A 72,089-nucleotide genomic window follows, 5' to 3' on the forward strand; every position below is an offset into this window, starting at 1 on the left:
CCAATAGTACTAGCATTTTGGCCAAAAAACAATAATAAAAAAAAACAGAAGAAGGAATACTATAGTAACATAAGTAGTAAGCAAAACTAAAAGAGCACAAGCCAAAACTAGACACAGACACCAGACAGAGTCAGACATGGTAACTTAGAGAGACAGAGAGAGAGAGAGAATATATACATGTATAAATGTGTTTGTGTGTGAGCCGACTCAATGCTTCGTGCCGCATTACGAAAAACCAGTTCAGTTCGTTGCCGTTTTTGGCTTCAGGTCTCTTGGCCAGAGTCAGTAGTCAGTCCATTTTAGCCAGTTAGTTGAGCTTTGCCAGCCATTGAAAGACGAACAACGAACAAACCGCTGCGTGTTGAATGTGTTTTTTTAGCCAAATATTGACGGCCAACAGAAGTAGTAACCGAAGCAAAACGAAGAAGAAGAAGAAGTATAAATTCAAATAAATAGTTTCAAACAAAATCAAAACCGATCATCAATTTGTTTGGTAGTCTTCTCTCACTATTAACCACTCAGATCGCGTCGCGTCCAAAAAGTTCTATAAACAAATTGAGAAAGAACCAAAAGCAATCACCACAAAAACAACAACAACAAACGAAAACGAAAGAACAACAAAATACAAAAACCAAACGCTGACACAACAACAACAACAAATTATATACGAAACGGTAAAGGAAACTAAAAATAACAACAACGAATTTTTAACAATTAATTGTAATTAATTAAAACATGTTTTATTTTTTGTTTTGTTTTGTCTTTTGACAAATATGCTAAGACAAATCTTTTAAACAAATAGAAATGCATTTAACTTGAGACCAAAAAGCAACAACAACAAGAAACAAAAATTAAGTATGTACTGTCCCTGTGAGTGTATGCGTGTGTGTGTGTGTTTTTATGATGTGTCTGTGTGAGTGTAAGTGAGTGTGAGATGTCTGTCTAAATACACTGGGCTAATATGACAAAAAGATACTCATAATGCAAAATGTTAAAATTTTATTTAAAAAAGTGAAGATCAATTTAAAAGACCTTTTATTATTAAAATTATGAGTAACCTTTAAAGCCTATTGCCAATTATTGTATTTGAATTGTAAAAGAGTACTTCATTCTTTAATTGTTTATTGAATGAATCGAACAACTTATATGGTTGATATAGCAAAATAATCGTATCACTGATATGTTAATTATTATATTAATAATAAAAGTATATACATTTGGAATATGTTGGTAAATACGTGACATAAATACTAAAAGACATAGTGCGGTTCAAGTAAATAGGTTAAAAGTATAAATGAATAGAAGAACTCACATTTGGAAGGAATAAGTAGGATTTAAAATGAACGAACTGAATTCAATGAGCTAAGAAGACTCGACTGACTCATAACATTTTATTATTATGAATTATAAATATAAACAATATATGTAATACATACCAAATGGTGTCATTTAAAAAAAATTAATACTATTTAGTAAATGCCAAGTACATCTTGATTCTTAGAGCCCCATATTCTCGGGGTTTCTTCTATAAACTCATTCGAACAAGTGAGTTAAGTGAGTTCAAAAAGTTTTGTTTTCATTTTTTGTTGTGCTTTAGAATATATTGTTTTAAACAATTTGTATATCATAATTATTTTCATACATTTTTATTCCTTGTAAATTTGACTTACATTTCATTAAATAACATTCGAATGGAATAATAGTCTTAGATTATAGTAGTAGCATTATATATTTTAGATGGTTGACCAAAATAGAAACTTATTACGCTTTTGATTAAATAGGGATTATATACTTAAATATGAATAGATTGTTTAGTCAACAGTTCTATTTCTTAGCTAATTCTAAAAGACTTTCTTTTGATAATTCCAATAGTAGAAGCAAGTCTAATTGAGTAGGTCAGTTATTGCTTATGTACATACATATATGTATCTTAGCTTGGCCTTAAAAGCCAAGCAAAGGGCTTTAAAGAAGTAAGTTTAAGATTGACTAGGTCATTTATTGCTCTATCTTTGGATCACTTAATTAAAACCTTAGTCTTAAGAGCTGAAGAAAGATTCTAAATAAGTTTACACCGAAATTAACACTCTGCCTTTTGGCATTACTCATAAATTAGTGTATTTTTATGGTTAAAATTTTCGCCGAGTGTTTTTTATTGTAATCAGTAAATTAAAAGGGAGATTAGCCACAGTTATCTTACCTATCATAGTATCCAATTAAAGTTTATTCTGAATATTCATCTGACCCGTTTTAATAAATCTTGGGTACTTAGATATCATTAAACTCTCTTTAAACATAGATCACATCTTTCTGCGTTAAAAAACTATAAACTTCTTCTACATATATTTAAGAGTGTTATTTTTTGAAATGTAGCCCACTGTGTTGGGCTTCTAAACAGCCTTGAAAGCTGCCTCCCTTTTAGCAACTATGATGATAATGATGATGCTGCTGCTGCTGCTGCCTTCGCCGTTGCTTTTGCTGGTGCACTGTCAACCATATAGCTACAACAGCAACATCAGCAATAGCAGCACCAGCACAAGCTCCAGCAACAACAACAAGAAAAGCGTCACAAGTCACAAAAGACGAAGACAGAAGCGGCAGCTGACTTTATGACGTCGCCAACCTGGCGTGTTAACCTGGCCAAGAGCAGCAGCTACAACAGCAGCAGCTACCTGGCTAGACATTGGGAAGCTTGTTGTGGTTGTTGTTGCAACTGCAACCTAAGCCACACAAATACATAGGCAGATAGATACACACACACACACATAGTCGCATTCGCATACAGTTGCATGTGTGAGGCGAAATTCGCTTTTGTTTTATGATTTTCATAAATTCTGCAACAGTTGCCCACAAAAGGAAGACAACAACAGAAAAAAAAGTTCATATTAAAAAGAAGAAAATAGCTAAAAGCGCGCAAAAATCCCTATAACATGGTGTGCGTTCGTAAGTCTGTGTGTGTTTGTGTCTGTATGTGTCTGTGTGAGTGGAAAAACCGGTTGCAGTTAAGTCTTTTCTTTTCCCTTTTTTTAAATATATTTTTTTTTGTTTTAGCACAGGGTAAAAATAAATAAAAGCGATTAACTTGAGACAGTTTTAGTAGCCAGTCATACCCAGTTCATTTTCCCTCCACCACCCACTAACCGGGTAAAAATCATATATAGAAAGGAAAAACTTTAGCCAGTTTTTGTCTAACATACAATTTTTTCATATTTCTTATATAAATCTTTTAGATATTTCCTTTTTGTTCTGTTTTATTTATTTGTTTCTCTTTCGTTTTACTTGCAGGAAAGGTCAAAGAAAAGTACAAAAAGAAAAAATTGACAAATTCGCTAAAAGAAATATATAAACTGTGTATGGGTGTGTGTGTGTGTGTGTGTATATGCGTGTTAATGTTAATGTAAATGTGTCCATCAGTTCGATTTGTGGTTTTTGCATTATTAATTGGAATTTATCACCAAAAGGTAAAAATCAGCAAATTTCACCTTTAGCTTGCTTACAAGTCCAACAACAACAAAACACAGGACTGACGAAATTCTCATTAATCAGTCACTCACACATACACACACAAGAGAGTGTGAAAGAGAGAGAGAGAGAGAGAGCAGGGCAAACGAGGCTCATCTAGAGATAGATACACATGGACATGCCACAAGCTTAAGACAGGTGAGTTAATGTTCGGCTAGAGGAAAGTGAAATTGTCTTCAGGAAAGTGGCTTAACTCAATACCAACAACAATAACAGCGATTTGGGATTTGTGTTTTCTATATGTATGTATCTATCTACATATACATACATATATCCTATTACCTTGCCATATCAAACATTTAGCCTGTTGTCTCTTTTGACTGTTGTCTTAAGCTCTTGCAAATGCAGAACAGTTTTATTGTTCAATTAATTTGCTAGATGTGTTTTTCCGGCATTTCTTCTCTACGGGATATAAAAATACACTGTGAAAAAAATATATGAAATTTACCTGATTCGATTCTCTGTTAAGTTTAGTCATTGCTTGTGAAGTTTTTATCTCCAAGCATCCTTCTAAATTATTTACTACATAGTCTGCTTAAGAAAATCTATGATTTATTACGCAAAACACTGAGAGTAAAGTAAGATTTAAGGTTTTTAGAATCCTAGCCTTAATTGGAGTAGTTAGAGGCGTAATGAGTGTTTAAGCTATCAAATAGTGATAAACCATTAAAAGTCATCAATTTATTAGCTTAATGTTGCTTTCTTAAACTAGTTTAAAATAAAAATCAAGTGAGTTGTCAAGGAGTTAAACTAAAACATAAACTGACCTGATACACAATAATTTTATTCACATTTTAATTTATACACAAAACCGATGACATTTCTAAGAAGAAAAAAAAACAAGTTTTTGGTTTTGGCAGTCGAACTACAAACTTTCTCAAGTAATCCTATAAAACATTCGAAGCTAGATTCTTTATAGAATTAATGAATGAATTGGGGAATTGATATTGTTTTCTATAGATCTATAATGTAATTCTCTTGTCGTCCAGTGTAATGTCTCAAGTTTGATTTTATAGTTTTATTTAATATATTATTCCGCATTTTATTGCAACTAAGTTTAAGTTGTTTCCCAGGAGAGGGAAACTCTTATTAAAGATGCATAGAAAATAAATTGCTTTTCTTTTAATTTCAGTTTCTTTTGGTATTTATTTGATTAAAGTGTTAAGTTGTTCAAGTCAGGTCATAAAGAATGCTTGGAGACATATTAAAATGAATTATTTTCCACACACAATCATCAGATGAAACAAAATTTGATGAATTGTTAAAAAGTTTTCATATAATTTTCTAAATTTTTACGCTTTTCAATTATCCTTGTTAAATTATATTCGTAATTTAATCAGAATTTTGTTGATTGCTTTTCATGTGGATGTGAATGTGCATAATTTAAATACCTTTCTCCCCCCTCCACACCCGCCCTAATAATGTACACATATAATATTTCCCTAGCGATTTTTGCTTGCAATCAATTAACTTTGCAATTTGCATATCAAAATTCATTTTCATTCGGGAAGAAAATGCAATTAAATTTAAATTATTTGCTCTTTATGCTTAACTCATGAGCAAACATTGTAAGCCCTCCTATCTGTTTCATCTTTCAATTATTTAATCATAGGCGCACACACACACACACACTCAGATAGTTACACTGACAGACAATTCGATAGATAGGCAGACTGGCAGACAATCATAAATGAATAATGCTTATACGACACGTAAGCCCCAAAATTCTTATCTCATTTAAGTGGGAGAGATGGTAACAACGTGCCCAGCATTCTAGAGGCACTTCAATTTGAATCAATTAAACTTTTGCTCTGCATTTTATGACCAATAAAATCTACAAAACAATAGCCCAAAATGTAACTATGCCAAAACAACAAAGGAATATTTGACAACGACTTCATAATACCCTGTGCATATTGAGTTACATGGGTATAGATATATAATTGTAATATGCATTTACATTATATTTTAACATGTTTACTTCTACTTTAATAAAAGCAAAGTAGGAGAAAATACCTTTAACTACTAAAGCCATAATATAGTAAGTGCTAATAGTTAATCATTCTTGTTGAGTTTAGTCAGGTATGATATTCTTCTAGTTCTTCGAGTTCTTCTAGTTCTTTAGTGGGTTGAGTTTAGACCATTGTTTGGTCCTTCGACAAATTTAACTACTAATCGGATGCCAACTCAACATCTTCCTAATCGATATCAGATCCATATTATCTTATCTTATCCTACTAATAATACTTACATCTGATTTGTCTTGGTTTATAACCCAAAAAAGTTGACAAAGAAAATTAATTTTAATGGCATTGACGACTTTATATAACCTTCCCAAAAGATTAATATTTTCTTACCTTTCAGTATACTCAACAAACTCTTTGACTCTTTCTCTGATAACAGGGTAACCTGGTAAACTGTATTTTTGTGGTGCGTTTTGGCCACCTTTTTGTACCCCTCCACCATCCCTCTTTCCCTAGGCGGCAATAAATGTTAACAAGCATGCGAAATTTGCATAAAATCGCGCGTCTTTTTTTCAGTTTTTTTTGTTTTTGTGGGTTGAGTTTGCACAAAACTCGGCAAACATTTTTGCATTTCAAATTGAACAATGTTTTGTGAAATGATTTTGTTTTTCGAAGGGGTGATTTTGTTTTTCAAAAACGTATTTTGTCTACATTTGGCATCGGCGAACATTTTGGCGGGCCCGTTTGGCAATTAAATTCCAAGCGAATTAATCATAAAATTGTATGCAAAAATTTACTCGGCAGCTGTCGATATTTGAATTCCGATATACAGATATATATTCCGATATGCCTGCATTTATGTGTCTGCGTGTCTCTTTGTGTGTGTCGGCTTAATTTATGTTAATTGAAAATTGTTTAAATTGCTCTGAACCATAGCTACTATACAAATATATACAAATGGGGGAAAAATGTACAATGGATAAACTTTATTGTTGCCATTTAGTGTAAAGTTTTGTGAAATTTGAATAATATTATCAATCCGATATCTACCAGTTACCGGAAGGGATCAAAAGAAAAATTTGTATATGAATTGGTTTATTATGTATTTGATTTATTCGTTAACCACTTCCTGAATTGTAAATAAATTGATTTATTTAATAAAAAAAAGGGTTCAGATAATTAGCTCTTCAACTGGAATTTTATTAAGGGAGTTCGTTCACTTTAGGTAATTGGATAAACAATTTGACATTAAAATTAATCTTCTTGTCAGTCTTCGGACCTGTCTTTAGTTTCTGATAAAAGAAATAGAATATATAAAAAATGTAACAAACACTTTCAATAACAATTACTTTTTTAACTAACTAATGCTCCCCTTTTGAAAAGATCCTTTTTATAGCTTATAGTCATAAATCTTTTAAAAATGCTGCAGATCATTAAATTTTTCCAACCCATTCATTATGAAATGTTTTAACTTTTATATTTTGATTTGTTTCATTTACATTAAAATGAAATTACATGTAAAATTTCATTTAGCAATTGGCTGATGGTAGTTGAAAAATTTTCCAATTGAATGGCCGCAAATTAAATTCAAATCAACAAAGTGGAAGTCCAAATTAGGGGCGTATTGGATTAGCATACCGAGAGAGAAAGAGATGGAAATAGTATATGAGTGTTTTGCCCTTTTACAGGTAATTAATTTTTGCATTCACTGTAATGCAGTTTACTTTAAATTTGAAATGGCAAAAAGTCAGACAAGCAATGACCAAAAAATATTATTTGTTAGACTAATATTAATAGTTTAATTAAGACAAAGAAACAACTACACACATTGGCCATTGCGTATTATCACAAATTGATGTTGGTCAAAAAAAAGTATATACATACATATATATAAATGAAAAGGAGAGAAACAAAATCAAGTTGGCCAGCGAGTGTTAAATTGAAGTTAATTTTTAATTATGGTCAGTACAGTACGAGGCGAGGTAAGGGGGTAAGCGTACATTTTAAATTGGCTTTTAAAATTCAATTTACATTTCAGTTTCGCTTTTGGGTCTTGGGGGCCGGGACCCATCATTAATTTGCGAGGTTAACACAATGAGTTTAAACACTTGAAACTACACTTGGGCTAGGTAAATACAAATAAAGCTACTTATAATACTTGAATTTTAAATATATTCGATGGAATGGTCCAAGGTTCAAATAAGCGAAATACCTGGAAACATTCAAAGTTTTTAAAACAAGAATTTTTAGTTCATTTGATTAAGTAGCCGACAATTATATAACTAAATGAATATGAGGTATCTTTTTTAGGAAAAGGATCTCTTAATAAAGTAAAGTTGGACTCTCTAATCCAAGAGTCCTTACGTATAGAAGAGAGAATAGGGTATATACATAAGGAGAAGAGTTTGACTTCTAAATCCAAAAAGCTTCAACCACTTTTGGGCCGTTTTTTGAATTTTCAAACAATAGATTTAGAATTTAGTTTACAAATTTGAAAGCCTTTTAAATGTTTTACAAATCAAACAAATCCGACTTTTTTTCAAAAAACTAAATTTGCAAGAACTGAGTTTAGCTTAGAACATTTTAGTTAGTAAGTTCTATTAGATTTTGTTAAACCTCACCGTAAAACAAAATTTATGTAGCAAGAATCTACAAGAGAGAGAAAATATAGGAAAAGTTTGAAGGTACCGAGGGCGGATGATTGATATTTTGGCCGAATTACGGAGTTCGTTTGAAGACATTTAATTTTATGAAGTTCAAAAAACCTTAATCAAAATAAGTCCACGAGATAATGAATTTAAATAACCCGGAAATAAATATAAAGTTAAGCAACTATTCATAATCGGTCCATACTCAATGACCAGCCCTCGCAAGTAATCTGACATTTGGGTCCAAAAATATAAAAGAATATGAAGAGGAGAAAAAAACCTTGGCCAACTTGGTTCTTAAAGACTTATGAGGCCTGAAACCTGAGAGTCAAAAGCAAAACTAAAGCAAACCAAAAAGATAAAAAAAAATGTAAGAAAATAAAAATAATTATTACGCGCATGTGCGTAAGCCTTTTGAGGGCTTTAGGAGAACCTGCGAGTGGTTAGCTTTCTGGTGGTTCTACAGGAAGCTGCGTGGCTTGGCATTTAAAAACGTATTAATTTTGACGCGCCAGCTTGTTGCTCATTGCGTGAGCCGACACTGATGATGGTATCTATAGCCATGGAGTTCTCCCAGTATGGATCCAGTGGATCTATCTCTCTCTGTGTGTGTGTGTGTGGAGTGATATAAACGCGAATAAGTTACGTCAATTTCTGTGAAGGTCTACAACCTTCAGACGAACGAAACAAACGAAAAAAAAATGTAAGTAGAGGGAGAAGAAGAAGTTTTGTTTGTGGGTCTCTTTTTTTTTTTGCTTTAGTTTAATTATTGCCATCAATTAACTGATTGATTTTAACCCCACTGTCGCCTCATGACAAATGATGTGAACAGAATTTCGAGAGTGATTGAGTTTTTGTTGTTTTGTAAATATTTGCATAAATATTACATATATTTAATGCTAATGAGGAAATTCAAGCTAATGCAGTGTGGACCGCTGCCGGTCAAAGCCAATGACCCAAACGCAACTGTTAAATACATTTAGAATATGCCCATCTAGGAACAGATTGAAAGGTAGAACGAGATAGAAACAGAGAGAGAGAGAGAGAGAGTAAGAGGGAGGGGAGAGACCCAGACGATGTCTGTGTTATAAAACATTTCATTACACGATACAATTGAGTGAACGCCTTGAACTTCCGCTTAAAGAAGTTCAAAATCCAACACAAACGGAGACAGACAAAGAGACAAAACGACAGCCAGACAACGTCGTCGACGACGAATGAAGTCAGAGCTTGGAGCTTGGAATTGGAGTTGGAGTTCGGAATGACAAGCCAAGAAACTCACGTCGACGGACTTGTCGCTGGCCGGAGTACGAAGTCATTTTGTGCTGAGTTGTATCTGTATCTAAATCTGCGTCTCTATGTGTTTCTATCTATGTGTGTGTGTGTGTGGCTCAAGTTAAAGGCATGTTTCACACTTCAGAGCCTATCGGCATGGCCGCCGTCGCCGCGGCCGCAAAAAGTCAAACAAATTGTAAAGTCATAGGCAGAAGACCAAAACCAAATACCAAACACCAAACACCAACACCAACAACCAATATCAAGACCAAGTCCAAGAGCAAGTTCCTCCTCGCTTTGAGTGGCTAGCCTCGCAGCAGCAGAGCGCGAGAAGGAAGAAAATGAAAAACGAAGAAAATAACTTAAGCAGTACAAAAAGGCTTTTAATTTTAATTTGCATATGGCAGAATGCGCTCAAGCAGAGCCTCAGAGCTGCAATTCTGTAGAGTAGAGTAGAGCAAAAGTATCTACAAGATACATTCTTGTATATACAAGCAAACAAACCAACAACATGCATGGCCAGCCAGCCAGCGAGTACTTAGAACAGCCCTAGCCCTTTTGTTGCTGTTGCTGTTGTTGTTTTGCAATTTCAAGTGCCAACAACTACTACAACGAAAAAAATGCAAGTTAAATTTAATTTATTTCTGCTGCGATTGTGTGAAAAATGGCCAAAAGGAGTACCATCCCAAGACCCCAAGTCTCACTCTCTTCTTAAGTGGGTTCAACTCTAATGACCGCGTGTGAAAATGAAAATGGAAAATGCCACAACTAGAAGTTGTTGGCGGCGTTGGCGGCACCATCATCATCATCGTCGTCATCCACATCATTATTAAGATCATAGTCATCTGCTTGGTCGTCTCCGACATCGTCATCGTCATCGTTTCGCTTCCATGGTCACAGGGCGCAACGCACTTGAGAAGCAACATGTGAACTTGTGAAAAATCGAAATTCCAATTCGACTTGCAAGTTCTGCAGGCTTCTTACATTTTGTTGTTGTTGTTTTTGTTGTCTGTAGTTTCTTTTCATTTTTTTTCTTAACTCAAACGAACTGAACTCAACCCTCTCAACTGGGCAAAGTCAAGAAATGATTTACGCTTAAATAACATGTTGCATGTCGTCGTACCTTTTTCTCTCTGTGGCCAAAAGAAGTAGTAGATGGGGGGAAATGCATTTAATATTCTGTGCCGCCTTCTCCTCCTCCACCTCATACTCCTTCATCACGTCTCTGACTCTCTCTCTCTCTCTCTCTATCTTACTTTTATTTAACTAGCTTGAGGCCATGATAATGAATTTTTGTGTTAAAAGATAGAAATTGCACAAAAAAAAAAAACCTCAACTCAATCTCTAACAAAGTTTAAGCCATTACCAATTCTAGATTCAGGTCATACGATGAAAATGTCTAACGAAATAATTTGGCAAAAACTCAAAGAGGGGGAAAAAAAATGTATCTCAACAAATTATATTCAATTACAAGTTTCTATATCAAGATTTCAGCACCTTCCAATTACAAAACAAAGAATAAATTGTTGTATAAAGTGAAAGAAAAAAGTCACAAAGCCAAAAACAGACTTAGACAGACTAAGTAACAGAAAGAGAGAGAGAGACAGGGAGCAAAATAGAGAGGGTTAAGACATAACAGCACCTGGCCTCATAATTATGTAATAATCAATACAACCATAGCGAAACAAAGACATCATAAAGTCATAGACAAAAAGGCCCAACTCGACAATACACAAAAGCCAATTGATGACAGCAAAGAGAAAAAAAAACCTGGAGAAATAGAAAAAGAAGTGGAAAAAAAAACAAACCAATGACTTGAGCACGTTTTGGCAATAACAAAAAATAAAAACAAATCGAGTAAAATGGGAAAAAAAAACGACATAAAAAAGAAAACTTTTTTTTACTTTGTTGATTTTTCATTGCATTTTACAATTTTTACATAATTTTCTTTGCTCATTTATCTTTAGCTCAAAACAACTCAATTTGAATATAAATAATTTGGTCTATAACGATATTTCTATGCCCTATAAGAAAATTTTGAATATAAGTTTATATAGTCAATTGATTATATAAAATTGCTTCAAATTTAAAAGTCCTTAAAGTCTATAAGAGATAAGTGGAATCGCCCACCTCTTTTATGCTTCATTTATTAGAAATTCTCAACAAGTTTTAGCCTCGAATACAATTTCATGTCACTGTGGAAATTTTTAAAATTTCTTTACAAAGTCAGCAGATGATTAAAATTGGTAGTTCTTAAACTTGTTATTAAGTCTAAATACTCACTAAACTTAAAGATGATTAAGCTTACTAAAAATTCATCAAAAATTTATTGGAAACGACTAAATCTAGTAAATACTTTCAACAACGATTTTACTTTGAGTAGTGTATGAAAATTCAATTTGAAATTATTTTGTAATGTTTGCAATTTGTATTAAAACGTGAACAGAAAAATTACGTTTTGTTTTGGTTGCTGCTGCTGACACGTTGATATTGTAATTGCTTTAAGGTTTATTTTGTTGCCCTTTGTCAATGGCCTTTTTAGCTGGACAACAGAGGAGCCAACATGTTCAGCGACGAGCAAACATATTTCAATTTACACCCTTCAAAAAACAAAAAAGAGAACATGCCATATGAACACAAGAGCTGACCTGCTGCACAAAATGCATTTTTCAAGCTAAGTAAATAATTTAATTAGCTGCCGTTGCTCTCGTTGGCAATATGTAGGAGCCGGTTCGCGTTTTTTCTTCCATACATGTTTATTTGTATGCGAATTTGGCTTTTATTTTTTTTTTTTTTGTGATTTTTATTTTTCATATAACATAACTTGGTATACCGGACATAAAGTGCAATTTGGGGCACGCGCCCACAGTCAACGACAGCGACAGATATACAGCAGAAATGCAGTATAAACTATGTGTGAGTTCTGAGGTTGAAGGTGAAGTGTGATGCGGTGGAGTGGAGTGGTGGAGTGGAAACTATGCAATACTACATATGGAGTGTGAAAAATGGCCAACTGCATTGCCAGCGACAGCGACAATTCAGGCAAATCGGCCCCAAAGTGACAAATACCTCGATACACATTGTGACAGGTTAACGTTCTTTGTTGTGGTTGCGAAATCGTTCGAACAACCGATAGACCGACCGACAGTCAGACATATAGACAGCCCCGATAGATAGATAGACAGATAGATGGATCGACTGCAGTCTGCAGACATATGCGCGGGTATGGTGTTCACAAATTTTGTGGCACATGCCAAATGGCAACCGCAGCGGAAAAATGCCAAAAAAAACACACCAAAAAAAAACTGCAAGGAAAAATGGGGGGAAAAAAAAAAAGAAAGAAAACGATGCCAACGAGCACAGTCAAATGCCAAATGATTTGTCGGCAATTGTTGAGAGATGTTGATGCTAAGGGCTGCCAAGGAGAGAGGCAGAGCAGACAGAAGGCGATAGCAACGGCAGCAACATCAGCATCAGGCAGCAGGAGGCAGTGAATGAACACAAGTGCAGGCAGTTGCCCTGGGGGAGCTTTACTTTGCATTACAATTGTTGAGTGAATGCGACTGCTGCTGCTGCTGCTCATCATAAATGGCACTAGAGATGATTGTCATACATGTCTACCTTCATACGAATGTACCCACATCCATTCAGATACAGGTGTTGCAGACAAGTAAGCTAATCAATTCAATAACTTCAATGAAAGCAAGCCACACAATGAGGCAAATTCATGACAAAGATGGCTATAGAAACAGAGAGAGAGAGAGAGAGCAATAAATTTTCTTCCTTATAAATGTTAAAGAACAGTTCTGAAATTATTTTTCTTATCTATTTGTAAATAGTTATAAATTTGTCCGACTCCTAAACAAAAGAAATCTTAAAGTTGGATTTTTACAATTTCAATGTACAAATTATAATTAGAAAACGAAGATACCGTTAAGTTCTTTACCGAATTTTATGTATTTTGCTACTTGTTCTTAAGTTTTTTTTATTACATAAACATTCCAACCTAGCCTTAGAGCCCATGACCCGCTTCTGGTTCATTAGAAGCCTCGCCACCGATTCCCACATACAGACTCTTTGACTAATAAAACTTAAGTGTAAATTAGCTAAAGTCTTCTTTCTTCTTTGTCTTCTTCCGCCATTATTTCATGTACAGTAGTTTTTATTGAACAACGTAACACATAAAAGAAGAATTATCATTTTTAAGCCGTTTTAAATATAAAATATTTTCCAATATTTGCAACTCAACAATACAACTGTCAGTTAAGGGACCCATTATTAATAATGCAATGCTCTTGAAATCGTTTCAGTTAAACTATTTTTTATTGACTTTCTGCGATCCAGTGGAACAACATATATTTTCTTATTGTTTCACTATAAATTGTTTAAGCCCTTGAACTGTTTTAACCAAAATGAGTGAGGCTTTAATGAGTAGAGAATTTAATTCTGCGATTTGCACATAAGATCCTTTCACTTTTTAATATGTGTCTAACTTTATTTTGGTTGTTTAGGAGAACTTTTTCATTGAAACTTGTTGTGTTTGCCGGCTTGAGGATGATAAAGAAAAAACAAGGTTTGGAGTTCCTCCCAGATCGTCTTTTAAACTGTTTAGTTTTATATTTTGTTATGAAAAACAAATTCCATTATTCTTATGCAATTCTTTTTACTTCTTTCAAACTCTTAAAGCTTATATTCATTTTGTTGTTAAACAATAATAACTCTTTGTAATGGAAATCTTCATTTTACATATATACAAAATTTCTTTAAATATGAATTGTCATTAAAGACAATAAGATACATATTTTTAATCAACATTTATAACTTATAGTTTTAAAAGCTTAGCAAAATATCTGTCCACAATTTGTCTGCAATGTAAGTGCAGAAAACCAAACAAACTTACTTTCTGGATTACATATAGGTATACAACGTTGTTTCGATTACTTGTATTTGTATTTAGGTTTGAAATCAATTATGAAGCAATTTAGTTTACTGAATGAATAAAGATTTGTATCAAGTAACCAAACACATTTCAACGCACAAAATTCCCGTGGATATTTGGTTTTGTAAAATGTTGTCAGTCTTAATTGATTTCCAAACCGTAAACTGATTGAATTGGATTTGGCTAACAACAGGCAACAACTACAACTGCAACAACAACAACAAACGACAGGGCGAGTGGCAAGTTATCTAATACAATATCATCAGATCGTGATTGCCAGACAAATGACATTTGACATGTTATGCGGATTTTCCTATGGACTTAATTATTGTGGCTTTTTTTTGGGGCCAGTTGCTACTGCTCCCTCTTTCTCTCTCTCTCTCTCTCTCTCTACCTGTCTCTATCTCGCTCTTACACACATATGAAGAGAGTGACGGAGAGAGCAACAGCATTTCGCTTATCTAGCTCATAAATATTTCTCATTTTTTTTCGTATTCGTTTTTTTTTTCTTCTGGTTAGCTGCAATTGTTTAATTGTTGGCCCCGGTTTTTGGCCTGGCCCGGCTCGACTCCGGTTTGGTTTGAAAGCATTTTTGTTTGGCTGATAATCGGTTTAAAAGTGACTCAACTTTCAGCTGCATGGGCATGGATTTTATTTGATGTTGCTGCCGTGTTGTTGGTGTTTGGTGTTGCTGCTGCTAGAAATTATTGTCAATTGTGTGGAGCATAAGCTGAATTAATTTTCCACTGTTTGTGTCTCTCTTAGCCTTTTTTTATTTTGAGTTTGTTTGTTTGTTTGTTCGTAGGTTTTGTTATTTTTAATTGTGCAATTGTCTCGCTTCCTCTTTGCATTAGCTCTGCCAGACACTGGGGAAGAGGCTTAGTAGATTTTAATCAACCAAATAAACCAAAAAAAACGTTAGGCAAGCGACCTTAACCAAATGTTGCCCTCTGACATCGGCGGCCTCAGCAAGGGAGCTCCCTAGCTTCCAGCCATCCAGGGTAACAGACAACAACAACAGTAACAGTCAATTTCGATTTGGCATTATGTATTTATGATTCGCTGACACAATGCCCCAGGTGATGCCAGATCCATCAGTCGGCCAGTCAACCAACCATTCAGTCAGTCAGTTCAGATCACTTCGGTTCAATTCAGTTAAGTTTTGATCGTGATCGATGCTTGAAATTTGTTGGCAATTTTTGGGTTTTTGTTTTGTTTTTTTTTGGTTGTCTTCCCTTTATTTAAGAGATTATGAAGAGCATATTAGACAAAAGCTGCAAGAAATGAGACAAAAATTACTTTAATTTGGTTATTTAAGAGTTGAATATAAAATTCATTTTAAACAAATATTAGTTTCATTCATTTGACTTTCCTTTTATATACTACTTCGATCACTTAGCCAAACGTGATGAGTCTATTTGGGAGTTAAGAGTTTAGAATTCATGGCCAAATAAATTTCTATCAGGCAAAGTCAATGACAAACTTTCTTTCAATTCCCCAATGAGAAGAGCAATTGGTTTCCACTTTCTGTGCAAAAAGATTTCGATTTGTGTGAGTCTTTAGAACTAACAAAAACAAGAAAGTGCTTAAAGATAGTAGACAAATATAGTCTAAGCGATTAAAGGAACTAATTACTCCTGTTCTGCTTGTTAAAGGGAATATTTTAGTCGGCTGGCACAAAAAAAGGCTTCTTGGAATGTTTGGAAAAATGCTTTTGGCTAGAAATCGGCCTGTCAACGATTTTGTTTTTGCAGCTGCATTTGTCAATATGACCAAAAGGACTGAGTTTAGTTATGATTTTTATTTTTGATTAAATTTTTGTTTTGTTCGGAGCATTTTTCGTGGCCCTTATATTACGTCGTGATGGTCGTGCCCAATTTGTTGTTTGGTTGTAATTGTAGGTACTAGCTAATCTGCAAAACTTCCTGGGCAAGTCATTAACATTTTCGGTTTGCCTATTTCAAGTTTTAAATTAATTACACATACAGACACACAAACACACGGGGGGGAGAGATTCGACAGGGTTTTAGAACTTCTTTTTCGTCTTTTAATTGAATTGCCAATGCTGGGGAATGGTAAAACTTGGCATACAAGTCGACAAAATCCAATCTGCGCTAAATCCGTCTAAAAGTTTACAGTAGCAGCCAAAGTCCAAATGAAGATAAACACATACAATCACACACGAACACTCACACACACACACTCAAACACACACACTCAAACACACACACTCAAACACACACAAACACATTTCCACATGACCAAACCAACGCGCTGGAACTTCTGACAAACTTGGCTAACCGCCACACAACAACCAAACTCTAGACGTAATAGCATAGCGAATATTTTGGTCCTGCAGAGTATGCTCTGTATGCTGGCATACATGCCGTATACGCAATATGCACAAATAAATGTCAACTTAGGTTGGCTGTCGTGTTTGCTGCTGCTGCTGCTGCTGCCCAAGCACTTTCTGAGCCCTGAGACCAGCCCGCATTTAATAAAAATGAAAATGAAATTAAATTAAATATTCCAACTGCTGACAAAATGTCAAGTGTAGCAATATAAACGGCAAACCGGGAAAAAGAGCTACAAAAAGCTCGAGAACCATTCCTAATGAATTACACAAAATGCGGGACCAACTCTCTTTGTATGTGTGTGTGTGTGTTTGTGTGTGAAGTGAGGTAAGGGCCTGGCCTGAGGTAGATGAGGGAGATGAAATTTTTGCAAAAATTAATTTAACAAATTTTTAATTGCTCATGTCGTTTGCGCGTCCGATCAACAGCCAACAGGCAAATTGCGGCTGAGAGGCCGAGGCACAGGCAGAGGCTGAAGCAAAGGCAGTTGGAGTCGCCACATCATGGTCTCCGGCGGCTATTTGCTTTTGCCACACTCGTTTTACTTCTTGCTCTCCATCTTTACCCCCATCTTTATCTCCTTCTCTCTGTTTATATCACTGTATGTTGTTTTTTTTTGGTTTTTGTTTTTGCGTGTCTTCATCGTCATCACCATCATAATGATGAACTGGCAGCAGCAGGTTGCTGATGTTGAAGTTGAAGTTTAAGGTCATGATTATGTACACGCACACACACCGCACATCGCACACACTCTGTCAACATCAAATATTATATGTATGTGTATGTCGGTACCATAAGGCAACATGTTTTTATTTCCAGTTACTGCTGTTATTGTTGTGGTTTTTCATATTTCATTGGAGAGGCAGCTGTCACTCAGTCAGTCATTCATTCAGCTGGTCTCGTGTTTGTTTTCTTCCTAGCAAATCAGCTTAACCAATAGCGAAAGAAAATGGTCAAAAAAAAAAGAAGTCTTTGAGTAACAGCTGATGAAACTTTTTTTTTGGTAAAGCATCTAAGTATTGGCTGCTTGTCAAGAATTCTATTGATAAAATTGATTTCAATTGTCACAATTGAAACTGAGAGAAAGAACAACAGCTTGAATGGACGTTTCTGTCTCACTTCTTTTTTTTTTTTAATATCTATTATTAAAGAAGTCTTGGAAAACTTTACGAATGTCACGAAAGTGCTTTAAGTAGAAAGAAACACTTTGTAATTTCTTAGATTTTAAATGATAAGATGAAATTTGCTTCAATTTGAGTTATTTTAGGTCCATTTTATTCACATCGCGAATTGACAAATTGTTATTCAACATAAATCCCAATTTAGTTTTATATTACTATAAAACTGATTAAAAAACTAGAATCAAAGAATCATTAGTTCAATTTTTTCTTGAAAATTGAGTCCATAAATTAAGAAGTAATTTAACAATAAAAATTGAGAAAAACAAATCTTTAATTTAAGTACACTTTTCATGCATATTTTCTTTATGTTGTTCTACTAAACCCTAACCATAGGACCTTTGTTTACCTGCCTTAGATAAATGGCTTAACTTTAGTATATTCATATATCTAATGACCTTTTTTTTTGTAACAGTTTCCATTCCAATAATTTGAAAAAGCAGTAAAAAAAAAACTTTTTAGCAGCAAAAATATGCAATTCGTTTAGTTTGCCATTAGTAAAGTGAGTGATTTTATTGTCAATATTTATTATTTAAAATTTATACATAGAAATTTATGAGGATTTGAATGCATGGTAAATTTGATTGCAGTTTTAGTAGTTTATTTTTTGTTATACATCTCCCAAGCGACTTAATTTGCAAAATATTTAGTCGTTGGCATCTCAAATGCGAGGCAATTGTCGTCATTTGTCAGTCCCGAAGAGCAGAGCAGAGCAGAGCCAGAGCAGAACAGGATGAGATGGGTTGGAATATGCCTCAATTGTTTACTCCCATGAGAAGGAATGACAGCCAGTTTGTTTATAATTAGTAAGCCAGACAAATGGTAACTAGCTCACATTTGCAATTTTACCAACCCACCAACTGGATGTATCCATATCTATCCATATAAACATATCTACTGATGTATGTAAGTATTTGTGCAGGAAGTTGGCAATTGGCAAACGATGATGGTCATGATATGGTTATATGTTACTCGTTGAGAAATCCAATTAATTACTTATGTAGATCCTGCTACTCTCTTGTTCTCGCAAAGGTTTCTGGTTTATCCTGACTGGTTGATAATCAACTCAGTTAATATGCTTTGGCTTTAGCTACCTACCAAAAGCTAATCAACCATGTCTGCCATTTACTAGTAACCAAAACACTCTGATACACTCATAGACACACACACACATATACACATACATACATAAAAAGTCATATAAAATGCAAATTTGCATTTGCAAAAAGCGATTAGTTCGTGTTGATGACGATGACGTTGAGTTCAGTTGAGTTGAGCCTCATTGGAGAGCAATAAAAATATTTGAATTGCCACAGTGAGACTAGAGAGCGCAAAAGAGGTAAACAAAAGTTGTATGAGAAAAGTGCAAAACAAGTGAAAAATAGTCACATCCGGTAGGCTCCTATCCACTACATCTCATATGTGTGTGTGTGAGTGTGTCTATGGGCAACCACTAAGCCTAGCTTCCGGATGCCGCATGAGAAATGGAAACAGGATGACGATCCAGTCCAGTCCAGAAGAACAACGGAAATGTTAAGTGCCGCCAAGAGGCACACAATCCATTCCCAAAAATCCATCAGAGTTTTGCATTGATTCACCATTCATTCCTTTCATTCATTTCGTTCATTGATTCATTGATCATTGATGGAATTTTCATTTCATTTCATTTTGTTTCGATACCTTACGTTTGTTAGTTGTCTTCGGTAAAAGAATGTCTATATATATAGACAGGTTGCAAATGTTTGTTTAGTGGCTGCCGCCGGATAGTATGAATGTATTTGTATCACTGTGTGTGTGTGAATGTGAATGTGAATGAATGTATCTCTAAGTGACTTGCCACATAAAATGCTTTTATTGATGTTCATTTGGTATGGCAATTTGTAGCATTTGTGTGACATTTATGCGTCTGCAATTTAAATGGCATTATGCAATTTGTTGTTAATTCGTATGGAAAATAACTAATATCAGTAGTCCTGGGGGGCGTATTGAGGTAAAAGTGACAGCTTTTGATTTCATATTAAATGGATATTATGAATATTCTCACAAATTGTCAATAGTACATATAAATGAAGCAAGTAAGTCGACTCGTCGACTCGGGTATACCATACACCAGGTGAAACAAATTTTTTTAAATTTCGAAAACCAAATGTACATATGTATGTCTATTAAATTGTTTTTACATGCTTCATACTATGTGCTATCTCGCTGACTCTACAAACACACGAGCACTCTAGCGCCGCCACTAGCCAACGGCCAATTCTGGCCTTGTGGACCGCTTAGTAAAATACTTTCATACGCATATTTTGCATGTTTCTAGTCCGATTTCAATAAAATTTGGTAGTTTTGTAGAAATAGATAAGATTAATTAGTCTGCCGAATTTGAATGCGATGGTCAAAAAACTACAGGAGGAAATCGGTTTTTTCTTAATTATGGAGGCGGAAGTGGGCGTGGCAAAATATGAAAATATATATACTCTGCGCGCATACTAAGCCAGTATACATACTAAATTTGGTGACTTTAGCTTTGTTTGTTTTTGATAAAATCAGTTTTGTTTGATTTGCGGGGGCGGAAGTGGGCGTGGCAAAATTTTTAAATAGCCAGTTTCTGCGCGTCTATTAAACTAGTCTGCATACCAAATTTGATGTCGGTAGCTGTCATAGTTTTTAAGGAAATCAGTTTAATGTAAATTCCGGGGGCGGAAGGGGGCGTGGCAAAAAGTTTAAACAATTAGTTTCTGCGCGCCAACTAAACGAGTATATAAATCAAATTTGATGTCTCTAGCTGTTATACTTTTTAAGAAAAACAGTTTTATGTGATTCCTGGGGGCGTAAGGGGGCGTGGCCGAAATTCCAATTAACTCTGAACATGTGCATACTACACGAGTATACATACCAAATTTGGTGGCTCTAGCTCTTATAGTCTCCGAGATCTGCGTGTTCATACGGACGGACGGACGGACGGACGGACGGACAGACGGACATGGCTAGATCGACTCGGCTATTCATCCTGATCAAGAATATATATACTTTATAGGGTCGGAGAAGCTTCCTTCTGCCTGTTACATACATTTTGGCGACTTTAATAAACTTTCACCCTATGGGTGTATGGTATAAAAATTCATCAATTTTGGTTCAAAATTAAGTAAATATGTATATTTAATCTATTCAAGTTAACGTCTCTTAATGAAATATCATGGAATGTTTTTCATAATTAACAAGTTATGAATGTCTTACAATTAGTAAATTTTTTATTACCCTCTATTTTGTTCCTTAGGTTCAGTAGCTTAAATATACTTATGTTAGAGTTCGAAAGGATACCAAATGTTTTTTTTAAATAATTTAAATACATCTCGTTAAACAAATTAAAATATTGCTTATTAGGCTAATTCACCATTTATTGCTCTTTCCATTCCAAAACAGATTTATTGATACAATTTAACAATTTATGCTAATTTTGCATTTCCAATTCAGTTTACTTTTCAACACTTTAAGAAACTGACCTGCCGCAACTTGTTTGCTCATTTGTTGTATTTTATTTTAATTTTGTTGTTTTCAGGTATTTGAAATGGCTATTTTTTTTTTGTTTTTTGAATGCCTATAATCTGTTTTGTTTCTTTTTTTAATTTTTGGAATGAAACGAGTTTTGATTTCCAGTTGCAGTTCATATTCATTAATTTATCACCAAAGCAAAGGAGTTGGGTAACATTATATTTTGTATTACCAATTAAGTGTGAAAAACTGTGGTTACTACTGCCGACTGGCGGCTGCTTGATTATTTATAATTTTTGGGGCCAAATGTGGTCGCGAAGGCGATGCCCAGCTCCACCGATGGCGGCAACGGCCTTGTAGCCAGAGCAATTGAAGTAAAAGCCACAGCAACGATGTGGGTTTTGGATTACAATGAAAAATGGACAGCAACACACATAAAAAGTTAAAAACAGGCATAACAGAGAAGAAAAAAAGGGAAAGAGGGCGTCTGCGGAAATGTCCAGGGCATAAGATAATGATTAAGTGAAGTTAAAAAGTGAAGCTGATTGCAATGCATTATCCAGAGACATATGAGCGAGAAGCTTCTGTTTTAAGTTTACTTATGGTAAACCAAATTAACTGTTGCCATAAAAATGTTCGTCTCGAATATATAACGGGATTGTAAATTTCTACCAAAGAGTCAATAATTTATTTTTACTTTTTGTTCCACATAAGTAATTGCCAAATGGTATCCTGGCAACAGGTTTTGAAAGCTTCTGATTCATAAGATGGATTAAAAATACTTTTCAAAGTAACTTTGTTCCATTTGGCATTTTAAATTTGCTTTTGTTTCTCTGCTTCACGTAATATATGGACATACTTTAATATGGACATGGAAAAGGTTTAATTTTAATTAAATAAAAAAATTTAATCTCAACTCTCAACTTATCTTTTGTTTTCACTCCATAGATGGCATACACCCGCACATACCATGCATATTTGATCTTCAATTGTTTGTTTTTCCCATCAATTTCACATTCTTTACATTTGATTCTTTGCTTTTTATCTTCTGCATAAGTACGCATACGCAGGGTGGGTCTGTGTGTGCTTATAGGGTGGTCTTTAGGAAAGAGGCCATAGGAAACGTTTTCCACTGTGTGCAGCAATTTACTTTTAAACCGAGCTAGCTTCTGGCTTATGACAGTTTTCATAATTTTTATCATTCTTTGAGTAACAAATGTCTTAAGTGAGGCAAAAAAGCAGGAGCAGTTTAGCTCACAGTTTTCATTTCTTTTAAAGGATCACTTCTATTTTTTATTTGATTATTATTATCTGTCCATATATTCATCTATCTATTCGTCTATTTATTCATCTATCTATCCATCAGTTTATAGATCTATCCATCTATCTATTTCTCTATCTATTTCTCTGTCTATATATCTATTTATCTATCTATCTATCGATAGATATATCTATCTATACATCTATCCCTCTATCCATTTATAAATCCATCTATCTATGGATAGAGATCCATCTATTCCTCTATCTATTTACATATTTTTATATATCCATCTATCTGTCTGCCCTTCTCTCTAGCTATCCATCTGGGTATATTTCTTTCTCTATGTACCCATTTGAAAATCGTCTTTAACGATAACAAATCTCTGAATCTTTTAAGTCAAAATGTTACATTTTTCTAAAGGAATTTAAACTTTCTAGTTTTGCTTAATATTAGATGTCACTTTAGTTAGTCTAAGTACGTTAACTAACTACACCATAGTTAGCCCCAATAATAAGTAAGGGATCTCCTATTTGCTATAATCTATTTATAACTTCAATAATGCCGTTTAAGTCCTAGTAAATCTTTTGAAATAAAGTCCACCCCTGTAACTTCATGTAAGTCGTAAGTGTTGGGTTTTTTTTCATCTTGTTTTCAATTGATTTAATATGCAGAGTCGTAAATTCCTTTTCAACAAAATGTATATATGTATGTGTGTGTCTGTGTGTGTGCGTCTAAGTAAAAGTGTTGGTGTGTTTTGTGGCAGCCACAAAATCTTTCTTTTCTTGTTTTTTCGTACTTTTTGTAGTTTTTTAACCTTATCTTTTGCATTTATTTCAGCGCTCACACACACACACATTACGTGAGCTGTCTGTACTAAAAACAAATCAATGCCCCCTCCCCCTTCAAACCCCTTGCCAACCAACAAACCGCCCTGTTATCCTGTCATTCCACCACCCATTCACCTCTCTCACTCACCTGGGTGGTTTATTATGCGTTTAGTTTCATTTTGTTTGTTGCACGTTGCATTGATATTGCTTTGGCCAACTTTGCACATTTAGATTCGCGCTGAATGAATGAAAAGTGTTTTAAATTTTCATGCCAAAATGAAAATGGTTGGACAAAAGGAGTAATACATTTTGCGGTTGCAAACTGCATTTGTCACTAGATTTTCTGTTATGCTTTTGCACATTTTTCACTCTCCAATATAATATGTATCACCCACCCTATCCGGCTGCCGCCCCTACCTACACCTCTGCCACGCCCCCCTAGCTAGTCTAGGCAATGTTTGTGCAACGTGTTTGCGGCACTGTTTGCTGAGCTTTTCTCGCTTGGCAATGTTTTTTTTCTCTCCTTTTTTGTTTTTGTTCATTTTAAGTTCAGTGTGTTGCCTCTGTTTTCAATTTCAAATTGTTTGCTTATGCATATTTTTTGAGTAAATACAAATACAAAAATGAAAATTTCATTTTTAAAGCTGATAAGTTTGCAACAAAAAACCCAGTTAAAGTCGTAAAGTTTGCCCTCCAGCTTCGTTCAAATGGCGAAATTTATTGGCCATATGTATATATTATTATAGGCGACAAAAAAAAAAAAAGGGAACAGAGTGAAAAATGAGGGCGGGGTGGGGGGAAAAAGTTGCCTCCTTAGGGCAAAGTAATAGAGTTGGCTTGCAGTTTGCGAGCTACTAAAAATAGCTTTTCCACACGCTTTCAGTGTGTTAAAAATAACATAATATTTTTCATGGTTGTTGTTGCCTTTAAATTGAAGAAATATGTTGCAAGTTGGCGTGTAAAAGGCAGTGGGCAGTATATACAGAGACTGAGACTGAGACTGCGAAAGGGGCTTGGGCTGGAGCGGGGGGAAAGGGTCCTAAAAATGGCACCCTGCCGGTTACAAACTAATAGTTAATAAAATGCTTGGGCTTTAAGTGGTAACCCTTCGCCCTTCGCTGTTCAACTAACTCACTCAGCATTTCTTGCCACTTCAAACGGCGGCTCTAAGTTTCTGGTCGCGCTTTGAGCTTGTGGTAATCAAAGTCAACAGCAAAAGGCAAAAATGTACCTGTTAGCATGTATACTTACACACACACACACACTCACACACACTCTCTCTCTTTCCCTTTACACACTTCATTCCACTACACTCGAATGTGCACCTGCCTCTTTGAGCCGCGATGACGACGACGACCCGGCCTGGTCCTGAGTCCTCTATGTGCTCCATCTCCGTTTCGTTCTCCATTTGCTGTCTTAGTCTTTTGCAGATTTTAATGCCTGCGTGTCATGAATGGCATCGCAATGTTTCCACTTTAGGGTTGCCAGACACACACACCGCACCGCACCGCACATGCCGACCCTCTCATACTTACTTCACCCCTCACCTTGGCATATCATCGTTTTGGGTTGGCTTGACTTGGCTCGGCGTGCCTTTTTTTTTTGTATGTTGCCTGATAAAATTATGACATATGAAACTTTGGCTGACATCAGTTTGTGTATCAGTGTGAGTAAGAAGGGGGCGGGGCGCTTGCGGGGAGATAAAGGCATGCAAAGTATTTTTTACCACATTGCCTCTTTTGTTCCGTTTCGTTCCATTCCGTTCTGGCCATAAACATGCACACAGAAAAACAACAACCACAACTACTATGTCGAGCTGGTGACGTAGCCGATAAAGTGACTCGTCTCAAATTTATTAGAGCTCCCAAAAAGCCACGAGCTACACTTGATTAAAATGGCTTCAAGTCGTAAGTGGATATATATTTTATACACATATACATATGTATATATGTGTGTATGTATGTACGTAGCTTTGGGTAGGGCAATGTTTCGGTTAAGCTGTGAGATCATTAAGTGCCACATTACGTATACGCATTGACTCTTAGCTGCCTCAGCAAATGTGGCAAATGGATTGAGCTGAAACTGGACTGGGACTGGAACTGGAACTGAGACTGAGACTCAGGTCTTTGTCTGGGACAATTCCGATGATTCTCCTGGGATGATGTTGTTTTTGGTCTTGTCTGCTGTCATTGCACATTTGGCGTTTTAATTAAAACGAAATTAACTCCTTGCCAACCCGAAACACATTGCGTTAAAGCCTGGCGGGGCGGAATTCATTTGCGAAACCGCATTTTTTAATATAAATTGTAATAACTTGGATATTGTCTGTGATGGAATGCAATTCGCCAAAAGGTGAGAAACACCCACAGAAAACAATAACAATAATAATAAAACCAAAAGGAATCCAAATAAACAAAAACTTTAAAGACATGAACTGGATAGAGAAATGGCAAGAAAAAAACCAAAGTTCTTAAAGAATTCATTGAAAAGAAGAAACGTCTAGAGACTTGAATGTGAAATAGTTTCTCAGAGCGGCTTTTTTTCCCCCATTAAACTTAATCAATCTATTGCGGTGTATTTCTATATTAAGTTTAAGTTCAATTGTGTTTTGTTTTTAGGTGTAGGTGGGCGCACTTTGAAGAAGAAGGAAAATCATTTGAATAGCTATTTTTATAATTGATTCACCTTACCATAAAATAAAAACTTTGTCTAGGCAAAAATCGATTCCCAAATAGTATATTAAATATATTTAAAATTCCTCAACCCTCTAAGCTTAATGATTTTTAAACGATTGTCATAAAATTGAAGAAATAACAGAAACTAGAAGTTTTTGGAAAATTTGATAAATTTATTTTGGTTGGGAATAAACCAATGAAACCTTTTGAACCTAAATTATTTTCTCAAATTATTAAAAAAATGTTTACTATTAATCCTTTTATAATATATTGATATACTGAGGGTTAAGGAACTTTGAATGAAAGAAAGGGGAAATTGCCAAGTATTTGTACCTAAATTTTTAAGGCTTTGTTCTTTGAAATAATCTTTGATATTTAAAAAATAAAATGTATGAATTCCAATTATATTTGGGCTGTTACGTTCTTTACAAAGAATTTTTAGTTGTTGGAATTGAAAAAAAAGTGCCTAGATGACAGATTGCAAAGAGAAAAAAATGTTGCATGAAATTTAAAACAAAAACTAAATATATTAACTTAAAGGAGGTGGAAAACTTTGGTTTAAATAGTGATCAACTTTTTAATATCTTACCAATTTTATGATATTTTTGGAATAATTGACAATTGTTTCATATACACAAGAATGATTTAGTTTCCTCTCCTGGAAATTCTTAATGGTCAGTAATTTTTCGCTTCAATTTCTGCCTAATGAGTTTTTGTATCAAGCATGGAGTAATTCCTATTAGAATAGGAATTAAAATAGAATAAGAAATCTCTCATTAATAGTTAATTTGCTCCACCTTTAATTGAAAACTAAAGAAAGAACTTAATAACATCTTTTAAAACCAAACATTTTGTCAAATAAATAATTTTTATCACCATTTGGAAGTCTTTTGAAAATAGAAAAGTTCCTTTAAATTTATGATACTTTTTGTACCTGAATAACTTTTTAACTGGCATTGCTGTGCATTCTTTCAAATTCATAATTGTAGATATATAGATACATATATATAGACATCTAAAAGAGGACATTGCTTTATATATCTCTTCTCTTCCTGATAATCATAGATTTCCATTTTGCTAGAACGGATGCAAAGCGGCTACATAGCATTATAAGCACTGCGACAAAGTTGTATTACACTACTCAAAATACACTATGGCAGCAAAAAAAAAGGCGAAATAAATTCAGTTACACAAAAAGCCAAACCAAACGAAGCCATGCCAAGCCAAGCCAAACCAAAGGCAAGTCCGAGTCCGGCAGGCAAACACTTTGCCGCAGTCTGCAAAGGCGCAACGAAGCGGCAACAAAGTTGTTTCAGTCTCCCTTCGTTTTTTGCTTTATTATTTTATTTTATTCCCCCTTTTCTTTTTTTTTTTTTTTTTTTGTTCTGTAAACTCTTCTCCTTTATGAGTGCCGGGCGAAACGAAAAGCGAACAAAAGGCATCCATGGGCCAGGGCAACAAATTTTTTGGCTTTGAATAAGTTTTACAGTTTTGATACTTTTTTTTTTTTTATTTGGGCAATGGCTCTGCCCATCTTATAAATAAAAACATATTTATGCAAGACTAAGACCAAGGATAAGACTAAAGACTAAGGATGTGGATAACCAAAAAAACAAGAAGTGTAAAACAAAAGTGGCAATTTGTATTTTCAGAATATTTCCTTGCCTCAAGGCAGGCAAACTGAAAATAAAACCAAACGAAAAGGCAAAAACCAAAATAAAAAAAACAGCAAGCAAATAAAAATTATGACCAGATTCTGCGACGTTTTTGTAATTAAATGTTTGGTCAGTGCTTATTATTTAACATTTGATAGCGATTGCAACATGCAGCAGCAGCAGCAACAACAACAACTACAAAAATAAGCAACATCATCCCAGCGACCGCATCAATTTCGTAATAAATTCTACAAAAGGCATTTGGCCTTGTATTGTGTGTGTGTGTATAGTGAGGGGGGCGTGGCCCAGTAAAGTCTGATACAGAACAGACCACAAAAAATATATAACCAAAAGGTCTATACGCTTACTTTTATGGCAACGAAGTGTAAATACCCTTGTGAGGATTTAAGACATTTGGCAATTTTTGAATTCTTAATTGTGTTTAGATATATTTTGTTTCAATTTGCCACTGTTAATAGTTCCATAGACATTTGTCACTCAATTATACTGAGGATAGACATCAAGAATCATAGTCGATAGGAAGGGTGTATGGAATTTGTCTAATAAAACTCTGAGCTAATCTAACCTAGCTTAAATAAATCATTAATTTAGTTATTCATTCATATATTTATATAAATTTTTATAATTCTTCAAGATAAATATATGAAATATAGTTTCAAAAACCATTTACGAAAACTTCATATTGGGTTTATTTGATATAGTTTCCCTCTAATCATTTATCTCTTCATCAAGCCCTTTTAATCAAACAGCATAAAAATATCGATATACCCTTTTCGTTTAAGGGAAAATAAAGTTCTTTCGAAATGCTGCCTCACATAATTTATTTCGCATTGGCAGCGATTCTTTTGAAAACGCCCTGGAAACATGCAAATTAACTTCAATTTTGTATTGTTATTGTTTAATATCTTTCAGATGCCAAAAATTTATGTTTGTTTTCATATCGGTCTTTGTCTGTGGTATTGTTGTTGTTGTTGTTGTTGTATTTTATAAGCCGCTAATTTTAGTTAATTATGACTATTTTTTGATTGTCATTCAAATGTTAAGAATTTTGATGTGGAATGATGTAGCATGATCATAATGTTCATAATCTCATGATGTCATAATGTCTGTCGGGAAGGTGAACATATTTTTTCTAGAAAACATTTTTTCTGGTGTTATTTAGCTATTCATAAACAATATACATCCATGTAGATTTATGAATTTCCTAGGTTACACATGGCATTGCAATCGCATTGTCTTCTCGGTCGAGGGGCAATTGTATTCAAATCAATGTAAGGCATAAAAAAGTTTTCGCTTTCCGCAAAAACTCCCTCACAATCCCTTTTAGCTCACTAGATGCGGCCTTGTTACTAATAACCTCAATTCAAAATGCACACACACACACACACACACATATATACACGCTGTAGTTTGTAAACAATATGGCTGCAGTTTAGTGCTTCTCACAGCGGTTTGCCTCTTTTGGTCGATGGCTTGAATTTGATGGGAGGCCATCATCCATTCATCCACCCTCCATTTGGCAGGCGAAAATGGGGAAAAAGTCTTCAGGGTTCTCATATTTCGCCGCAAGTTTTCCCCTTTTTTTGTTTTTCCACATCTTGTTTTTTTTTTTTTTTTTTCTTTGTATATATATTTATATTATTTCTCTCTTTCTACTTTATAATGACTTTTCACTTTTCACCAACGCGCGCGCGTTCTCAGATTCAGATGCATGACCATAAGCTCATATAGGGAAAATCTTGGCAGGGAGTATAGAGTGGGGTTTTGGTATTATGACAACCCAGCTGGCAGCTGCTTTCTGCCTGAGACAGAGACAGGGAGAGTAAGAGACCCTCATCAAGTCGCGTTGGAAGCCAGTGAAAAGTGAGTGTGAAATGTAAGACCTGGTCTTAGTTATGGTCTTGATAATTAGAGTACAAATTTGTTTTGCACCGCTTCAGTGCCAGGCGAAAGTAAATTTACAGTAAAACAAATATTAAATGTATGAATGTAGATCTCAAGCCATAGAGGGGAGGGATTCCGGGGGAGGGCGCTAGAAGTGCGTGTGTACCTCTCCTTTATAACTGTAACTGATAAATGCAAAGAATTAAAGAATTAATTAAAAGAAAAATAGAGAAAAAGAGCTAAGTAAATTTAATTAAACTGCTCGGGCGGCAGGCCAAAGTCGAGGCCAAGACCAAGATGGGAGGCCTGTAAAAAAACGTTCATTAAAAACAAAAAAAAAAAAAATAAACCCAGAGCCCACAATTGGCCAAAGCAACAGCTGTGCGCATTTCCGTAGTAGCCACATCTATCTACCATCTATCCATCTATCTATCTATCAGTTACAAATTGTATCGAGTGCAATGCATAGAATTTATTGCTTCCTGCTTTACGCCAAAACCGAAACCGAACCGAAACCAAACCAAAGCAAAGCAAAGCAAACTAAAACCAAACTAAACCAAAAACCGCCAACGACAAACGAGGAGCAGCAGCAGCAGCAGCTGTCGAGAGGCTCAGGCTGCTAGAGTCTAGGCAATTATGCCATTTGACATAATTCATAACTGCTGCTGCTGCTGCTGATGTTGTTGTTGGTGGTGTTGCTGTTGGTTTGTGCTATGACCAGTTTTGCCAGTGAAACGACCAACTGCAATTGCAACTGCAACACGGATGCATCCTCCTCCTTTTGTCCAGGCTTTGTTATCATAAATTTATGCGCTCGTTTTATAAACGACAACAACGAAAGTTGTTTGATGTCGATGATGGTGCCTCTGTTGACGATTACGATGATGATAATGATGATGATGACGACGACGATGATGATGAGTATCTATCTGGCATCAGTGTCCAACTGGGAGCTGATTCCTTCTCTAGTTGCAATTGCAATTTCTCCCAACAATCTCTCATGGGAATCAGGTTAACTTTACTGCGAGAGAGAGCAAGAAAACTTTTTAATAAATTGACAAAAGTTTGTCATATGCATTGTTTGAGCTCGCGCGCAAGTGACCCATTCCCGATCCCCTGGACTGTCCTGTGTCCCATGTCCTATGTATGTACGTATGTATGTATGAGTGTACACCCATTACCCTTGCCATGAACGCCAACTTGAAGCCAAAGCCGCAACCGCATCCAGCTGGATGGCCCATTTAACTGGAGCTTAAGAGTGGGCGGTTTTAGCCTGTTTTGAGTTTTACTTTGACTTGGCTTCATTTGTTGCTTGTTGGCCAAAAACTGCAGTTATGCCGTTTTGATGAACTTTGTGCCTCAATGACTTTAGTTTTATGACCTCAGTCAGCCAGTATGTTTGTATGTGTGTACATGAACCGATGCAAGTTCAGTAGCTTCCTAATAGTTTTTCTTCTTTATGTTTTTCACCTTTGTCTTTTTATTTACTTCGCCTCGCCTTTTGCAACAAGTAATAACTTTCTTTCTTTCCCTATACATATATGTATGTATGTTTGCCCTCAAACTGTTTTTAGTGTATTTCCCCTTCGTATTGCCATTTTATCTGTTTTTTCTTTATTTTTCACATTATGCATGAAAACTTTTCCGTTCAGCCAGCGGAAAATAACAACTCATAATGGCTGGCAACATTTGAAAATTGTTTGCCAAAGTCTTGTCAAGACTTTTCCGAGGAAAAAGTTTTTACACTTCTTCTCGAGAAATTATTAATAACAAACTATTGATGACCTTGTCGAAAGTTACTCTTTCATTCTCTTTCTCTCTCTCTCTCTCTGGCTTTATCTCTTTACTAATTAACATTAATTAAATGAAAACAAATGGATGACTTTATTTATTTTATTCATCAATGCAAATTTTTGAAAAAGCTGCTCAAAATTTTTTACTTGCAGTTGTTATTAGAAACTGTCAAAGTTAGTAAACATCTTAAAATTTGAATTGCAAACAATAAATTATATTTAGCATTATGTGTGTGCATTTAATTATAGATTTTATCTTTGTTGTTCAAATGGTTGACATTCCAAATGGAAATGCATAATTTTCAAGTTATGCCCAATGAAAATGATCTTAAAGGTTTTTAATTTTCATTAAGGAAAACTATTCTGGAGAAGCATTAGGTATAAGATTCATTCAACATTTTTAATCACAACTGTTATTAATGTTATCGAAAATGTACCTCAATTTTAATGTGCAAGTCAAAGACAAATCAAATCTATTCAATATCCGTTTATTCCATTTAGACATTAAAATGTTTCATGTTAATTACTCAATTAATGAAAACGTATGCCATTCAAGTAGTTTCTAGAGAAATTCCTCAATTCTATTTATGTTTTTGTTGAATTACTATTAAGATATAACTTGTTTAAGAAAAATTAATTGTGAGCACAATTAGTTAGAGAAGAAACATGACCTTAAAGGCAAACACCAACTTCCGCTTTTAACGTTTGGAAACAACATTTGCTTTATCTGAGAGTGTCTTAATCTGTTTCAATTTATGTTTTTGTTGGTCAAACCTTGCCGTAGTTTGAGGTACATAGATACATATTTATTCACTTACTCTGCTAAATTCAAGATGAACAATAATTTGGAAGATTGATTGAGATGATTCACAGATTTTAAAGAATTATTGAAGAAAAGGAAGCTTTAAAGTCTATGATATAAATATTATAAACATAAAGGAAGGTTACGAAGAAGCATTGTTTTTACAAAAAGGTTCAAGTTACAAAGCACAATGATCACAATGAATAGTTTTACAGCCTACTGCATACTTTAGGGGATAATGTTCTCCCCACGTTTCTCTGTCTGCCTTTGCTTAAAGTTAATATTATGTACATAACATAATGTTAATGCTTAAAGTCTATTATAAAACAAATTTCAATATATCTTAGATTAAATTAATTATTCCAGTTGGGGGAAGTGTGTAACCTTCTTAGATCCTTAGATCTTTGCTGACATTTGGTTGTAATAAATCAAATTTCAAATTAAATCAAGGAGATTTTCCACTTTTCCCTCTTGTTAAACTCAAAATTATCGATAAAAATCAAAAGGAAGGCCATATATCCACAATTTGTCATTTATCCATAACTATTTTGCATGTAAAGTCTCAAAACGGATTTGGAATGCTTCTTTTAATTCATATGCAAATTGAGAAATAAATTTGGCCTTATAGTCCAGTTCACTTTTACCAGAAGTTAAGCTCTGATTTGTTTTGTAGGTGTTTATCATGCGAGAACTTTTCTTTTTCTATTGAACTGCATGTAGTAGCCATTTTAACATAAAACTTACCTTACAAAAAAAAAGTAATGGTTGCACAAAGAGATTTTCCATATATGCACTCCTTAAATAAACTTTCCCATCTGCATATATGTATATGTACCTACATATGTATGTATATGTAAATGCTGGGCAACAAGCTGTGCACAGGTAATTACCTCTCTGTGTACCTATAAACTTTTCATACAGAAAAGTAAAAACTTATGCTCATATTGTATTTTTGTACTCCAATTTTTTGATGCAGCAACAGTTGTTGTTGTTGTTGTTGTTAGTGTTGCTGTTGCTTTTGCTGCCTGCCATGTGTTCTAGTTAGTTGCTGTTCATTTCACATGCCGAGCAGTAAGTTTGTAATATTTGTTTGCATGTATACATATATGAAAGTATTTATGCTCATGCCATCATCATCATCATGATCATCATCATTATACTCACTCATCATGCTCAGAGTTTTAGTTCATTTTTACTTTCAACTACTGTGTGCAAATGTGGCACATGTCGTCGGCACAAATTGTAATCAAATGCAAGCAAAAAGGCAACCAAAAACAAAAACGACAAACTCTTTTAGTTATTTTTGTTGTTGCACCTGGTAGAAATATGTAAATACATACATACTTACATATATACTTATGTATATATATATGAAGAATAAGAATTTTCACTTTTTCTCCATTTGAGTGGAAAGGCCCTGGGGCAAGAACCATTGCATGCTACATGCAAAAAACACAAGCAGCAGCTCTACCAACAGCCCAACACTCCTTGTATTGCTGTTGTTATTACTTAGTTATAGTATAGGATAGTATTATTATTGTTATTGTCAATAATTTGATTTTGATTTGCCTTGATTGGCAGACACTTGAAAGTGCCAGGATGGCATGAAAACAAAAAATTTATTTATTATTTATATGTAAGAATTTACATACAGTTCAAGGTTGCTCGTAAACATATTTTTTTTCTTAGTAGAATGGAATCAAACTTTCGCTCAATGTTAAACTATTATTGATTTAACTAGAAGATACATATATACATATTTTGCTCTATTTTTTTGTGTCCTCTATTTTTTGTTGTTCAAGGGCTTGTCCATCAAACAATTAAATAAAAACTAATTACAAAACTAAAGTGTCAAGCAATTGAGGTAGTTGCAGTTCAAGTGTCAAGTTAAAAAAGTTTGCTGCACTCACCAGAAAGTACCCCAAAAACAAAAAAAAAACCCACACAAAGCTCTTATATGTAACTTTAAGTGCAGCAGACAACATGTAAAAAGTATATACATCCATATATATACATTTAGTCAAGCAGAGCCAGACCCAGGCCAGACCAAAGTAAAGCAAAGCAAACCAAACCAGAGCAGACCTAAGGAAACTAACGAAACGAACTTATTTCTTTTTTTTATGTCGCTGAAAAATGGCTGCAACATAAAAATTGACCTCAGCAACAGAGGCGGCCAAGCGACGACGACGACGACAACGACAACAAGCACAATGTTAGTTAGATTCCAAGTAATAGACATAGAGAGGTGGGCAGGGGGTGGGGGCAGAAAGCCCAGTCAAAAGTAGAGCAACATTGGCGAACTGGCCACACAGAGACCCAAAACACACACCAAACGATCATTGCAACTGGCATCCACTAGAGTTGGAGTCCGAACAGAGCAGAGCGCGTGTCTATGGTGGGCAGACAAATTACAGTAGCCAGATTTCTCGTCTTCAAAGTTGTTTTGCATTTGCAGCCACGCCTCGAACGCCTCCAAAAACTAAGACTTAAAAAAATAAAAACATACCACCTCACAGCCTCCACCTACCTCCCTTATCTAACCAATGGCTGGCTGCTACACGCGCTCAACATGTTTTTCTTTTTATTTAAACATTTTTTCTACTCTGCCAAACCATTGAGTTGATGTCAGAGCGTATTAGCTTTGATAAAGAGTTTGATCTCTAACAATTATAGATCATTTAGAGTTAATTCTATATACATATGTGGTTCTTTAGTTCGACTGTGTGACAGACCAACCCAATAATGGGCCCATTACGTTTAAGAAGACATATCCCAAGAATTTATTTGACTTGCAAGAAAAGGAAGACTTCGGATAGATTGTGCAGGCAAACGAAAACATTTAGAAATGTGTCTTTATATGACTTTATACAGAAAGCTATCAAGTTTTATTATTTATAAACTAATAAATTATTAGTTTGTTATTTCAAAAGGGACTACTCTACTGGATCCATCCCTGATTCTAGATGTTAACTAGATGGTTCCCCTAGAAGTGGATCCTAAGGAACTCTTATCGGCCCATGCTACTTAGTAAATAACTCCCTTCATATAGGGTATGCTCAAGTCGTTGTAATATATGTATAGTTTTTCTTGCTGCTGTTTGTTCATGGCCCGTAAGTTAGTTTTATTTTACTTCTGTGTGTCTGTGTTTTTTTCTCTCTCCCTCTCTCTTTCTTTCTTCAAATGCTCCAAAGAATGTGGTTTACTTTTTGGATGAGTTAACAAGCTCGTGTGGTTGTTGCTGTTGTTGTTGCTGTCTGAAGTGTACATGATTTTGAGTCTAATTTTGGTAGCCACAAATTTGTCATAGAAAGTGTTTTTGTTAGCTTAAATATACTTACATACATACATACAAAAGCCATTGATCATTTGTATGCAACAATTTAAGTCAAACTTTTGACTATAATTGTGATTTGTGGCTGACTTAAACTGGTTTCACTTACCAATCAAACAAATGACTAATATATTGTTTGTTTGTTTATACTTTTTCTCATTACAGGAACTGCAACTGCACTTTGTTAATTTGCTCAAGTAAAGGCTGGCTTTATTTTTAGGGTAAGTCAAGTAATAATAGTTGGAAAAGTAGTTAAAACTTAAATCGATATGCATAAACGACTAAAGTTTTGTGCGAAAATAAATTGTGTAACAATTTTTTGGTATAGGAAAACCCAAGGGAAAGGTGGAGAAAAAGTTTGCTAGCCCCAAACGTTGCCCTCGCATCTGTGACGTTTGGCCAATTTGTCACTTGAAATATACTTACCACAAGCCGATTAAAAGCTCTTCAATGACAAATGCCTGTTCTTGATTTGTTTTTACTTAAGACGAAGAAGTCTAGGCCAATTTAAATTGACTGCTCGTTGGCTTAACGGCACATGCCATTGGCTTATTTAATATATATTTTTAAATATTTATATTTTTGGTTTTGGTCATATGGTAATGAGGCCTAGTTCTTTGGACCATAAACAGATTATCAGCATATTTGTGAGTGCTGTTCACTTTTCTTTTTAAATAGTAGTGGAAAGAGAGAGGGAGAGAGAAAGAGAGATGCTGTGCTTAATACGCACTTGATTCTGCCACTCTGACGATTGACTTAGTGAGGCGTGGCCTCATTTGCTGTTGCTGTTGCTGCTGATGTTTGTCCCATGACGACAACGACCCACGCTTTTGAGATTTATTGCTCGCTCTGCTTTGGCCTGGGCTGGCTTGGCTTGGCTTGGCCTGGCCTGCTCCATCCAAGCTACGAGCTGATGGTGCGATTCTGATGGTGACTTATTTATGTGACTGTTGGATGGTTGGCATGCGTGGGCAGAAACAGCAGCAGCAGTAACATCAGCAGGGCAAAGTTGGTTTTTACGTCTTTTTCTCGTTTTTCGGCAGCAAACGGTTGCAAATCGTTGCGAATTCTCTACCCCCATATCTTTCTCTATTTATCTGCCATTCGCTGCGTATCTTTTTGCCTCTTTCACTTTAAGTTTTTTTTGGAAAGTTTAGAGCTGCGTGGGCGGTCAGTTAGGTTAGTGAAATTAGTTGCTACTTTTTGAACTGATAATCAAATTATTTATTACTTGCCAATAGCCATGTTCCTGCTGCTTGCTGTCTGCTGTCTCCCTTGCTGTGTAATACAATTTGAGAAACATTTTTTCCGTTTTGGTTGGCAAGTCGGTAGCATTTTGGCGCTTTGACACCAATTGTTGCACGCCATTGTTAGGGCAATTGTTGGTGTTGCTGTTGTTGTTGTTGCTGTTGCCGCTGTTGCACGTCACTCAAATGGCTGACAGCCAACGAAGTTCGTTTCGTGCTCAAGTTGAATCTGAAGCTGTGTAAAGTTAAACTCTTCAAGTGCACACAAACACACTCACTCTAATAGGGTGCCCGTTAGTGAAGGTCAAAAATGGTACCACCTGCACTTCTCCCTCTCTTGATGCAATGAGCAAACCTTCAATTTAAACAGGAGCGGCTTTAAATACCTAAAGTGCTTACAATAAAGATCAGATTTGTTTATTCCAAATTCTAGTTATTTGATAAATATTCTTTACTTCATTTCCTGGACTAGGTTCATGTAATTGATATAAATTTGAAAATAATTTGAAGCCAATCATAACTTCACACTACAACGGATACATAAATTATACAAATATGCAAACATAGAAAGAATATATATACACATATGGCAAATGGATATGTCATTGATAAAATTTATTTGCTAATTGTCATTGATATATCTTAATTATATAGTATGTGGGTTGATTTACAACTTCAGGCATTAATTTGCCTTCAAATACATAGAATAACAAATGCTTACTAAAATTTTGGATATGGCCTCATCTAGTCACTCCTAAATCCATCCCTGACAGCTCAACAAATTGGACTATATGTCTGTGTGTGTGTGTATAAACTTGGCTGGTCAATGACGCTTTTGTGGCTAACTTTTATTTAATTTTTTGTTTTGTATTTACTTTTTCGTTTCTGTTTTACGCTCTTCATACACTGCTAGGTAGTTAAAACAAAATGCTAACGGTAAACATATTGTTTATATATACTCTGATTTCAATTATTGTGTTGTTTTGGCTTTTGATTAACAAGATTTCGTGATGTTTTCTTGATTTGCAACCTGGCAATTAAATTAAATAAATATGTGAAGCATAGAGAGAGAGACAGAGAAAGAAAGAATATATATAATTTGTTAAAATTATGATTTTTTAACCTGATGACTCAATAGCTAGTAAATACCGCTTGCTAAAAGAAAGGAAAACACTGACAAGATACTTGACTGACTTTTCATATACTCTATAAAGATAGTTATGCGACTTCAAGAACCCTAAACAACACCAAAGGGCACACAGGCGCCATCTAGTAGCCAAAGCTTACTTTTAGTGACCATTTATATTATTCATATATACCCAAAACCTTCACCCTAGGGTTAGAGGGTATAAAAAATACATTTGGCAAATCATGAATATTTTATGAACTGCTCTCGCGCGTTTTCTGCTTTTGTCTTTATTATCTTCTTTACGTTTTCTTGTTATTTTTTGTTTTCGTTTTTTTTTTTTTCCTTTCTGGTTGTGCCCTCATTACAAAACACAAATCATGCATTGCGTTTACTTAACGGTCTTCAAAAATTAAAAAAAAAAAAAAAAAAACCGCAAAGCTGACAAATTTATTGTCGCCGTTGACATAAATATCGGTAACAGTCGTAATCGAGTAGAGAGACAGGCAGAGAATTGACCCAACTGGAAATGTGTCAGACAGAAGTAAGAAATTTGCCAAAAAATCGTGCTGTAAGTGACATATATACGGGCGTATAATATATACACAATTTATCAAGTTCTCATTATGCATGGCGGGGGCCAAACAAAAGACTCAAGCAACGAACTTTGTCGGGAATGGCAAAATGCCAGCAACAACAATAACATCATGTGAAAATAATCAAAACGTTTTGTATGTTATAGATACATACACATACATACATATTCTTACTTACGTTTGTGTGGTCGTCGGTCTGCTAAGAGATCAAAGAAAGGTTTCTTTTATATATTTCTTATATACTCTACATTTGCTTTCTGGGTATATTATTATTATTCTGGGTGAATAATTAAAAATTCTTCTTAATCAAAATGTCAATTATTAAACAATTTTTCAGCATTTACTTCTGCACTTCTGTTTGCAAATTGTTTTATATTAAAGTCAGATAGAATTTTTGTATTTTTATGTGGTTGGCTTTGTTGAAAACCTAAACAAAAGGCATATTTAGTTAATATCTGCCAAATAAATATTTAATTATTATTTCAAAAAGTAATTTCAAGTTCGTTCAGAGTTCAAGTTTAGTTTAAAGTTTAATACATTTTATTAGGGCTCTTATTTTAGGGTCAATTAGTAATAATAATTATCTACCACAGGCAGCTGTAGTTTCGTTCTAATAACAAAGTTATCGAACAAATTTAATAAAAATTTTGCAATCGCTGAACCATTAACTAAATATTAACTCCTTTAATTGTACATGTGGAACAACTTAATCATTACCTGAAAACTACTTATTTATAGTTATCTTTATTAATGTAAAGTAAATGTAAACTTAGCATTTTTGAATGGTATATATCAAAACGATCTACAATTTCATTAAAAATTCAGTCCATACTTAAAACGAACTTAAATTCTTTATTAATCTAGATCACTTCTTTAATGGCCAATAAATAACAAGTTATAAGCTGATCTATTAACTATTTTAATGAGCAAAAGTGCATCAAAATATTGCCAATAGGTTCCCGGTTCCTTTAAAATACTATAAATATTTATCTTTCACTTTCTGCCGTGGTCTTTATTTGGATTTTGACTTATTAAATTTATGTATAATTTATACTTTTGAGTTTTTCTCCTTGCTGTTTTGCTAATAAGCTGTTAAATGCCAAAAATGGATTCTCAGTTGAGAAATTTCACTTTTTTCTTTTGGCTAAAAGAAGAAAACAAAAAAACATATCAAAAATCTGAAATCTAACCGGTTAGCGCGCAGTTGAAAATTAATTTCTTTTTGGCAATTTTAATTAAAGCATTCTGTTTGCTTGTTGTTGTTTTTTGCTTTTTTTTTTTTTTTTCCTAGTTGAGTGAAAGTTTTTCCTTAACGAATTAGTTTTATTTTATGGTCAATTGTCAAGCTTCCGGCTGACGTGCAAAAAATGTGTGTAGAACCATTTTAATTTAATTAAGTTAAGAGAGAGAAATAAGTAAACCGTTTTGGAGAGTAAACAATGCACAATTTGCGGCGAATTAAATGGCATTTTTCCACTTGGCAGCAAAAATGGCCAAAACAACAAAATGCGAAGCAAGTTAATTAATTAGCAAAAGCAAAAAAAACCCAAAATAAAGAGCGTTAACAGTTATGCTTTGTCTTCATCTTGACTTATTTTGAATCTTCTTTCTGGGGGAGATCTTTTTGTTGATTTTCGTATATTTTTTTTGGGGGATACTTTGGGTAAACAGAATATAGATATATGTACATATGAAAAGATGTGAGGCAAACACTTGAAGTGCTTCAGAGTTGGTTATTTTGAGGTCGGCTGAGGGAAATGTCCTTCTGCTGTGGCAGAAATTCTTGAGCGTACATTGACATTGGAGTTGGAGCTTTTGGAGTGCGCTTGCTGCTACAGTGAGTTGAATTTAACACCTTTTTTGTTATGGCCGGCATGTAAAGACCCAAAAGCAGAACTAGGCAGTGCCCAGAACTCAGGCACACAACAATGGCCAACAAAGTTGCTTCTGCAACAACATTGCAAAGCAACAGGGAAAAAAAAAAGAAAGAAAAAAAGAAGAAAATACAACAACACACACCAACTGGCAACTGGCCACAATGACAACAGCAACTGAGACAACAGCAGCAGCTAGCCCTTTAAAGGACTGAGCAATGCACTCAAAAAATTGATGACCCAGCACAAGAACGTGACGTGATGCGACTGACAACTGCAAAATGCCCAGATCGGGACTCGGTAGAGTCTAGAATTTAAACCGTGGGCAATGTGACGGTTTTTAGTTTGAAATTGATTTTCCCCAAGCGACTGCAAAGCATGAAACAAAACACAAAATGTTGACCTTGCTTTTCTTGCAGTGTCTTCCGAGTGTTTGTGTTCTGTGTTCTCTATCTCTGTTTCTCTCTCCGCTTATCCCAGGAGACTTGACAATTGTTGGCCATAAAAGCGCTAAGCAGCTGCCCATTGTTGGGGTTCTAGTCAGCCGTTGCACATTAGAACGCACAACTACCAAATATAAACAAAAGACTTAGGCAACAAACCAGCAAAGCAGCACCACAAAACCACAATCAACCAACTAACCACCAGCACCACCCCAGCAATATCTTAAACACAATGGCGCGTGCTAAGGCTAAAAGCCTGTTTTGGCCATTGCCATTGCGTAGCCACAGTTAAGGCACATACATACATAAACCTACTCGATTCTTGCACTGGTCATGAAACTGCATTCAACCACCCGCCAAACACCACCCAGTGTCCCCTCTCCGCTCTCTATATATGTAGCTCTTTCTGTAGCTCTTGGTATTGAAGTGTAAGCCTGTCTTTTGTCTTGCTGAATTGAGATCTAATAAAGTCAGCCATGTGGCTAACGAAAGTTATTTATGCATGAACAAGTCTACTTAGGTTTGCATGCGTCATCGGTTGCTGTTCATAATTTATGCCAAGACTCGCCCCCAGCAGCACCACTAGCAGCAGCAGCAGCAGCAGTTCCACTACCACCAGTACTTGGTACACAGAAAAGATGGCGTGGGTGTTAATGGCAACAACTACACTCGAAGTCGACGTCCAAGCTAGGCAAATACTCAGCTGTGTGTATGGAAAACAAGCTAAACAACTACGACAAGAACACCAACAATAGCTGCAGCAGCAGCAGCAACAACAACAAAAGCAGCAGCAACAGTAACAACATTTCAGCTACAAAAGGGTCGACGACTTTTGCGCCCGCATTGAAGGCAGAGGGACGTCTATAAGGAAACAGAGAAGGCTAAGGAGGATGAGGAGAAGGAGGAGCACGAGGACTGCAGCTGGTCAATGGCATAAAGCAAATAAATGGAAATTGTTTAAAGTTAGCTTTGGTTTATGGCCTTAGTCGTTCATGCTAATTGCAAAGGAATGTCCACCATGCTAATGGAGGAAGTGGCCAAGTGGCGTGGGTTGTGTTGTATGCTGTTAATTGAAAAGGATTTCAATTAATTCTAAAGATGTTGAAAGGTGATTGAGACGACGACCAGCACAAAGAGGCCTTATACAAAGTATTTTATAGATTTCTCTCTCTCTCTCTCGCTCTCATATCTTTTGTACTCCCGTTTGATGAACTTACAAATATTTTATTAGAAAAATTCTAATCACGTATGGTTGAGGGTTGAAAATGAAACGGTACAAACGGTTCACCGGCTCCATTAAAGAACTTCGATTGGAATTCCACCCAATGTAAACGCAATGTATGCAGAAATGCTGACAAGCCCTCCATCATCACCAGAATGGCCACTGTGAGTATGGCCCAAAAAAAGAATACAAATGCCAGAACTGGTACACCCAAATAAATGGGTAACTTATTATGTAGACCCTTGTGTAGAATCATATGCCACAGGACCTCAGACAGTTGATTGTGAGCCAAGGATAGCGCCCAAAGACGTAGATAGGATGCTGTATGCGAAACAGAACCCAAAACACTCTCAATTGTATGGATGCCCGAGTGGATCCAAATTTCCGACATATCAAACTCAACTGCATCGTCAACGGTTTCCGGTTTTTGATTTTTAGTATTTGAACTGCTAGTTAAATCGTCCTGATATTCTAAAGAATAGCCCCGTGATGATCGCATACCCAAAATGGTATCACGTCCCTTTTGCTGCAAGTCCTTAATATCTCGCTCCTTGTGAAGCTGTTTCTGACGCCGTGTCAGATAGATGGGCTTACCGGCCAAAAGAACGGGAACAGCCAAAAAGGCAACTGCCACTAACATATATTCCACAATTCGTTCACCCGGAAACATTCCCTTATTACATTTCTCATCCAAGGGCTCGCTACTCTTCAAAAGCATCATGTCAATGAAGGTAATCAGCACCGATGGAGCACATCCCGAGTTATGGGGATGCGGTTTTAATCCACCATATACTAGCCACTTGAGGAAAATGAGAAAAACCAAATAGCAGAATATACAGGTCATAAACACAAATTGTGGTACGACTACAAGGAACAGATCCGGTTTACGTTTCAACAGAATACAATTTACAGCCGCTAAACTTAGACCGAACATCATTTGGCCAATGCCCAATATAATGGCCAACTTCATTTTAAGAGAATTTAATGTGGTAATTGAATCTTCGCCACAAATATGCCATATAGGATCCAAGCCAAACATATATGGATCACCCGAAAAGAATTTGTTATCGTTTGGATTCATCATCAGCTCAATACGCATATCCTTCAATGTTGTAGCATTATAGCGGCAACTCCAACTAGAACCGAATATATTCAATGACTTGGATACAACATCATTATAGATGAATCCTATATAAATAGAAAACAGACCCATCAATAAAATAATGTAACGACCAGCGAATAGAATATTCAAGATCTCATCCTCGGATGGATTGGTGCGACTTTTTCGCTCAATGCTCTTCTCTTTCATGATCAGTGTCATGGCAAATAAGGCCATTAGAATGCCATGACCAATGTCACCAAACATAACACCGAAGAGAAAGGGAAATGTTATGATTGTATATGGAGCCGGATTCAATTCTCTATAATCGCCCATTCCATACGCATTGATTAGATTCTGAAATCCTTGGGTAAACTTATTTAAACGAAAATATGTGGGCGGCATATGCTTGAATTTGCGTGTCCTCTTCAGGAGTATGGGTGGATTGGACACAAATTCACTGTCACGTTTCGATGGAGCGTCTCCATCTGCTCCGCCACTCAACCGTGAGCCGCGCTTTAAAGCCGCTCGAATGCCATCGATCTCCGATTCGGGCACAAAGCACTCGCATTGCAAATAATTTCGGTTTTCCGTTCCCCCGACAAGCCTAAGTCGATTTAAGAGATCATAGATTTTGCGAGATTTACGCAAATTAATGCGCATAACATACAAATCGACAGCAGTCAAATCTAAGATATTCTTACGCATCTCGAAACTCTTTCGCAATATCAAATCCAAGTCCCTAACCTCTTGGTTGAGGTGCATAATTAATTGCTGCCTCTGGCGCGGGGTTTCAGGACACTCGTAGATGGTAACATGATACGATTGGCACACCTTAAGCAACTTGGTGCGTATCTGTATCGATGTGGTTATCATGAGCAGCGCAAATTTTCGTACTTCCTGTGCTTTAGACCCATGATATTCCTTAATGGGTTTGGACAATTCAGCATAACGCACCATTAAATTGAAGCCAAAGAAACGATAGAGTAGTAATTCGAAATTGTAAAACTGATCGGCTCGTATGCATCCAATAATATAATTCAAATGTTCGCTAGATGGTTCTGCCTCGGCAGTGTCCTTTAACAAATTCATAATGACACTCTCCGAATACAAAGGAGCGGCAACTTGTCCATGCTCAGAGCTAAAGAATTTATCAGCCTTTTCTATGGCAAATTTCTGCTCAATTATACTAGACCGACGGCGAATGAGAGACTGAAAATTTTCCATGACCGCTGCTACCTCAATATTCATCCGACGTAAACGTTCATCATAATCCTTAATATCCCGCTCACATGGACGATTATCTCTATCGACCTCTGGATAGAAAACTCGATCGATTTCCATCAGTTTTAATTGATCCTGAAGGTAATCAACAATCCGCAGGAGTTCCTGGCATAACATTACTTTTTTGGTATAGATACCATTCATTACGCGATCCTCGTCGTAGACATTGTTGAATTGTATGGCACCGTGATGACCAACCTCTACCATAACATTGAAGGCGTTCTCCACGTGCAGCAATATATGGCACAATTCCATTTTCTCGCTACGAAAAAAAGCTTTAGCCATGATCTCGCTGGTGTTTTGTGTGTGTGTACAAGTATTTTTGGGATTTTTTTTTGATTTTTCTCACTCTTTGTTCGATTTTGTTTGCTTTTTCACTTCTAATTGATACGTTTAAGCCAATGCTTGCTGTCTTTTTTCCCCTCCCTCCCTTTAGCCAAGATATTTGTTTTGAAGGCAAATAAGTAGCTAAAAAGAAACATGTCAAAGCGCAACTGCAACAAACTGCAGATTAACGGCGATAATTGTAATGTTTGCATGCCGAGTCCAAAAACCAAGTTTCAGTTGCAGCAACTCCCAACCCCAAAAAGAAAAACAAAACAAAAAAGATCTAACCAGCAACAGCCACGCCTATGTCATGCAACAGTGAGCCAAAGCATTCCGCCTCCAAAAAACAATAATACCCAAGCTCTGTCACTCCCTGTAACTCAAAGTATTTCTCAGACAATTCTCTGTCTTTGTTCTTGCCCTGGGTAAGTCAGAGGCACTTTGCAGTACCTTGTACTAACTATGTGCAACCATAACTATGTTAATAGATAATGCATATATTTAGATGAATGACACTAACAAGTGGATACATATAGAATGTATTACATGCCATTTAAAGAGATACACAGAAGTCTTCAGGTATATGTAGTAGCACAATATCATTAACGAACCCATAATTCATTCTGAAAGTAACCAGATTCGACTCATATATGAACAAGTACTTTATTTCAATAAAGACCTTAAATAGGCATCGATCATCATTAAGAGCTCATGATTTAGGTATAAAACGAAAATTCTAAAATAATTAGTTGCCAACTTAATTGTTCAAAATTTCAAATAGTTAGGGTATAAGCATATGTATATACATGTCAAGCAAGAAGCTTATAAGGCTAAAAATTGATGCGGATTAATACATATAATGAAGAATATTTCACTTCATGTAGTTTGAATTTCCAACTGGTTTTAGCGTCAAGTTAAAGTATGGCAATTGCAACTCTGAGCTTTTTAGCAAAGTCTGCTGTTAATGGTAACTTTGTGGTTCTTAAAATTGTCTCTATTTAAAATATTTTCTCAAATTTAAAACAACAAATTTAAAACAACATAAATTAGCTAATGAAGTTTCTAAATCTTAACTATTAAAACTCTTGGTTCAGTTTAACTTGTGAGACAAATGTAATTTTTGTTGCTGGTAAATTATAAGTGTTATTTTCTCATCAAATGGAAAAGATGCGGCAAACAGATTTTCCCATACACATCGAAGACAAAGTCGAAGAGAGTTTAAGACAAATTGTTTTGTAATTTGTCTGAGTGCTGGGCCATTGTCCATAGTTATTGTTGTTGAGCATTTTATGCCAAAAGCAGTTCAACTCATTAGCTGCTGCTAAAAAGAAAATAGCCTAAACCAAACAAAATGGTTAACTGAATGAAAATAGGTGTTTTTTTTTTTTTTTGTTTCGTTTTTTGGTTGGTCAACAAAAGAAAGTAAAAGTGCCAAAGCCCCCCGAAAAAAAACTGCACTTGATAATTTCTTTGGCAAACTTTACTAAGACTGCCTATAAACTTTGAGTTGGGTCTATACAACAGACAATTTGTTGTAGCTGTAGTTGATTCCGTTCGATTTCATTAGCTTTTATTGCAGCACTTTTCTTTTCGTAGAGAAAACGAAGAAATTAAGTCACCAATTGAAAGTTGTCTGTGTAAAAGGAGGGGGGAAGTGGGCAACCTTTGTAACCGAAATTGTTAAAGGAAAGCAAGAGTGGACAATGTTTTCACTTTATTTCTTCTCTGTTATTTTTGATACAATTTTGTGCTTTGCGACAATTGCAGGCAATAAATCAAAGTCAAAGTGTTGGCTCAGAACTGCAGCAGCTGCGAGAGAGTTGGTCTTGGGAATGGGCATTATGGGGCACGTGCAGAGTGATTTTATTGGTGTTGGCTGTTGCTTTGTTTCTTGGAGCTTTTTCTCTTCTCATTTTGGGCGTGAGTCCAAGCCACAAAAGCATTTAGAAACAATGTCAATTTGTGGCCAAAGGCGCATGGCCAGTGAAGTGGACGGGAGTTCATTGTATGTTGAAGTAGTCGTAACTTTTTGTATGTAAACTAATTTGCATTTCTCTGTTCATCTCTCTTTCTTTCCAGTATGTGTATATTTGTGTGTGGCAATGTTTGAGTCCACTTGAGTCCAATAACCAGACGCCATACAATTCAAATAGAAAATAACAAAAGGAAAAAAAAAAAAAAAACAAAATCCAATATAAGGTAAGAAGCAATCGATTTTGGCATTAAACAGCAATTAAGTGCACGCCCACCAGAATGAGACAATGGAAACAGTCACTCACTCATTCAGTCAGTCAGTCAGTCATTCAGTTAGACACCCATTCAGTTGTTCGCCTCAAGAAAGAGAGAAAGTGCAGCCAAAGTACTCCCGGCCATAGTCTGTAATTTGCCAGAACCCACAATTAACGCCTAAACCTACTCTCGACGAAACGAGACAAGACTCTCGTTGCTTTATTATGGCAATCAAGTGCGTGGTGTTGTGGCCAAAAGTAATCCAAAAATCAAGTGGACTAGTGGACCTCTGTTGGCCTAGCATTTCGTTTTAATTACATACCAGAGCATGTGTAGGTGGATGAGACTGACAGAGAGAGGGACCCACCAGGTAACCAGTACACAGTTCGAAGCATCAAGCGAAAGTTGAAAGTGACAATCTCCATTGTTTAGTCATAGAATAGCTATAGAAAAGTTTCATATCTTTAAAAGGGAAAAGAATTTCAACCCAAAAATAGTGAAAATATACAAAGATCTCAAAGGTGAATATGTAAGTAATTAAAGAATTTTTTTCCAAGTCCCAGTTAAGGTCTTTTGCCATAAATATAATCCAAGTTACTTCTTTTCTTTTACTGTAGAAAAGTCTCTTTGTAGTTTATTCATGTTTTAGTTAATTGCTTAACTAAAGATCATTTTTATCTGTTTAATTAGAACATGAAAACTCTCTTGTTTACAAATGCAAATTTTATGTCTCTCTTATCTAAATTCATTCGTATTAATTAGCCAAAGCAAAAAATTCTTTTAAGTCCTTTTTGTTAGACATTTGTGAAAAATGCGTCAAGGATCTTTAAAGTTATCCGTTATAAGAGATAGAATATTCATTTCATGCCAATTAAATTGCATAAATCTCTCAATATACTTAGTTTTGGCTTAAGTTGTGTTAGCTTCTTATAAGAAATAGAAATAGACATAGACATGGACATGGCTTACAACTTACAATCAAGTTTGTTGCTTAAGTCATTCGTTTTGCATACGCCGCTGACAACTATGGACCTTATCATTATTCTATAGTTGAGACGAAAGCTGAGAGATGGAAGACCAGAGACAGACTCAGACAGTGCGTCAGTGCGTGGACTTGTCTGCGGTCTGACTTTGGCACCGTTACAACCTGGCCGTAGCCGATGTTAAAGCCAAAGCCAAAGCCAAAACCAAAACCGAGGCCGAGGCTGGGGGCTTCATTAAAATGTCTGCCTTGAAGATTGGCCAAAACCGTTCGTTCGCCCGTTCGCTCGTTCACTGGATTCTCTCCCACCGCCCTCTTCATGATCACTCTTTGGTTTGTTGGCTTTGTTGAAATTGAAACGTCTATGTCGAGACGCGGCAGTATGGGGTACTGCCCGGGCAAATGCATCTTCGTCTGGGGCATGGATGATGTCGGCTTATCTGGGCAGACGGAACGCATCATGACTTAGCTTTGGGCGATGGAATGGACTAAAGCTTCCGCCTTGACTCCAAAAAAAAAAAAAAAAATTATATCCAACTTTAACTTCAACTCCAACGCGGCTGCTGCCACCAGCGAGCAATTTTCAATTTGCCAATTGTAGCAGTAAAGTTTATAGCTGTTGTTTGGGGTTCTTTGTCTCATCCCACCGCACGCTCCACCCTCTCCTCTGTCTCTCTCTCTCTCTCTCTCTCTGTCTCTCCCACTGTATTCCGTTTACCGTTAGTTTGGTGCTCATGTGATTGGCTTGAGGTGTTGTTTGCTGGCCACTTGACTTCACCTGCTCAACAGCAATTGCAAAAATCTCTTTGTTGTGTATGCGTATATTTAATTCTGTGACTCTGTGTGTATGTGTGTGTAGGTTGGCCTCCACTAATTTGCGACAATTGGCCAGGCCATTAACCAGTCTGACTGACCAGCAAGTTGGGGGCGTCACCATCCAAAGCCCACCATCAAGGGCAAGCAAAGTCGCTAACAATCACAGAGATCCAAACATATCAATTTAACGAGCAATTCTGCCATGAAATTACAAATAAAGTTTTATATTTACGTTCCCTCTTTCAGAAAATAATAAAAAAAGAGGAGTTTGAAATTAAAAGAATTATCTTCGTGTATGCAAAGTTAATACTGAAAAACTATCTACCTATACAAACACTTTAAGTTAGAAAACAATTTTAAACTGAATTTTAAAGTCAATGAATTCTTTTATTAACGACATGTACTCCAATGGTAGAGTAAATGGATTGACCTTATTTAACCTGTATTTTTTTATTTCGAGAATTAAACAAACCAATTTCTCCAAAGCTATTTTAAGATCGAGTAAATTTAGCTTAGAAGGTTTTAGTTTAATAAGTGTGCTTACGTTATTTAAAGTTAACCCATTTAAACGTTGAGTGAAAACCAAGGAAATTCAAATTACTTTGGTTCTTGTTAGTATTCACCTTTATGTTCCTTATTCCTTATTATTCTTAAGATGATTGGCTTCAAAAATAAAGTTTAAGTTTTGTAACTTAATTAAGAATATGTGTATTAAGTTAATCAATCTTTTAAAACACTTTTCTATCAAGTTGTATAACTTTTTAAGAAGACGTCACTTCTGGTAACTTTAATTTTGTCTATAATTAGCTTTTGTCTTAAACAATTTTAAGTATCCTTGACAAAATATAAAATATGTTCCTCATAATTCTTATTTATATTTTGTTTGTCTGTTGGAAAATGGACAAGAGTTGCGGTAGCAGCTGAAAGATAATAAAATAAAGACAAGAGCTGTCTAATAAATCCTCTCACATGTTGCGTAACTGCGTGGCTGGTAATTCGATACAAAAATCGCTGAGGAAAAAAACCCATCGATGGCAATTCATTAGACACATGCTGTTTGCCTACTCTTTTATTTTCAGTTTTTTGCATGATTTTTCAGTGTTTTCTGCAATTTGCAGCGATATATTTTTTGTGAGCAAACATGACCCAATTTGCGTAGTATTACTATGCAGCTGAACGATAAGTCAGCAGGGCGCCTGGATTTGAATTGCGGCACGAGTTCAAAGTGAAATTCTTTACACACGAAAAACACAACAGAAAACAAAGCAAAAATGAAACCTTTGATATTCACATGACCGCGATTAGTTTTCATCTATTGGAGTTGTCTGTCTTTCGAACAGTGTTGGGTGGGTTTCCAGAACCTAATCAACACATCATCAATAACAGTGGGAAATCATTTGTTCTACAGATATAACATTGGATACATATCTATGTACGTATGTACATATATCTATCTATCTATGTGGTTTGTGGAGCCATACCGTGTGGGAGATTAATCACACGGTGCCTCCATAGGCCATAGAGCGTGAAATGCAAACAAACAGACAGATAGACATAGAGAGAGAGAGACAGACAGACAGATGGACAGTTTGGACAGTTGGCTGGACGTTGATTATACATTTTGGCCGATGCTCGCTGAAAACTTAATGAAAGCAAACGAATGTTTCTCTGGCTGCCTCATTTTAACCTACCCCTCTCCCCCTATCCACTCATTTCAGTGAGTTTTTCTTTTTTCTCGGCCTTTTCCTGGCAATTTTGATTGTGGGCGTGTGGGTGGCAGTGGCAGGCTGCAATTGATGCCCGCAATTATCTAAAGCCACACAAACAATGCGCAAATTAAACGCAATAAACAAAATGCAAATGCCCCGAGTGCAGAAGTGAGGGCAGGGAGGTCTACTCTATGTAAATATTTTATGTTACAATTTGCACGCTGATTTGTTGCATATCGAAAAGTATAAAAAACAACAACGAAATAAAAATATTGCAAATAACGAAACAAAAAAAAAAACTGAAAATACATAAACCGCAAAAGCCGCAGGCTGCGTAGGCCAACCACACCACATTCTACCGCACCAGCACCACCACCACCACCCAATATGTTGTGGTGCTGCAATTAGTTGGACTCCCTCCTGCACCATCTTTAACCCGCTCTTTTATAATTTTCCGTCATCTTTTGTGGCCTGGCCAAGCATTGGCGGCGCTCCCGTAATTTGCTCATAAATGTTTCGCTAATAGACAGCACATATAAGCCAAGTTAAGTCGGGTTTGCGTTTTGGGTTGGGTTACGGTTCGAGATTTAAGAGCGTTGGTGGTGCTGCTGGTGGTGTGGTGTCTATTAACCGCTAACCGAATCTTGCCACACGCGCCACCATATGGAGATATAAATCTTCGACCTTAAGCCATAGATAGGCCAGGAAACAACGAACGTTACAGCAATCCTAGAGCAAACACTAAAGTGCTACGGTACTAAAATACAGTAACGCTAATTAGATTGATTTATTGAATTCATTTAATGGATAGACTATAGCCCAAAGTAACTAACGGTCCACTTGGACATTTATTGTGAGATTTATTTGCAGTGTTTTATATTTGCTTTTGAAACTTATTTATCCTAGTTTTAAGCTAAATAAAGACAAATGAAATAAAATTACTAGTTGTTAGTTGCTAGTCTAAACGTAAAACTAAAATGATATAGTGAGAGTTATTTAGTCAAAAATCATCTTGTCTCAAGTAAATTTAAAACTTAAAGCTAGTTCGAATGTTTATCACTTTCCATTGGTTAAGTAATTACAATTATTTGCTGACCAAGAATTTATATGTAGAGTTTTTTTTTATGAAACCGGTTGAACAAGTCAAAATAAAGATCTGAAAAAAAAAACAATTGGTTTCTTAGTTTAGGAAATAAAAAATGATTACCAATTTTCTTCGACACGTTTTAATTTTTAAATATATTTTGAATAATCTTCAACAGATTAAGGGTATAATGTTATTAGTCATTATCTTATACGAATTTCATGTGAGATCGTTATGGCTTCAAATTTACATTCTGCATCTTCATTTGAGAATGAAGGCCAAAGGCCAAAAAGTTCTTAAAAACTCAGTTGAAGACTTAGTAAAAAACTATTTTATAGCCTCTCAGAAAATGTAGATAACTTTTCTAATTATTGAATTTATACAAACATTTTTTTGAATTGTAAAAAATTTAAATGTTATTTGGCAATTATTTTAAAGTGTTTTCATACAATCTTTTGTCATCTCGTCAAGCTCATCTAAACCGAAATCTTGTAAGCAACCTTGGCTAAGCATTTTCTTAGAAGTCTTTTGAGGTTTATTTCTGTTTCCTTTTTTTTCTTCAAAATAATGTTAATTTGTTTTTATTTTTTATTTTTGTAAACTCATGCATTTATTCAAGCGCCTCATTGCCTCAATTAATGCGACATTGAGCGCAATTTGTTGTTTGTCATTAATCTTCTTAAGCATTTTTCTTTGTCTCTCTTTTTGGTTTTCGTCGGTTTTTTTCAGGCCTTAACAATTTTGGGATTTGGTTTATTCGCTTAAAAAAGAATTGTTAATTTTACCATGCACAGAGGAAGTCACATACATATATCACAAATTTACCAAGAATAAACTTAAACAACCCGGAGAAAGAGAGCTGAGAGATGTTGACAAAAGACTCGTCTAATAGACTGAGCAACGCACTTGCTCAAAGGATCTCTCATCTTATGACACAATGGATAGTGCAGTAAAGATTGTTCTAGGTCCCTCTTCATCATTATTGTGTGTGTGTGTGTGTCCATTGTTGCAGGCTCACGTTCGCGCACTCGAACTTGGTCGAGTCGATGTCGCCCACATGAGTTAGAAGAGCAGAAGCCAGAGCAGCAGCTGTCCATCAGAGACATAGGGGCCAGGGCGACAGAGTCGAGGCCCCAGGCCCCTAGTCCCATTGTTATCAATTCAAGTGGAACGTATTACGTGCATTAGTATCCTTCTGGTCTGGTTTGGTCTGGTATGGCATGGCGTGGCAACGTCACTTGTTTGGGGGCCTGGTCTGGCCATGGCTTTACCATTGGCTATGAACCTATGTATGTACGTACGTATGTCTCTGTTTCTGTCTCTGGCTTTGGCTGTGGGCCCACTCTTTTGGCTTTTGTGTTCTGTGCTCTGTGCTGCAATTCCCCTTGCGTATTTATTTCACTGTGTCAAGTTCTTTTGTGTCTCTTTTGCAAGATTTATGACACTTTTGTTTAAGCCAAGCAAAATGCTTTTAAACGTGAGCTCGTCGCTCACTCATGCAAAATCGATGATGATGCTTATCAAGAATTGTGCCCCAGACCCCCACATGTTCACCTCCATCCCTCAATCTCTGTGAGTGTGTATGTCGCTGTATCTGGGTTGCTTGCCTTGTCATAATTTTGCTCAAGAGCAGCTCTTGGCTTGGCTTGGCTTAATTTTGTGTGCAAGTGAAAGATTTCAAACCTCTACCACCCATCACATTACTGTTCTCCCTTCAACCCCCACTACACCTCCCCCCACCCAGCATCACGCTTTCCAAAGTCGATTGAGATAAGTTGTTGTGTATGTGGTTAAATGATTTATGCTTGACACGCTTAACTATTGAATAGCCATAAAAAAAGGAGGAAAAAATAACCAAAGCGGCAGTCAGAGAGCTACAGCTATATCCTGGCCAAAAAAGAAAACGGGGTCATCAGCTGATAGCATTTGATTTATAAGTAACTACCATTTGACATTAATATTTTATCTCCTACGGCTGCTGCTGCTTCTGTTCTTTGTGTTGTGGCAACGTGTCGTATGAGTGACATTAGCAACCAACTAACAAGCTGCAGTTAAAGTTAAAAAGAAACAGTTAGAGTTTTAGTTTTTTGCATGCACACACACACACACACACACACTTCACGTCTGATAAGAACATAGACAATGACAGCCGTAAAGCCAGCCACCTGTCCCCACATCCCAGTCTTCACTCCCTCCCACCCAATATGAGACACAAACTCCCAACACCGACTACAACTCCAACTCTAAAAGATGCGGCTTTGTACATACCTACATATATATGTATACTTAACAGTAAAATAAATATTTTACTATAAATCATGCATTAGACTTGCGGCTGGTTTAGCTGGCTGACTGCCTTGTTCCCTGTCTCACATGTTGCCAGGCCATCAACCAGACTCACGACATTGCCAACAAACGTTCGGAAGTAACACACATTTAGCGCGCTTAGCAGCCAAAAACCATCTTAGAAAAAAAAAGAAGTAAAATAAACTAATGCTCGTAACAGAGCCAGCCAGTTAGAGACAAGCCACAGCAGCAGGATTGGCATGGCAAAAGATACCCGTTTTTGGCAAACAAAAAATGCCTTTAAGTCCAACCGTCAGTGTTGGCCAAAAAGAGAAACACCAAAGGAAATGGCTAAACGAAAAAAAAAACCCAAAATCTATTAGAAGTGCTTAATGGCTAAACTTAATATGGTGCCTATCTGTAAATCAATAAAAAAGAACAAACAAAAAATGTTTTTCAGTTTCGATTTTATTACCATAAAGTTTTAATTGAACCATTGTTAAACGAAATAAATCAAAAGTCTTTACGAATGCAAACACATTTGTACCAAATAGATGTGCTAAATTAGCTAAAATGGTATCAGATTTACATATTTACCATTTCGTTTAGTCTTTTTCTTAAGTTAAATTTGTCTTAATTAAAGGCAGTTAATAATATTCTTGAAATATAACCATTTTAGACTTAATCTATTTTGCTTAAGGTTTCGTTTGCTAAATCCAAATCCATGACCTAGTCATCTAGTTTAATATGGAAGGAAGATTTGTGTAAAGTAAAAGGATAAATATTAAGAAAAAACAGAAAAAAGGTTTGAGAAACAATTGCCAATGACCAACAAATCATCAAATAAAAGTAAATCATGGAATATCACACTTGTGTCCATAAGTATTAGAGAGTCCAACAACGAGTCTGAGAAGTTCTATCCCAAGTTCTCTTATCAGCAGACTTTGGTCATCATTCTAGAATTGTAAGACCAATATTTGTGCATAATCCTAGTTTCAAAAATAATTACCTCAATTCTCAATGATGTAAAGTCAAAAGATTTCGGTCGAAGTCGCATTTTTTGGCAAGAAAGGGTATTATCAAAGTAAATACATTTGCCCTTTTAAAGTTTTTCCAATTTGGAATCTCTGCACTTTCTGAAAAACAGATTTGAAATTATCTGATAAAGCTTTTTAACAATTCCTCCAATTGTACGGGCAAAACAAGAATGCTAAAAGCTATATTTTACACCTTAAATCGATTATTTTATAACTCATAAGAATAGAAAATAAATGTTGACATTTTACGGGATATTTCATCATGATTAAAATAAACATTTTGTGACTGTGTAAAGATTTTATTGTGCCCTGTTCAATAAATTAGTATTAAATACTCTAGAGTAAAGCGTTAAAGTGCATGGAAAACTGCTTAGAAAACAAAAACACGCAAAATTTAAGTAAATCCTCACGATTTCCAAATACATAACATATCGTTTTCAATCCTTAATTGGCAAGCAGTACCAGTTGAAACTTAAAACTAATTGAGCTCAATTAGTTTGAACTTAAATCAACTTAACTAAAGCTAAGCTCGTTTTTGTTTTTTGGATAATTTGAATCGAATTTATTTCAAGTGTGGCAAATTGCTCCACATTTCAAGCTTAACAAACCGAGTTAAAATAAACTTGTCTCGCAAATTGATATGTTCTTATTTGAAAACGAAACAAAAAAAAAGAATAGTAATATATTGCCTTAAAGTTAGCCATTTTCTGGCTTAAACGCTCAGCCATTTGTACACATGCAATGCAAGCTAAAACGACTTACTTCATCTTCTTGGTATTGCGATTGGGCGACATTTCACAGGGAAAATGTTTATAAATAAATTGCCAGCAATATATTTTGTATTTCTTTATTTATTTGTGTATGTGCAATGCAAGTGCCACACAGAATGAGTGAGAGATGGAAAGAAGAGAAAAGAGAGACGCAAAACAAATGGCAAACATAACATAGACAACATATTACGTATACGACATGTGTGCAAGCTAAACCTGCGTCTTGTTTGTCCCAAAAGGCAAAAAGCGACGCGACGCATGCGCAATGGTCAAGGCAGCAAGAAACACCAGTCAATGCATTGCATTGCATTGCATTGCATTGCACTGCACTGTGTGTTGTCTCTGCCTTGGCCTCGTAATCGATGAGCTGCTGCACATTTGGTCAATAAACGCATTTCTGTCATTTTTTTTCGCTATTTGGAAAATTTATGGTCAAGTCTGCCGCTGCCGCGGAGTCCCCTGCAACCGCTCAGTCGTGGCCATTTTGCACATTTTGGCTTTGACATTAATTTGTGGCCGCACTTTTGACTAAAACCAGGAAGTTAAATATTTACAATATATCGCGCAATGTAAAAAAAAAAAAAGCAAAAACCCTCCCAGACACATTCACACATACTAACGCACACACAATCAGTAGGAACTATTCAAATTAAAATGCCAGCATTGAACAAGCCAGAAATCATCATCGAACCAATATGCAAAACGAAAAATAGCAGGAACAGCATTTGCTTTGGACCCTCTGAGGCTAGACAATATGGTTTTTCATTTTTTTTGGTCGGTTTGGGTTATGTCCAATGGGGCTTCATTGTCATTGGAGCGACTAACAAGCTGGTTACTGGCAAAAATGCAAAGCTGCAACGATTTATGCGTGCAAAATGATGAGAACGTGGCTGCGTATAGCCCAGCACCTTCACCACCTCCTCCCTAGGCAATGTCATCATTATTTGTGCCACTGGCTTTTTGTGTGTGTGCCAGTGTGTGTGCCAGTGTGTGTGTGTTGTTTTTTTATTTATGGGTCTTTGGGTGAGACAACGGAGCATTTGTGACAAACCGCTCCTCACCGGTAAATCGGTAAATCACAAAATCCTCCATACCCAAACCATTCGGTTTTGTTCAGTTCTATTCTGTTCCGGTACCGAAATGGCCGTAAGGCAACACAAAACTAACAAGTGCGATGCACACACCAACACAAACACACACATACACATACATGGCCCAAAAAATCACTGCCTTTTGTGGCCTCTCTAGCCGAGAACGAGAAGAGGGTTTATTAAATTTATGCAAATTTTATTTATAAAAGGCAGCAGCAGCAGCGACAGCAGCAGGAAGAACACCAACCAACGTCATCGATACGATACAGTCAGTCAGCAGAAGATGCAGAAGAAGGCAGAAGGCCTGGGAGCCAAAAATGTTGAATAGAGCGAAAGAGAAAGACAGAGAGGGAGGGAGAGAGAGAGAGCAAGAGAGTGTGCTCTGAGCCTGTGGCATGAATCGGCAACGGCCTGACTTGACTATAACTTGGCTTGGTTTGCCTCGTTGTCAGCTGCAGTTAGCAAATCCTACCTACACATACTCTGTGTGTGTGTGTGTGTGTGTGCATTGAGGCTGGAATATTTTATGATTTTTGATTTACTTTGAGTTGATTGGTTTTTCGAGTCGTCAACGTTTGACATCGCTGACATGGCGCGGGCGTTGCTCGATTGGCATGTCTTTATTACAATTGACTATGAGCATGAGTTTTTGACTTGATTTATATGCTAAAGAGGAACACAGTCACCCGTCAACCATAGAAGTAGCATCACAGTCCCATCAGACCCAAATGCTATCGATTTGACTTACCACATGGTTGACCCAAATTGTAAGATTTTTGATTTGATCTGCCTCATATGTATGTGTATAGATATATATGTATGACCAGATTCCACTTGAGGTCATTAATCAATGGAAAACTATATATATATGTAGCTATGCTATATGCTCTTGTGTCTAGAGGCTATTATTAGACCAGATTAACTAATAGATTGACCAACGCCTCACGCAGCAGCAGCAGCAACAGCAGCGGGCCACGCATTAAATATTAATTTTTAATTACGTTTTATTAACTGCGGGCCCTCCTAAAAAAAAAAAAGAATATAGAAAAGCCCAACAACAGCTGCCAGCTACTACCACTCCAACTCCAACTCAGACAACTTTACTACAAGCGGAAACAAAAGGCACACAACAAAAAACAAAAACAAAAAACGGCCTGTCATAATTTTAATTGTAAACTGGGTCGAACAGATCGAAGCGAACATTGCTTGATTAATATGTGATTTCGAATGCGAAGCAAAAAAAAAAAACTGCAACGTGTTGAAAAGATATTCATTAAAAATACATAACAACAGCAACGCCAATTGGAAAATGTATCTCACTTTGTAGAGGGACCCAACGAACCAACGAACCAACCAACCATCCAACCAACCATTCCTACATTCATTCATATATCCTACCTCCAATGATTGAGTCTGTGGTGGGTAAGGAGGAGGTAGTTCGTGGGGGTGATTCACCAAAAAGAAGGCAGAAAAAAAGGGCGTGTGATTAAAAAATAACAAGCTTAAAATGCGCATAAATAACGCCACAAAACAAAGCCAAATTGAAAAATCGAAACATAACCATACAAACCTACAAATATTTCGACTACATACTATATATATATATTTATTCATTTGCTCGGTAGATGCATGAAAAAGGCGTGGCAAATGAACAAAAGCCCTCTATCGTTTGATGGATTTAGATCAAAGTAATTGGAAAAATAAAATTTCGATGGAATACAAATTAAATACAAATTGTGGTCCACACAACAATAAAACAAAAAAAAAACACATGTTTTAACCAAATTAAGGCGGTCTTTGACTAATCCGTTAATCAAAAATAAATAAGGGCCAAATTGTTATGGCCTTCCATTAACAATATTTGTAAAATGAAATATTTAAGTCATCGAAAAGTATATACATTTTGCAGCTTAATATAAAATAAATTGTTTTTAACTTTTCTTAACAAGAAACTTAAATTTTTATAACATTTCTATAAAGTCTGTGATTCCATTTTGTGATTAAAATTTTAAAAATTAATTTAAAATTGCTTACAATACAGAAAAGTAGTTGGAGTCAGCTAAATTAGTTTAACGAATTAATGAAAAAAGGTAAACAATGAAACTATTTGATGAAATCGATGATTTGAAGATTAACTAAAATAGATTTATAAATTACTTTCAATTTATGTTGAAATTTTTAATTAAACAAATTGCATTTACCCATAAAAATCTGTTGTAAGTTCTTATAAAGTTTTATCATATCATTGGTTCATCAATAAAAACTTAACCCTGGAATGTTTAATAAATCAATTTGTACTTATATTTCCTTTGATTTGAGCACTTGAACCATTGTTGACCACATATTCATGTTCGTGTTCACAATCATGTGACAGTTATGTGTCATTTGTTTGACACTTTCACTGCTGCTGCTGCTGCTGCTGGCAGTTGGCATAATAATAATGGAAATCATAGGAGAGTAATCTACTTTATTTTTTGTTGTTTTTACTCCCTTTTGTTTATCGATTTGTATAGAACCGTAAGCGTAAGTGAATGACCTTTTTGTTTAGTTTTGAGTGGCACGCCTCTCCATCACTCCGTCTCCAATTTGTATCTCTGTTTCTCTCTAACACACGCCCACTTAAGTTTTGTGGCAATTGCCAAAAAATTTTACACCTTTCTATTCTGCGTCTGACTTTTACTCAACTCGAGTGTGAGTGTGGTCGACCCTCTCTGATGTCCGTTCAATTGTTATAAATTAAGCAACCGCACTAATGTTTCATGCCACATTGCCGCTGCCCTGGGTTTGAGTTTTTTTTTTGGTTGGTTGTTCCAGCATATCGGTTTCATGGAATCTTCGAATTCTGGAAACTCGTGGGTGCCAATGACGCAGCCACAAATGAAAAAAAAAGAGCGAAGTAAATACATAAGCCAGGCCAACTGACACACTGCCCTTTGCCATGATTGTGAGGCATTGAAAATTTTGTTGAAATTGTCGGTCCTATGGGGTCTTCCGTAAGTTCAGATTTTAGTTGCGGTTCATTTACATCCGCATTGTCTGGCCGAAGCAATGGCAAGAGGCAACAGCTGGGGTGTAGAGGGAGGGGGCAATTTCAATTAAAGTTTTAAGTAACTCCCACACGAGCCTGGCTAATTAATATACAAATTACAAAAAGTTAATCAGCCAGAGAGCCGCGTGTGGCATGTGGCATTGGTTGGGCTTGTTCAATCCGTTGTTGGCTCGTTTCGTTCCATCATGTGAGTATGCAAATGTATTCAGCAATTGGCCTAAAACAAAGTCAGCCGAAAAGCATTGCCGCCACACCCTTTCAACCATTGGATGATTAATGTTCGGCGACATCCAAGGACAAGCCAATGCGGCAGCAGACAGACAGGATCTCAAGCTCTCTCTCTCCCATTGAATGGGGGCTTAGTCACCTTGCCGGCACATTTGTCGCATTGAAAACTACAAACATACATAATATACATTTATATATACATATGTATATACATATAAGTATGTATATGTATATGGGGGTATTTCTAAGTATATAAATTCAAATTGTGTCAATTACATTGCCTGACGCTGCGGTGGCTTATCTGACAAACTCAACTCTGCAGTTGGACTTGGGGACAAAACCTGCGCCAAGTCGTTGTCGCAGTCTCCGTTTCAGTCTCAGTCGCTGTCCAAGAGCCTTAAGGCCCAGAGTCTGCGCTGACATGTCTGCTACGAGAAGTTGTCGTCGGTGTCAGTTGAGGGGGAAACTCAACTGATTTTCAGTTTTCCAGTTTTGGCCTCCGCCAAGTCAGTTGACTGTCAGCTGCAAACTGCTGGCAAGAGAGTTGTGCGATTAATATCAGAAGAACAAAATACAAAAAAATAAAAAGTTACCCGCTAAATCAACAAAAATCGTCAAATTAATCTTGAGTTTAGGAAACATATATTAAGAGTTCTTATACCTTATTCAAATACCAAAAGCAATGTCAATAAAATCTATTTCCTACCATAAATCTAAACATTGGATAATACATAAATATGGGAGTTTGTTTAGTTTTCAATTTGAAATTCAATTTTTTTTTTATTTCTCTCTTTTTGTAAATTTATCAAAGTTTTAAGTATTCAATCGATTCGTTTGTGGTATTAACTATTGCTTTATCCTATTTTTAGTTTGCTCTTCTTAAAAGTATAAAATCATCAATCTTGGAAAAAGTATTTAATACCACGGAAACACAATTTTCAGACTTGTTAGAGTAAGTCCCAAAAAATTTAACCTAAGGCTTCAAATTTAAATAGTCTTTAAATATTTAACCATTACAATAGAAACTTATAATGCTTTAAAATTACGCATAATTCAAATTGTATTTCTATTTCTTCTAGTTTTACTTCTTTCAAATGTTGCCAAAAGTCAAGTTTTTTCATGCATTAGATATGCCATATTTATGAAGCACACCTCGCATAATAAATGTGTTCTATATATGTATGTATATGTGTACCACTATATTTATATTTGACTTGTGTTTTAGTGCATGTTTTTGTTGTAATGCCACAGACCTGGAGGCAAAACGCAATGCTGGTCTCTTTGATCTAATTGAGTTTATAGATTTGCCAGTGATCTCTGTGATTTTCAGTGATTTCCAGTTTTTGGTTTTTATTTTTTTTTCTTAATGGCCAACCTGGGTTAATGTCATCCGTGGCTGCAGGCCACAAAACAATAGCAACAGCGACATGATATACAAGTAAAAGTTACAAGCAAAGTCCAAGAGCAAAGTATGTCACGGAAATGACTTGGTTTAAAATGCGTAAGCTGTATGGAGGGGGCGGAGTAGGGTGAGGGCGAGGGCGATTTAGACAAAAGCCTGCAGGGTGTGGATAGTGTATAAATCTGCATTAATAGAAAACGAAACAGAATAAGGAAAGAGGGAGACAAAGGCAGAAAGAGAGAGCACAAACACACACTTGGCCATGGCCAAGAGCAAGACACATCCTTTAATGGCTGCCTTTGTCAGACTGGCTAGGAGTCTGTTAGTCACTCAGCCAGTCAGCCAGTCAGTCATTCAGTCAGTCAGTCAGTTGTTGTTATTGTTGCCCACTTGAACATGTAGTGCAGTCATCGTCGCGCATTTTAAGAACCTCGCAACTAAATGCAACAGCAACATACACTCATACATACATACATATATAGTAAAGGACTAGACAGGCCTGGCCAGACACAAGACATAAGACACGACAGCCCCCAAAAGCAAAAGCAAAGCAAAGAAACGCATCGTCAAACATATAGGCTATGTGCTATAACTCATTAATATTAAATGTTGTGCCAAGACAAGCCCCTCAGCAACATATCCAGAGATGGCGACTGAGACTGAGACCTGGTCGAAGACTCATGCCCTGGGTCTGCATTTACTACACTCTGCCCTGCCCTGCCCTGGCCAACCCTGTCCCAGTCTTACCTTCTTCTTGCCGTCTTTACAAAATTTATGCGCATTTTGTTTCAATTTCATACACACGTGACTTGTAAATTATCCATTGATGTGGCTACAAAAAAAAAAAAAAAAAAAAAAAAAAACGTAGAGCAAATACGAGCAAAAAAAAAAAACCAACAAAATGACATAGACAGGATACATACATATATGTATGCATGCCACAGGATACCTAGCCTTCTTTGCTGATCTCCTTCAAAATGATAATTGCCATAGCCAGACACACACACACACACACCCAATGATTCCAGACACGCCCCAGCAGCAGCAGCAGCAGGAGCAACCTCAATCCAAAAAGATATGCCCCCTCCGATATTGTCACAAGGCACACACACTGCAATTTCTTATGTAAATTTTTATTTTCTGTTTATTTTCGCCAAGTGATAAATTTCTGTTGTTATGTCATGAGCGACCCAAAAAAAAAGAAAAAAAAAAAACCAAAATACTGAACACACAAATCCCGGCCAGAAAGCAAAAGTTATACGAGAATTTGTGACAACAAGAAAAGAAAAAAAGTGAAAATTATGACACGTTTTATTTTTTGCAGCTTTTTTTTCTCTGTTGTTTTTATTTGTGAAAGTGGAGTTGTATGTGGTGAGGCATTTGTATCATAAATACGCATATTAGCCTCATTTTATTTTATATTGTATATGGACTTTGTCTCACCTTCTCACTCTTCCCACACCCCCTCCTCCCAGTCACTAGAGTTGGGAACTTCTCTCTGTCTCGCTGTCTAGGAGGTCACTTACAATGAGTGTTGGCAATTTAGCTCAAAAGTAAATGAGTTGGAAATTTTAGCTATGATACTTTCAAATAAAATGACTTTTGATATAGAAACTTTGGCTAAATAGAGCTAAACAAGTGTCTAAGCAGCTGGAGTAGTTGTAGTTTATAAATAAGTACATAGATACTTTGTAGAATTATAAAATATAAAAGCGTGGAAAAGATTTATTTTCAAGTTTTTTTTAAGTATTAGCTTCTACAACATTTAAGTATTTTTAGACAATTGATAAACAATTAAAAACCCTAATAAAAATTGTACATTTGAAAGTTAACTTTAATAAGTACTATAACTAAGGAGTCTTAAGGTAATAATTTTTAGTTTCAAATAAATAAAGTTAAAATATATTACTTACTAATACGTAGTTTTTGTTTCTAAAGAATTTGAAGTTAAATAGTTAAATTATTGAGCATAAAAAGTAGTTTTATTTTAATTAAATTTCATTTGCTCTAAATTAATTTGTTTTCCATAAGTTATCTAAATTTCAAACACAATAAATTAATAATTCATATAAAGCTGGCGATAATTAGTTAAATGAATAATTGATTTTTCATTGATGAGTTGCTTTGGTAATTGTTATTATTTGCATTAGATAGAAATTAATTAGCATTTTATTTGGCTTTTATTGTTGATTTAGCATTTTTAAGCCCTAAAGTAGTTGACAACACTGCGACACACACGGATATTCGCACACACACACACACACGCATAGTCTGGTAATTTTTTTTAGTGGCCGTTACTGAAGCATATACCTGAGAGTTCTCATGGCGTAATTAAGCTTAATTACCTGTGTCAACAACAGCAGCAGCCACTGTAAGATTATTTTGACAGATTTCACTTATATGTTGTGTGAGTGTGTGTGTGTGTGTGTGTGTGTGTGTAGGCAGGAAATGTTTAATCTCAACGCATGGCTCATTCCCATTGTTTTGTCCAACTGACTGAGTGACATACTACTTACATACACACACACACACACATACACACACTTACAAGCCGTAACTTTTGCCCTTCCTTTGGTAATTATTTGCATGCAACTTCACTTGACTCTAGTCCGCCCCTCCCCCCACTCGATCTCTCTCTCTCTTTCTCTCGCTGCTCTTTCTCTGTGTAAGACATTTTGTGGTCAGCAGCCCAAGTCTGGCTCTCAAAACTCAAATTACCCATATATACATTCTGACCAAAAACGAGAAGAAGAAAAAACGGAGCAGCAGAAGACACACGTTAATAACAACACAAAACTTCCAGCCAGCCTGAGTGTACGGGTTGTAAACCAAAAGAGCAAAAATAAAAAAGAAGATTTCATCTCATTCAGTCTGCCCTCTCAACCTCTTTTTGGCCCCCCTCGCACTGCTCTTACCTGGCCGGCCAGCACCTTGACTTTGTGTCTGCGGTTGATTTTTATGGTTTCATTAGTACCACACATGCATGTTGGATGTATCTTCATGACTCCAACTTCAAGTCGAACGAACATCAACTGGGATTCCATCGTCGTCGTTGTAGTCATCTTCAGTTTGGGGCCTGCGCATGCGTAGCCATTCTCTATTCTATGCCGGCTGACTGGCTGACTAGCCACTGATTGCGGCCTGAGAAAATTCTACTGACCCACAGAACTTTAACTTTTTGAGTGGCATTGTTCAATTTTGCTGTAGACAGCTAAACAACGAAATGAAGCAAACAGACAAACAGACAGTCTGACAGACAATTCGAAAGAGTAAGAAATTTCACAAGCCTGGCGGCCATTTTTCCCTCACAATGAGCCTTCCCTCATCATAGGTTTAACCATTCTGCGGTTTTAGTTTTTAGGCTCTAGCCATGAATATACATATATAGGTTCAGATACGTATGTATATAGTCAGTGTTTATATATCGATGGCAATGGCTATGCGGCTTGCCTCTGGTTGTTGATCTCTGGCTTGGTTGCATTTTGGTTTCTCTGCCCTGATACATATGTTGCGCTTATTATTAACTTATCCAGGCATATATCGTATGTATATGCAAAGAGACCGCAATAAGTGAGGAGATTACTATTAAGATTATGCAAATATTTCATGGTTCAAATAAATGATGAGAGATGAAGATGATGAAGATGAGGAGAATGAGCAGACCAAGTGGTGAGCATTGATTGCTGAAAGGTAAAATGAAGGAACCATTTGGCTAAGCAATAAACATTAGGTTCAATTTTTATTAGTAAAACCTACATAAAACTGCAAAAATAATGGTATAGAAGTTCCCTTTTGGGTTTAAACATAAAAATATTTACTACATTTTCCTAGCATAGCTGGAAGGAACATAAATCATTTACTATAAGCACTTTAAGCTACTACATAAAAGGGTAATATTACTTATTGTTAGACAATTAGCTCTAAAAATATTAGACACAAGAGGTACATCACTTCTTGCCTAAAGTAAAGACAATCTTGTCTAACAATTAACTAGTTTTTAAGGTGTTAGTAATAGGAAGATGAAATGTGTTAATAAATACATGCATTTAGGCTTTTATGGCTTAACATTATCTTAAGGTAAACTGCTTATGATCAGATACATTGATTTAAAGTTAGGATACTACAAATATCTTTATTAAGGATTAAATTTGATTATATTGCCACTATGAGGTCAGTTTTTATTTTGATGATCCTTTCAAGTTATCTAAAATGTGCTAAAAGAATGGAGATAAAACGGTTTTCTATTTCAGTATCCGTAACTTAAAGTTTTAGGCTCGGACAATACAAAATAACAAATGTAAATTGTAAACCAAAACACAAATACGAAAATCACAACAAGTTCATGAACAATGTAAATTTAATGGAATGATTTAAAGGTTTTTTTTGCATCTTCCATTTTGATTGGGCAGACAAATAAAATTGAAAACAAACAAATTCGAATTGAAAATGGATTGCACTTTAACTATTTATGATTTGTTCCTCGTTTTCGAAAGCAAAAGATACAGAACCAATTTACTGACAGGACAAATTAGGTCCTTAAGCATTCTTAAGTTTTTCATTCATAAATGTTTAACTCAAATTTATTGTCTATTTCGTTTTCAAGTTAGAGAGAAAGAGAGAGACCCACAATTCACCAGGTTTTCTAGGACTTGTTTCTTAGAAATATCCTTAGAAAGAAGATTCCGTGATTTATCTGACTTTGATTAAAACTTTAATTAAATTCTTCGCTTTTCATTAGCAATAATGCAAAATTTAAACAAATTCAAATGATCCTGTTAGAGCTTAAATACATATACTACTGTAATTTTAGCTAAAATCAGAACACAGAACAGCAGACAGACTTCCAAATACATGTGTAGTAGGTTGTATTTGTATCTTCCTATAATGAAACTGAAGCTATGGCATCTGTTCTCTCATTGCAAATGACTTGTTTTGTTGCCCCCTCAACCTCCTTCGCCACCCCTTTATGCAGCCCACTGACTGTGAGTCAACCAATGACTCTGGCTAAATGAAATAGTCCTGTGGAGAGACCACAAAACGAAAAAGGGAAGGGTTAGGTGGAATGGCGGTAGGGGTAGGTTGGAAGGGGCGGCCAGTGGGGCGTCAGCTGGCACCGAACGGCGACATATTTGAGCCACTCAGTCGTCGTCGTCGTCGTAGTCGTAGTCGTCGGCAGGGTACACTGGTAGGTACATGGCTATTTCACAATTCAGGCGGAGTTAGAGTTAGGAGTCAGTCTGGCCATACAACTAGAAATTGCGGAAATTGCCAATCGAAATGGAAAACATTTTCATTATTTGCTGCCTAGCTGGTCATAAACATGTTGTACCAGGTGGGTGTGTGTGTGTGTTTGTGTGTGTGTGTGTGTGTATACCACTGACTATGTCTGTGTGTGTGAGTGTTGAAAATTTATGGCTTAAAACATAAATTTGTTTGGTTGAAACATATTTCGTTAGTTTCGCGTGAATTGTCAACCAAGAGGCAATATTTTTTCTGGCAGTCGTTGACATTGCCATTGATTTATATCAAATTGGCCATACTAGAAGACGGCCAATATGGCCATAAACAAGAAACATTCTTGTAATTAAATTGCCTTCGATTGCCCATTGGCCAACTGTCTTTTCCAGTCAAGATGTTAAAGATTATGATAAGGTTCTTGACTTCCCCCCAACCCACTATCAAAATGTGCCGAAAGGTGTGTTTTTTTGGTTTTCATTCATTTTGGTGTTGTTGTTGTTGTTGGTGGCGCACCCCGTGATTTATGTTTTATGTTGATTTTGTAAAAAACAAAAAAACAAATTTTTTTTCATTTTGTTTTTTTTGCATTCAAATGCAACTTTTGGGGTTTTTTTTTGGTTCGAGGAGGGGGTGAGGTGTAGTCCACATGGCTGAGGCCATAAATATGTCAATATAAACAGTCAGACAACAGCAACACAATGAAAACAACGAAAACATTTCAATAAAAAATCAAAATCAATAGCAAAACTCAAAAAAAAAAAAAAAATAAACCAAAGAAACTCAAAAACAGCAAAACGATTTCAGATTCAAATCTTATGAAATTTGTATACCCTTTCTAATGTCAAGAGATTTTTATAAATCTTTCTTTAGGATGGCCATTGGTTTTTTATTCTCGGACTTATATTTAAGAACATAATTTTAAAATAATAAACTATATATTCTTAAAATATACTAAAATTCTAATAGGTCTAAGAATATCATTTGACCAAGATTTTATATACCCTTTTTAATAATAATATACATATATGATATAGATATTAACAATGATCAACAGACACAAACTGTCTCTAAAGTCTTTGACTAGATTAGAGTAGATTATTTTCAAATTTTAGCCCTTTTTTCGACCTAGATCAAGGGATCAGCAACTCGATAAATATGGTCATCATTTGGAAATGCGTATTTTGCATTACCCTTTGGCTAGAGTATACCGCGAAAACGGGGGAACAAGAAAAAAAATAAAAACGTACAAAAACTTTACGCCGGACGCTATCAATTTTTATGAGTCTTTGTTTCATTGAGTTTGTTTTTTCAACTGCGTTGAGGAGTGGAGCTTTCGCGCTGGAGCAGACGAGGGGCAGGGGGATTGAAGTAGACTCGAGGGACTTTTTGTCAATTGCCTACAAATTGGCACGCTCAACATTTTTGGCTTCCACAACGTCACATACACACAGACTGATATCTATAGATATATACATATATTCCGATACATATGTATATCTAAAGCCCAACGGGGGGTTGAGTAATCGGCTATACAGCAGGCGCTCCTCCTCCATCTCCATCGCCATCGCCATCCATCTATATCCATGGCCATTGAGTTGGCCCAGGTGTTTCATATATGCAGCAGACCCAATTTTGTTGCATGACTATGACACTGTTGAAGGTGCCCCAGAGGCAGCCCGCATGACTCAGGTTCAAGTACTGACATCGAAAAAATGAAATCAAATGCCGATCAATAAGTATGTAATATGCGGTATTTCGTTTATTTTTTCATTTTTTTTTTTTTATTATTATTATTAAAAAAATAATAAAACTGACGACAGATGGGGAAAAGAACAAAGGATTTGAGCAATTGATTGCTCCCACTGAGGTTGTTCTCCATTCCGCTCAGCAAGCCAAACAGATTTCACATATATGTACATACATATATTCATTGAGTGAAGAAACAGTTTAGGATTAAATTTTATAACTTTTAAAATGGAGATTCATCAGAAAGATTATGTAAGTCTAATTTTTTTTCACCACTAAAACTATTATTATTTGTGTCATAGTTTTCTTTTGTTTTGCCATCTGCTGCTCAACAAAAGAAACTTGCTTTTATTTTGGCATAAAGACAAAAACAAATTTCAATAACTACAAAACACTTAAGTTCAACAAAGTTTAAATATTGTTTGTTTAGAATCAGAGTTAAAGCTTTATTAAAGACTTAACAGTTTCACAGAGTTGAGAGTTCATTTTGGCTTAGATATATTCTGTTCCCTCAGTAAAGAACTTTTAAGCTTACTTGGAGATTGAGTCCTGAAATTTATTAAATTATAAATCAATTAATTAATAAATCGCTACTTGCTTAGATTATTTTAAAAGTTCTGCCAATTAAACCATTTTCGTTTGATGATGTTGGACTTTTTGAGCAGCATATTTAGTCATTTATGTCTTATTAGCTTTTAGTGAATAAGTTAGTTAAAATAAGTTATATTAGCTTTAGTCCAATTGACTGCAAATAATTTACAACTGAATCTGAAGTTAAATTTTTGATAAACAAGAACAATGTAAAAGTAAAAGTTTGTATATTAAATAGACTTTTGTAAATGATAAAACCTTGAGTTTATTTAAACAAAATGAAGTTCTTTAGTTAAAGATAGGCATAAGGAATAGTTGAGTACTAATTTAAGACCTAAGAAAATAGTTCTACTAATTCGATACTCTCGTGTAGTTTAACCTAAAGTAACCTTTTAAATAACTTCACCACTCTTTCTCTCTCTCTCCCTCCCCCCTTCTCATACTCGGTAGCAACACTCGACATTTCTGATAAATATCTGAATGTATTTTCGGGCAATTTAGTTACAATTATGTTGATTCTCACCTGACCTACATACATGCATATACAGAACAACAACATCTCTGAAATTAATTTGGCTAATGTAAAACAAAATACCGAAAAAGCAAATGTCAAACGCAAAATTAGTGGAGCAAGGCGCCAGTGCGATGGCAACGTGTGTATGTACATGTAATGTATGTATGTATAGTTTGGCAAGAGTAACCTACATGGCCAGCTAAGTTGAATGAGTGTCAAAGCTATTTGGCGCTAATTGCCTTTTACGATTATTTTCACATTTGGCCAACCCACACAGCGTCTTGGCACCCAGACCCCACCAACATTTCCATCTACATTTCCAGCTCCACCCGAGAGTAAGCATGCTTTGTGCGTTGCCTGGAGATTGGAGTACCAAGTGGCGTACACACACACACAGAGACACACACTTATAGGCACGCATGACTTCACACACACACACACACAGATGAGCAGGAGAAGGAGTTGAGATTGGGTGGAGGCAATGTTGGGAGCATGCACGAGTGAGCCACATTACACAGAGATATAGAGACATAGAAGGAAAATCAGAGAGTGAGAGATGGAAGAGGGGGAAGTTGGGAAGACAAGGGACGGACAGACAATGACTGCAGGCAGTGCCCGGCATGGCCCATGGCACGCAACATATTCGCTTATTAAATAGAATTAAATATTTCGTACGTTTTATTTGCGGCACTTTACGTGCCGAGTGCTAAAGGTATGCCGGGCATTAGAGGGTTAATATCAGATATAGATATACAGTTGAGCATGGGGGCTAACGGTCAAAGAAATTGCTGACCCACAAACCAGAAGGAACAAAAACAAAATAAATACGAAACATCTTCTTCGTTTTCTTGTTGTATCTTTAGTTCTCTCCAGTTTTATTTCTATTTCGTTTCCAATTAATTGTCAATAATTGTGCTATAACCTTGTTTGTCGACTAACCGGAAAAAAAAGAATTCTTATTTTGTTTTTTTTTTTTTTTTTTTTTTTTTAAGCCCCCTTAATTGTCTTTTAAGCACTAGCAGTAAATGAACATATAAGATAAATTTTAACCACAATTTTTATACCCTTACCGAAAGAGTACTTTCTTTCTTTGTCTGCAGTTTAATCAACACTTAAAGTCTAATTTTAAGTAAAATAAACTAAGAGTTACACAGAGTTTTTTAATGGGCTTAAACTTTAAATGAAGTCATTTTTAGAATTCATCCAATATTAAGACATAGGGAAAGGGAATGCATTGACTATATGTTTCATACATCGTTCTTAAAAACAATTTGCATAGGAATAAAATTTTCTGTTTGGCCAGAATCTTAAACCCATTGAAGGGTATTCCAACTTCGTGTCAACTTGATTCTTCGCACCAATTTTTTTCTTCATTTCGTTATTGTCTAATATAATAGTTAGATAGAGTTGAGTCGAGTTAATCATGCAGGCAACAGCAGCCGCAGTCAAGATGAGTGTTGCTATCTAAAAATAAAGCTGAAGCAAACACTCACACACACACATGCACAGAAGTTGAGGAAAACATGTTTGTTGGTGGTAAGTACTTGAGGTAATCGTAATCGAGCACTTGGCACTTAGAATGGAGGAATGTAACTACAGTTTAATTGTGAGTAAAGTCGTCGACGTCGTCGTCGTCGTGTAAAGCTATTAAAACCAACTCCTAATAACAAACAAACGAAGAGCAAAAAAAAACATAGAAAATTTATTTCTTATGTATATATTTAATTTTTTATTCTTAACGATTGGCAGTGGCCAATGTCAAGGCACGATCATTATCAGCATAATGATCATTATGCCTTTTGGACTGAAGGTCAGTGTGAAGTCATCATTGGTTGCTAATGGTCTCAAGTCGTTTTCGGTTTAGATATGTATATGTAGGTATATAATTCTAGCTAATATTGAATTCGCATAGTTATTCCCTACAATTTGGTAGATGGTTATCGCATTTACATTCTATGCAGACAGCTGACAAGTCTCGCCACTTAATGGACATTTCAATTGCAGCTGATGCCGGAGGTGTGGCAAATGCAACAAAGATTGAGCACTCTCCATAACACAAATACTCAGACAAATGCATACATACGTATGTATGTATGTATGTCTGTGCATAATGTCTATATAATTGATTAACCCAATTGGGTGACGCAAGTGAAAACAAAAGACAATATAGTTATATAGCTATGGTAAAATAAAAGATTTCAATTGAATGGAAAGTTGTTTCGAAAATTGAGCAATCTCAAAAAATGAATGATCACTGAATTTCCATTGTATTCCATTGCAATGGATAACAATCACCAAATGGACACGTGTTCTCCTTGATCATATCGCACAGATGCATCGACCAAAAATATAAAATAGTAATAAATAACAAATTAATTGAATACATTTCTCTCTCTTTACACGATGTTGCAGTTGTTGCAGTAAAACAATTAAAAATTAGTTTTGTTAATGCAATCAAAATGCAAATTAGCCAATAAAGCAAAC

General features: G+C 35.7%; 1 protein-coding gene and 1 long non-coding RNA gene across 2 annotated transcripts; one reads left to right on the plus strand and one right to left on the minus strand.

Annotated features, from left to right (window-relative positions):
• Positions 1 to 330: 330 nt before the first annotated feature.
• On the plus strand, positions 331 to 47,014 carry LOC137576932 (uncharacterized). Its single transcript, XR_011032349.1, has 3 exons — positions 331 to 674; positions 35,781 to 35,836; positions 46,913 to 47,014. It is a non-coding gene; the product is annotated as an uncharacterized lncRNA (long non-coding RNA).
• On the minus strand, positions 42,105 to 44,850 carry Vha100-3 (Vacuolar H[+] ATPase 100kD subunit 3). The gene has a single exon (XM_068290457.1). The coding sequence runs from the start codon at positions 44,789 to 44,791 to the stop codon at positions 42,140 to 42,142; it is 2,652 nt and encodes an 883-aa protein (XP_068146558.1). The 5' UTR covers positions 44,792 to 44,850; the 3' UTR covers positions 42,105 to 42,139.
• Positions 47,015 to 72,089: the final 25,075 nt, after the last annotated feature.

Source organism: Drosophila tropicalis, unplaced genomic scaffold, assembly GCF_018151085.1.
Source record: "Drosophila tropicalis isolate 14030-0801.00 unplaced genomic scaffold, ASM1815108v1 contig_593, whole genome shotgun sequence".
In the NCBI taxonomy this organism is placed as follows: domain Eukaryota; kingdom Metazoa; phylum Arthropoda; class Insecta; order Diptera; family Drosophilidae; genus Drosophila; species Drosophila tropicalis.

Coding starts and splice junctions, on each gene's coding strand:
- Vha100-3 (XM_068290457.1), bottom strand. CDS start 44,791: ATGGCTAAAGCTTTTTTTCGTAGCGAGAAAATGGAATTGTGCCATATA.